General features: G+C 38.6%; 1 protein-coding gene, 2 long non-coding RNA genes and 1 other non-coding gene across 5 annotated transcripts; 2 read left to right on the top strand and 2 right to left on the bottom strand.

Annotated features, from left to right (window-relative positions):
- Positions 1-16,625: 16,625 nt before the first annotated feature.
- Positions 16,626-17,326, bottom strand: LOC133822317 (uncharacterized). The gene is made up of 2 exons (XM_062254595.1): positions 16,760-17,326; positions 16,626-16,691 (listed from the first exon to the last, which is right to left on the bottom strand). Exons 1-2 carry the CDS (start codon positions 17,324-17,326, stop codon positions 16,626-16,628), a joined length of 633 nt encoding a protein of 210 aa, XP_062110579.1.
- Positions 17,327-18,262: 936 nt separating this feature from the next.
- Positions 18,263-21,665, top strand: LOC133818702 (uncharacterized). Of its 2 annotated transcripts, XR_009886062.1 has the most exons (3): positions 18,266-18,675; positions 18,766-18,836; positions 21,471-21,665. It is a non-coding gene; the product is annotated as an uncharacterized LOC133818702 (long non-coding RNA). The 2 variants fall into 2 exon arrangements; XR_009886059.1 differs by having other exon boundaries at positions 18,263-18,836.
- Positions 21,666-22,244: 579 nt separating this feature from the next.
- Positions 22,245-22,351, top strand: LOC133813250 (small nucleolar RNA R71). The gene has a single exon (XR_009884284.1). It is a non-coding gene; the product is annotated as a small nucleolar RNA R71 (small nucleolar RNA).
- A 7,219-nt stretch (positions 22,352-29,570) lies between these two features.
- Positions 29,571-53,038, bottom strand: LOC133818698 (uncharacterized). Its single transcript, XR_009886053.1, has 3 exons — positions 52,570-53,038; positions 52,303-52,401; positions 29,571-29,942 (listed from the first exon to the last, which is right to left on the bottom strand). It is a non-coding gene; the product is annotated as an uncharacterized LOC133818698 (long non-coding RNA).
- Positions 53,039-72,089: the final 19,051 nt, after the last annotated feature.

The raw sequence follows: 72,089 nt of genomic DNA, 5'->3' as shown, positions 1-72,089 counted from the left end.
GCGGGGTATCAACAATTCATTTCTCGAGTCCCCGAGCATAATCTTTGTACTTTTAACCTTCAAGAATGGCCTTTACAGGCACTATTTACTTGGCTTCATTTTATTACTTTCACACTTTGATTTCGTGTTCAGTAACATGCAAATTGGTCTTAAAATTATAATGTTTTGTCTTCAACTTTTAACGTAGTTTGTCTTCACGAAAAAAGTTTGTTTTATTTAACCTTAATTTACTCACTATACGTGGGCCTTAGTCATGTGACTTAGGTCTTAACTGCCCTAGTTAATGCAACTGGCGACCTGTGCTCGAGCCTTGATGACTCACAGGCTCTTAGTCCGCATAAGTTTCCTTAGTGCGCTACAAAGTTTGAGCACTTGATGTCTGTCCTCGAGTTCTAAATGAGTCGGGGCTTAGGAGAACAACTTAACTTAGGATTCAAGAATTTAGCGTTACTTCATAGGCACATAGTCCTGTTCGAGGACTTAAGTCTCTTTCACCGAAGTCATGATGACTCTAGTTTGCCATTTAAGTATAGATTACTCGAGGTTTTTATCCTTCATCTTTTGGAAATGGAGAACCCATTACTAGTCCTCAGGCTTGAGGTCCTCGGTATATAGGTCAAGTTTTCTGCCCTAGGTTATTGGGCATTACGGTGCTTGACTTTTGGAAAATCAAGACTTGTACTCGAGTACCAGTGTCTTAGGGTTTTTGTTCATTAATTGGAATTCAGGGACTTGTTATTGCTCCTCAGGCACATAGTCCTCGGGAGATAATTCAAGTTTTTCGCCCATAGGCTAATTATTTTTCTATAACGCTAGGTTTACCTCGCTCTTATTAGCTTAGTTCCCTAGGTTACTTCTTTCACGCAAGTGTTGACACTAGGTTTTCTCCGTTCGTGATAAGCTTTGTTCCCTAGGTCGTGCTCTGCAAGCGTTGACAATAGGTTTTCTCTGCTCATGATAAGCTTATTTCCCTAGGTCGTGCTCCGCAAGTGTTTATCCTATGAGGTGACTCATTTATGCCCCCCAAGTGATTAGAGACTAGTCTGTGTACACTTGTCTAGGCCAGCATGCGGGTACTCCTCAAGTAGTAAATGTAAATAAACAAATACAAAAAAGTAAAACTAAATAATACTGGAAAATTCTTGTAATTTCCCTTAATGTGCTCGAAGGCTAAAAATGATTATAAAATTGATAAAATACATTGCTCATGTTACTTGTAATACCGATGAAGCTGCTCAGCATTCCAAGCATGGGGCACGAGTTCCCCCTTGGTCAGGCCAGTTTGTATGTCCCAGGACACACGATGATCTCAACTTAGTGTGGGCCTTTCTAGTTAGGGCTCAATACTCCAGCAATTGGGTCTCGAGTTTCCAGAAAAACTTTCTACAACACTAAGTCCCCGACCCCGAATTTCCTATCTTTCACTTTGTAGTTGAAATATCAGGCCACTTTTCACTGGGAATATGCTACACAAAGCTGTGAGGCTTATCAGAGCTCCTCCTCAAGGTCTAGTGATTCTCGGAGTAAAACATGATTCTTGGTCGGATCATAAGTGTCTCTTCGGTGTGTGGAGATTGTTGTCTCAACTAGGAGCATGGCTTCATAACTGTAGGTCATGGAGAATGGTGAGTGACCAGTAGAGGTCCTAGCAGTGGTACGGTAGCTCCATAATGCTTTAGGCAGCTCCTCGAGCCAAGTGTATTTTGCCTATTCTAGCCTTATCTTCAAAGTGGCCTTAAGCGTCTTGTTGACCACTTCCAGTTACTCATTTGCCTGCAGATGAGCTACAAAGGAGAAACTTTTCATGACTCCATGCCTTTGAAAAAAGTCAGTAAACAACTCACTGTCAAATTATAGGCCATTGTCGAAGACTATCTTCCTTGGGAGCCCGTAACGGCAAACAATTCTCTTGATGACGAAGTCTAGTGCCTTCTTTGAGGTAATCGTAGCGAGAGGATCGGCCTTGACCCACTTTGTGAAGTAATCTACTGCCACAATAGTGTACTATACTCCTCCATTTCCTATGGGAAAGGATCCGGTTAAGTCAATGCCTCAGACTGCGAAGGGCCATGTACTTCTCATCTTAGTGAGCTCATTTGGAGGAGCTCAGTAGATGTTGGTGTAACGTTGGCATTTGTCACATTTATCGACATAGTCCATCGCATAACAATTCATTGTAGGCCAAAAGTATCCTTGTCTTGAAATTTTTCTTGGCGAGTCTCTACCCCCCAGCGTGGTCCCTGCAAAAGCCCTCATGCACTTCTCATAGGATGAGGTTGGCTTCCTGCCTGGACACAAACCGGATTAGTGGTAATGAATATCCTCACCTGTACAACTTATTTTCCATTATTACGAAGCCTGATAAAGTAGCTTCCAATATGCTTTTTTGTCCTGTGGTAACTCTCCAGAGACAAGGTAGTTCACAATTGGTTCCATCCAACCATCCTGGGGTTGGACCACCTCTACCTCCTCAGGAGCTGAAATGCTTGGAAAGGCCATGTAGTTTATTGGGACCAAATTGAACAAATCTGCATCCTTGGTGCTAGCAATCTTGGCAAAGGCATCAATATTGCAATTTTGTTCCCTTCGCACTTGTCGGATAGTAAACCTTTTGAAGTTGTGTAGCATTTCTTGGGTCTTAGCTAAATAATCGGCCATCTTGGTCTTATAGGCCTCATACTCCCTGAGGACCTAGTTCACTATGAGCTGAAAATCTCGAGGCCTTTAGCCTTCAGCTCTAAGGCTACTCGGAGTCTAGCAATAAGTGCTTCGCACTCAGCTATATTGCTTGAGGTGTCAAATCCAAATCTCAAGGGACTATGAACCCTGTCCTCAAGGGATACCAAGATAAGGCTTGCTCCAACTCCATTTTCATTGGAGGAGTTATCCATAAACAACTTCATGATGGGCCCGACCGATTGGGCATCCTCGGGTCACTCATGTGTTCCTGTGCACTCAGTAATGAAATCTGCTAGTGCTTCTCTCTTTATGGTAGTCCTCAGATGATATGTGATGTCGAACTAACTCAATTCAATCACCCATTTGAGAAGTCTCCCAGAGGACTCTGACTTCTAAAGGATCTGACTTAAAGGCATGTTAGTGAGGAACCAGATAGGATGTTCCTGGAAGTAAGGCCTTAGCTTTCCAGAAGCTATCATCAGGCAAAAAATCAGCTTCTCCATGAGCGAATACCTGGACTCCACTCGGATTAGTCTTTTGCTCACGTAATAGACAAGGTGCTAGACACGACCTTCCTCGCGGACCAAGCCAGCACGTATGGCGTTCTCGGAGATAGCCATGTAGAGGAGGAGGGGTTCTCCGTCTACAGGCTTTGACAATATGGGAGGATTCACCATCTAGGCCTTCAACTGTTGGAATGCCTATTCACACTCCTACATCAATTCAAACCTCTGTCATCCTCGGAGGGTGTTGAAGAAGGGAATGCACTTATCGGTTTCCTTGGAGACAAAGCAGCTAAGAGCTAAGATCCGACCATTCAAGCTTTGCACATCCTTGTGCTTTCTATGGGATGGCATCTCTATCGAAGCTCTGATCTTCTTTGGATTAGCCTCTTTTCCTCGGACGCTAGCTATATATTCCAGGAACTTCCCGAAGGCTACTCCAAAAGTTTATTCTTGGGGATTGAACTTTATCCCAAAATTGTGGATAATTGAGACTGCTTTCGCCATATCTTTCATATGGTCGAGGGCCGTCTTTGACTTCACCTACATGTCATCCACATAAACCTCCACATTCTGACCAAGATGGTCTATGAATATCTTTTTTGCCAGTCTTTGATATGTTGCACCAACATTCTTGAGACCAAAAGGCATCACCTTGTAGCACTAGATTCCATTATCTGTTCGGAAGCTTGTTTGCTCCTAGTCCGTAACATGCATGGAGATTTGATAGTATCGTGAGTATGCATCCATGAAGGACAAGAGCTCATACCCAGACGTAGCACCGACCATCTGATCATTCATTCGTAAAGGAAAGTACTCCTTTTGTCTTTCCTTATTGAGGTCGGAGAAGTTGATGCATGCCCTTCAGGTGTCATTAGGCTTAGGCACTAGGACTGAATTTGACAACCACTTTGGGTATTGAGAATCTTGGATGAAACCATTCATGAGATGCTTGTTGACCTTTGCCTTCAAGGCCTCCACCCTAGTCCGGTCAACAGTCTTCTTCTGTTGCACCGAGGAAACATTCAGATCTATATTCAAGGAGTGGGGTATGACACTCGGGTCAATGCCCATCATGTCAGAGTGGGACCAGGCAAAGACATCCTTGTTTTCCTTGAGAAAGTTGACCAAAGCTTCTCAAACCTCGGCCTTGAGGTTCTTCCTGAACTTAGTTTTTCTTTCGGGGTCAGAGTCATCAAGGACGACTTCTTCTGCCTGCTCCATGGGCTTGATTTCCCTTTCCTCTCTAACCCGAGGGTCCAACTCGTTGGACTCCCTATCTTCTTGTATAGTTTGGACCTCCATCTCCTTGGGAGGAGGCTGCTCGGGGGATAAGGCTTCAACAACAATTATTAGATGTTTTAGCAACACGTTGTAACAATGGAAAGCCTTTTTTTTATCACCCCAAACAGTGCCTATTCCTGCATCAGTGGAAAAATTCATGCATAAGTGGTGTATGGAGGTGACTACCCCAAATTTCACCATGGTTGGATGTCCTAGGACGGCGTTGTATGCGAAGGAGCAGTCTACAACCACAAATGTCCAATACTTGAAGGCCTAGCAAGGCACTTCTCCAAGTCTCACTGGCATCTTAATCTTCCTCATAGGAATGGCACCTTCCCCTGAGAACCCTTACAAAGTGGAGGTACACGGGAACAAGTCACTTGTTTTCAACCCAATCTTCTCAAAGGCTAACTTAAATAGGATGATCACAGAACTCTCGTTATCCACCAGGATCTGAGCCACCATTTTGTTTGAAATTTAGCTCTCGACCACTAGTGGATCACGGTGGGGGAAGTGTACTCTTCAAGCATCATCCTTGGAGAACGTGAAGACCTGGTCTGTCATTCAAGGCATCTGCACTGGGAGCTGGGCTAGTGCAAACACCTCATTGTCATGGTTTGATGTGCCCCCTAGGTGGGATCCTCTGGAGATAGTCCCTACCCTCCCCTTCACTGGGGGAGGTCCATGGCCTACCTGTTATAGTGATGCCACAGGCACTTGGCCTAGGGCTTGAGGAGGTGCCACCTGTGGAGAAGGCATGATTGCAGCTAGAGCCTGAGCCAGGTGCTTTGGCCCTGCCATAATTATGGAAATGCCCTAGTTTAATGGGATTCTCAATCTCATCTCAAAGCTATCTACACTCATTAGTGTGGTGCCCCCACATCGTTTTGGAATCGGCAGAATTTAGAAGAATCTCTTCTCTCCCAATCCTTCTAAATAGGTTGAGGTTTCTGGTAATGGATATGTTGCTTTGTGGCTAAGAAGATGTTCTCCAGAGTATTCACCAAGTCCGTGTACCTGGAATATTATTGAGTATACTTCTCTTCGAGAGCTGCACTAATTCTCTTCAGCATCTTGACCTTGATTTTTCCCGCACTAGGTCGCGCTGTATAAGCCAGAGCTTCTGTTCTAGCACTGAATGCAGGATGCAACGCATTGTATTGAGTGGGTGTTTCTCCATATCCAAATGGAGCAGCACTAAAACCAACAGATGTAACGGTTGGATTGAATTGTGGTGCGCTCATCACACTCATTTGGATAGGAGTGTATGGTGAGAATCGAGGTATCGGGGCCATGACACTTGGGACTAATGGAGCAAGGAAAGAGACACGTCCTCCAAATGCTCTGATCTCGCTTCTTCCCAGTTCATATATTCTTGGGCCCGACATATGAATTCGTTGAGCCTGTAACATCCTCTTCGCTGTAGGTCATCCTATACTGGATAATGTTCTCGGATGCTAGCTTGTAAGGTCGTCATTTGTTGGCCATCATTGACCCTCTTGGTCCTAGCTGCTTCCTCCTTAAAGTGCTTGATGTAAGCCTTAAGGGTCTCGAGAGGTCCTTTCTTTATATTGGCCAAAGCATGACCTAAAAATTTTCCTTCTAAGCAGCTATGAATTGTCATCGAAAGAAAGTGGATAATTGTTGCCAGGAGTGGATGGATCCTGGTCAGTGCTTCTTGAACAACTCATCTGCTGGTCCCTCAGATTTTACGGGAAGACAAGGCACTTGGCGTCCTCAGAGACACGATGGGCCAACATCAATCGATTAAACTTTGAATGATGGTCAGTGGGATATGTTCTCCCACTGTGCGAAGTGATGTATAGCATCTTAAAGCCTCGGGCCAACGACACTTTGACATTGTGAGGAGCACAAGGCTCCCCATCTTCATCCTCCGAGTCAGAGTCATAGCCTTGTCTCTGGTCCTTCTTGAGCATAATCCTTTTTAAACTCTCCAATGCTCCACATAGAGGGTCGTAATCCTGATTGGCACTCTTTTCCATGTGTTCTCTCCTCCGAGCATTAAGAATGTATCAGGAGATACCTTGTGCCTGCGAGCATTCAGATCATCTCGCAAGTTAGGTAGTGTGCGGTGGTGACCACCGTCCTTGGGTATCCCACCTCGATCACCCCCTCATAATCAACATATTTGTTATTAACCAAGACACGAATTCCTTGCCCTCAGTGGTAGAGAAGTTTCTCTTGTTGGCCCCTTTGCTAGGGTTTCTCTTTGGATGGCAAGGTGCTGGTGGGACACCACATCCAGGCCTAGCGAAATTTGTCGCAACACACCTAGGCAGGAGGCCCTGCGCTTCGCGGACCGTGGCTATGTCCTTGGGCACCATGGCCCTGGCGATCACTGGCCCTAGTATAAACCATGCAAAATATCATAAAAATTCATCATCTTGGAGTTTACAAGGAAATGAAAAAGAAAGACAAATAAAAAGATGAAAACCCTTTGGAATAAACTCTACTAATCTTCAAAACATTGATTCTCCTCTTTCTCATTCTCACTCTAGGCCTTCTGAGTTACTTTCTCTCTCTAAAAGTTTGCCGAAATTCGTGCTCCTCCAAGCCCTTTATAGCCTAGGTCGAAATTTGCAAGAACAATGAGCAAAAAGAGTAGTTTCCCGTTTTCTAAATTTTCACTCAGTATCGCAACACTGACTCTGGCCATCGCGAGGTTGAATCCTGATTCTTCACTAAATTTCTTCTTTCTTCCTCAATTCTTCTTGCATTTCTTTTGCTTCCTCGAATGACTCTGAAACTACAAAACATACTCAAATTAAGTAAAATAAAGTATAAAACATTAGCAAACAATAAGTTCTAAAGTACTATTACATCAACTCTATGACATTCATCAGCTCATTGGGCATTCATTATCTTGAAAAACATTAAAGGTCACCTCTTGGTCTTGTATTCGCATACTTAGCTCTCCATTTTGCACATCAATATGAGTTCATCCCGTTGCTAAGAATGGCCGCCCAAGAATGATTGAGATTTCTCTATCCTCCTCCATATCAAACACAATAAAATCTGCAGGAAAAATGAACTTCTCCACCTTAACCAAAATGTCTTTCGCTATACTCTTTTGATAAGTTAATGAAGGATCGACTAATTGTGATGTCATAGAAGTAGGCTTCTCTTCCCCCAGAACAATCTTTTGATAGATAGAAAGTGTCATAAGATAGTAGCCCCATAGTCACAAAGAGCTCTCCCAAAAAACTGAGTACCAATGGTGCAAGGAATAGTGAAGCTACCCGGGTCCTTGAGCTTTAGAGGAAGTTTCTTCTGCAAGATTTCACTACACTCTTCTGTTAAAACCATTGTCTCAAAATCGTCCAACTTTCTCTTCTTAGACAATGTAGTTAGGAATAGTTCCTATTGCACAGTGGAAATTACGATAATGGTAGTATCGTATACAACAAAAACAATTTCATATAGACAACTTTAAATGAGGATTCTTTAATATGCAATATGTTCATCAATATAATATGTATATGTAAAAATAATACGAAATGATTTACCACTTGCAGACTATCAAGAATCCTTGAATCTTTTCATACATATTTTGATCTTCCTATCCTCGCTAGAGTACTCACACCTAAATCTTCTAAGACGTTCTCTACACCACAAGATGTGGGTGGGCACATAGAGAACAAGAATCAATATTTGTGAATAAAAAGTATTCTCAACACATGAGACTCTTGATTATAGGTTAGATAGAAAGGTTTATCATTTGTGTGAAAATATGATCAGTTTTTTCTTTTTTGTGAAAATTGTTCTTCTCCTATTTCTATAGACATTATTATTATCATGATAACAATAATAATAAAATTGTTCATCTTTAATAATAATAAAATAAATTATAATTAAAAACGAAGTCTTACATTCCATTTTAAAACACTTTTCAAAATGTTTTATTTATTAATTAAATAAAATAAAATAACCAATAACTGATCACCATCAGTAATTGTACATGCATAGGGAAGTCCAAGAAGCCCTATGTTTTATTTTAATTAATTAATAATTACAAATTCAAATAAGGTATCATATTTTTAAGGAAAAGATAACAACTTAAATTTCAAAATTCAAAATTCAAAATTCAAAATTTGAATTTTCATTATCATCTTATTATTAATTAAATAAATATAATAATCAAAACCAATTTTGACTATCCATATTTATCCTTTATCACTTAAATAAAATAATTGATTAAAATTAATTTCTTTTAATTGTACACAATTTCACAAAAATTGCATTAATGCAAATAATAAATTGTGCAACTTCAATTATCACATAATTGCATATTTATCGTGAAGAATAAATATTCTCTCAAATAGCTCATTCACAATTTGACCCTTGTATCAACTCTTTACCTTGAATAATGTTGATAGAGCAGCCCCAGGGACCTACGGACCAATAATTCCGAGCTCCACTAAATAAAATATTATTAACCAAAACTCTTTAATTCAATAATCATATTTATTAATCTCATGATTGCTCCACTATAGATATGAGACTGCACTCTTGAGAATTAAAGACACATATTTACTGAGTACTTTATTATAACCATAAAGTGTCCGTTGATATAATCATTACATACAAAATAATCCTTTATTGATGATTCATAATTAAGTGGGAATAAAATTACCATTTTACCCTTTTAATTATATCTTGATTCGTAGTGTACCATTAACTTTACTAGTGAGGGTTAATTCATAATCTGATTATGAATTTGACTTTAATAACCTTTTCAGTTCCAAAAGTTAACCCAATAGGGAACCATCATTCAATCTATAAGAAGGTATAGATTCCATATATGTTAAGCTATGTCCCCAGCCATATACATCATTGAGTCCCCAAAGCAATAGTTCTTAGCCTAATCATTCTAACAAACCGTAATGCATGAATCAAAGGATCAAACAACATACATAGGAGTTCATAGTAACTTCAGGATTAAGATCAGTTTGTATATGATCATCATGTGTTTTGTAATGCTATGAAACGATATTCAAACAAGTATTATGAAATCACATCTGGTCCAGTTCTACATACTCTCAGTATGCAAAGTACCTCCACTAAAGTGTCATACTACACTAGTAAGCAGGATCTAGGTCACATGTATTCATAATACTAGTGAACCGTACTAGCAGTAATTAATCTAAAGATTCCATAACTTTATTTTACTGCAAACTATTTAAGTCCATTATCTTAATCTCGATCGTCTCATACCAATATGAGATTGAGACTACATAGATGAACTTGGGAATTTTATGATATTTACTTAATATTATTAACAGTAATATAGTACATAAACTGCATATATACAATAATTCAATTCATTCATTTATTTCATTAAAACCATTGTCAACTAAAATTTCTTTATGGTCACAATTCCCAACAATCTCTCACTTTCCCTAAAGAAAATGAGGCATTTCCCTTAACCCCATTCTTCTTACATGACCCTAAAAAGATTTAATAGATAAAGTCTTTGTGAATGGATTGGCAAGATTATCTTTAGAGGCAATCTTCAAGACAGTAACATCTCCTTGGCTGACTATCTTTCTGATCAAGTGATATTTCCTTTCGACATGCTTTCCCATCTTGTGACTTTTGGGTTCCTTTGAATTAGCTATCGCCCCACTTTTATCACAGTACAGAACAAGTGGTTGATCCATGCCTTGAACAACTTCCATATCAACATAGAACTTCCTGAGCCACACAACCTCTCTTTAGCTGCTTCACAAGCTACTATGTATTCGGCTTCCATGGTGGAGTCTACAATACAGGATTGTTTAATACTTTTCCAAACTACAGCACCTCCTCCAAGTGTGAAAACTGATCCAGATGTCAACTTTGGATTATCTTTGTCTCTTTAAAAATCAGAATCAATATATCCAATGGGGTTTAGGTTTCCACCTGAATAAACAAGCATGTAATCTTTAGTATGTGTAAGATACTTGAGAATATTCTTTACTATTTTCCAATGACTCAATCCAGGATTGGATTAATAACGGCTAACTATCCCTACTGCATAATAGATGTCAAGTCTAGTGCACATCATTGCATACATTAGAGTGCCTACCGCATAGGCATAAGGATATTGTCTCATGTTCTACTCTTCCTAAGGTGTTGTGGACATTGTTCCTTAGAAAATTTAACTCCTGACCGGGTAGGCATAGTGCCATTCTTGGAGTTTTGCATGTCAAAACATTTTAGCACTTTATCAATATAAGTTTCTTGAGACAATGCCAAAATTTTGTTCTTTCGATCTCTATATCTGAATTGCCAAAACATATTTGGCTTCTCCTAAATAATTCATTTGGAATTGCTCAGCTAACCCTTTCTTTACTTTTGATCATGTTTCTATGTCATTTTTAATGAGTAGAATATCATCAACATAAAGAACGAGGAATACCACAATCTTATCTTTGATTTTTTTTATAAATGTTTTGATTGTTTCATCAAATCTAAGATTCCAAGATCTCGAAGCTTGTTTAAGTCCATAAATAGACTTAAAAAGCTTGCAAACTTTTTGCTTCTGACCTTTAACTTCGAACCCTTCTGGTTGAGACATGTAAATGGTTTAGTCAAGATAGCCATTCAGAAAGTTATTTTAACGTCCATTTGCCAAATCTCATAATCCATGTAAGAGGCTATGGATAAGAGTATGCGGCTAAATTTAAGCATGGCCAGAGGTGAAAAAGTTTCTTCATAATCAACTCCTTGTTTCTCTATGTAGCCTTTTTCCATTAGCCTGGCTTTGAAAGTGTCTACTTTCCCATCTTTTCCTCTCTTCTTCTTTAATATCCATTTGCAACCAATAGGTTTAACATTTTCAGATGGATCTTCAAAATTCCAAACAGAATTGGAATACATTAATTCCATTTCAAGGTCCATGGCGTTTTAGCCATTTTTCTTTGTTTGAATCTTCCATTGCATCTCTATATGTCAATGGATCATCTTTGTCTATGTCAGACACAAGCATCTAAACTTCATGTTCATAATGAACTAGTTGTTTACCAACCCTCACTACGACGAAGCTCCATATTGTTCTAACTAGAAGTAGCGATATCCTCTAGCTGTTTTCCATTTGCCACTGCTGGTGATTGGTCTTGTTTATTTGAGAGCATTTCCTCAAGTACCACTTTACTTTGAGGTTTTTGGTAATTTATATAGTCATGCTCCAAAAAAGTATCATTTGTAGATACAAATGTTTTGTTATCTTTAGGACTTAAAATATACCACATTTTGTTTCTTTGGAATATCCTACAGACATGCACACTTCACTATGTGATTCCAATATCCCAGTTTTTCCTTTAAGAACATGTGCAAAACAACCCCATATACGAAAATGACGTAAACTAGGTTTAGTACCATTCCATAATTCCAATGGTGCTTTCTGAATAGACTTAGATAGAACAACATTGAGTATTTATAGAGCACATTTTTTATTGCACAACCCCAGAATGTCAAAGGCAATAATGATAAACTAATCATCGATCTAACCATATCCAATATGGTTCTGTTTCGCCTTTCTGAAACACCATTTTGTTGTGGCGTTCCAGGTGCAGTGAATTGGGATTGAATTCCATGCTCACGCAAATGGTCCTCAAATTCATAATCTAAGCACTCACCACCTTGATCTAATCAAAGTACTTTTAGTGATTCACCATAAGTTTCAGATTTCCTTTGCATTAACTATAGGTAACCATATCTTGAATAATCGTCAATGAAAATGATGAAATATTCATAACCTTCTCTAGCTTGGACATTTGGTGGACCACAAACGTCAGTATGTACAAGTTGAAGTGGTGCTGTGGCTCTTGAACCTTTAGCAGAGCAAGGTCATTTTTCCTTTTAGGCAAGATTCACAGAGTGGGAGTGAACAAATAGATAGTTCTCTTAAAGGACCATCCTTTGTTATTCTGGTAATTCTGTCTAGACCAATATGTCCCAATCTCAAATGCCACAGATATATTTCACTATCGGAATCTGTCTTTTGTCTTTTAATAGATCGGGGATTTGCAGTTGTAAATAATTCAGAATTATAAACATGCGCAACATCGGACTCTAACTTGTAAATTCCACCTTCAGACTTTGCAGGAAAAATGTCGAAACGATATTTTGAAAGAAGAATCGAATTATTATTAAAAGAAATATTAAAAAAAAATTCATGCAATTTTGATAAGGAAATCAAATTTGTAGAAAATCTAGGAATAAAATAAACATTGTCAAACACAATAAATTTATTATTATTATCAAAAACTAGGAGAGCTTTTCCTACTTCAGCTACCGAGACCTCCGGTCCACTTCCAACTCTCATGGTCACCTCTCCATGAACCAGCTTCCCCGAAGTACTAAGACTCTGCGAAGAAAACAAACATGATTAATGGCTCCAGAATCAACTATCCAAGATTAAAAATCACCTTCCATTAAACAAGATTTTAAAACAAGCAAATCAAATTTACCCTTCTTTTTGTCTTATAGTTCAGCCAGGTACTTAGGAAAATTCTTTTTCCAATGACCATCAACTCCACAATGAAAGCATGATCCATTCGCTACCTTCTTTTTAGAGTTCTTTGAATAATTATTCTTGTTGGAAGACTTGTTGGTCTTCTCTGGTTGTTTGTCCTTTTTCTTGTCCTTTCCTTGGCCACCCTTCCTTTTTTAGAATTAACATTTGAAGTGGAAGGCTTGGTTTTAGCAAAATTTGCCTCCTCAACCTTAGTGGAACTTTTGTTTAGAGACTCAAAAGTTCGCAACTCATTTAGCAGTTGGGTCATGTAGTACTCCAACGTGTTCATAAAATAGTTGGTTGTGAATGTCGCAAAAGCTGGTGTGAGAGATTCAAGTATCACACTCACTTAAGTTCTCTCATTAATGGTCACACCATGGATTTCTACATCATGCAATATGTTGATCATGCTAGGACATGTTCTCTGAGATAAATATTTTTCTTCATTTTCATATTCATGAAGCTTCTAGTAACATCCTCTCTGCACTTATTAGATTGCTGGTCAAACATGACTTGTAGAGATTCCAAAATCTCATATGATGTTTCAATAGTTTCAAACTTCTTTTTGAGCATATCTCTCATACTAGCAAGCATATAACATTTGGCCTTATTGTTAGATAAGAACCAATTGTCATACTCTTCTCTAGCAGTTTTAGCAATAGTGAGAGTAAGAACCTCAGGACATTCCTAATTTAGGACAAACATGTGGTTTTCACATATCAAAACAATGTTCATGTTCGATTTCCATTTCAAATAGTTATCACCAGTCAATTTCACATTTGCAAGTAAAGCAATTACAAGGTTTGGGTTGGACATATTGCTGAAAATAAAATAAATAAAATATAATGAATTAATGTATATAATAAGTATGAGTTTGTATTTTGAATAGTAAACATGATGCACGAATGAAACAAATAAAATAAGACAAAAAAAATATAGTTCCTAGTCCAGGATCGAATAATTTGAAAATTAATGGACCAGCCTTGGGGTTGGTCAGACTAATCACAAAGTAATCTTGAGATAAGATCTCAACTCCATAAGTGTAAACTTAAAAAATCTTTTCTCTCTCTTGACTTATGAATTACTGTTAGTTTGGTCAAGGTTCACTAGTCGTGCACGAAAACCTAGATACATTTTCAGAGTGTAACTCATTATTTTTTTATTAATGACTTAACTCAAGAGTGTGTCTTAAGGTTAGTCAAACTTGAAATACATCTTTGATCTTATTCTCTTATGAGAAGTCAACATTGAGATCAAATAAACATATTCGAAAGCCTTTCCTATGGGAGGTCGCAAACGGAGGCAACATGAGGCCTTTCCTATGCCTCTCGGTGTTCAACCAATAATGGAGACCATGAGACTTATCGTCATAATTCCTTATCCCACTACTTATTTAAAAAAATAATAAAAAATTTCTCAAAATCAATATTTTTCAATTTTGTTGTAATTACCAAATGATATTCTAATAAATACTAATCTTATTATGCAAAATAAATAATCATGCTCTAGATTAATTTTATTTTTCCTTTTTAAATAGAATACCATTTAATTTAATAAAATAATTTTATTAAATAAGAAAATAAACAACTTTAAATTCTTTTTTACTATCTTAACTAATTAAGAATAAATTAATTATATAAGTTATCAAATAAAAACACATAATCAATCCTAAGCATGTTTCTAAAAAAAATGCATGCTTAATATGTACTATGTGGGTAATATGTATGATATGTTTTAATGCATGATAAAGTATTAAACAATTTAATCTTGTTCAAGAAAATAAATAAAATAAAATTAATGCAGGTTGGGTGCTCTAGGCACTTCTAGAAAATTACAACACTTGCAAAAAAATACACAAAAATAGTTAAATTAACTAAGGCCTAATGAAGAGCATTCCTTTTATCTTGGACCTTCTCTTTTAGTCTTTGGGTCATTACCATTTTAATTATCCATTGTGAATTAAATAACATTTTCATTATTTTAAACAACTTTAAAATAATCAAACTTCGGGGTTTAATACCCAACAAGTTATTAATGCCCAATTGGAAATCGAACTCACCATAATTAATTCAAAAATTATAATTAAAACACTTTTAATTATATTGGGATTAAAATGGCCCAAATGGATAATTACACATCCATTATGCAAGACACAAACCCTAATAGGTGTGTCAATGGTGGGCGGTGGCTGGCAAGCCGTTGGTAGCTGGCAAGGGCGCGACACGACGTGGGGCGCGCGGGAAGCTCGGCACAAAGGCACAGTGCAGTGGGCTCGGCATGGGCGCGAGTGTGCACGCAACGTGGGGTTCATGGGTGCGAGGTGCAGGTGCGCACGATGTGGGGGTACAGGCGCGAGGTGAGGCACGGGCCTCGGGATTCAAGCTCGAGACTCCAGCCATAACAGAATTTTATCCTGAAATTAAAAAAAATTACAAAATTCTTACGCCCCAAAATAGCTTACAATTTTTGTATGCCTAGAAAATTTAAGAACCTTTCCTAACCCAAAAAACACTATGAAAACCACCCTTAAGAACATAAACAATTCATACATAAACATCCATCCATTCATTTATTACACATAATATAAAAAATGCATAAGATACCCACACAGTAATTAACATATGCAGGGATTAAAGATGGCTCTGGTACCAATTTTTAGGAACAGTTCCTAGTGTGCAGTGGAAATTGCGATAATGGTAGTATCGTATAAACAAAAAAATTTCATATAAAAAACTTTATATGAGGATCCTTTGATATGAAATATGTTAATCAATATAATATGTATATGTAAAAATAATACGAAATGATTTGCCACTTGTGGCCCATCAAGAATCCTTGAATCTTTTCGTATATATTTCGATCTTCCTATCCTCTCTAGAGTACTCACACCTATATCTTCCATGAAATTCTCTAAAGCTGAAGATGTGGTTGGGCACATAGAGAACAAGAATTAATATTTGTGAATCAAAAGTATTCTCAACACATGAGACTCTTGATTATAGGCTAGAGAGAAAGGTTTATCTTTTGTGTGAAACAGATGATCCGTTTTTTCTTTTCTATAAAAATCGTTCTTCTCCTATTTTCTATCATATAGAATATATAGACATTATTATTACAATAAGAATAATAATAAAATTGATCATCTTTAATAATAATAAAATAAATAATAATTAAAGACAAAGTCTTATATTCCATTTTAAAACCCTTTTCAAAATATTTCATTAATTAAATAAATAACATAAAAAACCAATAATTGATCACCATCAGTAGTGGTACATGCATAGGGCAGTCCAAGAAGCCCTATGCATGTAGCACTTCCCTGAAAAATGGGATTTAATTTTTCATGCATTTTTATTTTAATTAATTAATAATTACAAATTCAAATAAGGTATCATCTTTGTAAGGAAAAGATAACAACTTAAATTTCCAAATTCAAAATTTGAATTTCCATTATCATCTTATTATTTATTAAATAAATATAATAATCAAAACCAATTTTTACTATGCATATTTATCTTTTCACACTTAATTAAAATAACTGATTAAAATCAATTTCTTTTATTTCCTATTTTTTTGAATTATCACTCAGCATCGCAACACTGACTTTGGCCATCGCGATGTTGAATCTTGATTCTTCACTAAATTTCTTTTTTCTTCCTCAATTCATCTTGCATTTCTTTTGCTTGCTCCAATGACTCTCGAAACTACAAAACATACTCAAATTAAGTAAAATAAACTCTAAAACATTAACAAACAATAAGTTCTAAAGTACGATTACATCAACTCTATGACATTCATCAGTTGCAATTGTGCATTTTGTAGTTTGAAAAACATTAAAGGTCACCTCTTGGTCTTGTACTCGCATAGTTAGCACTCCATTTTTCACAACAATAAGAGTTCGTTCTATTGCTAAGAATGGCCGCCCAAGAATTATCAGGATTTCTCTATCCTCCTCCATATCAAGCACAATAAAATCTGCAGGAAATATGAACTTCTCCACCTTAACCATAATGTCTTCCACTATACCCTTTGGATCACCGAATGAACAATTTGCTAACTGTAATATGATAGAACTAGGCTTCGCTTCCCCCAAAACAATCTTTTTATAGATAGAAAGTTTCATAAGATTTATACTAGCCCCCAAGTCACAAATAGCTCTCCCAAAAAACTGAGTACCAGTGGTGCAAGTAATAGTGAAGCTACCTGGGTCCTTGAGCTTTGGTGGAAGTTTCTTCTGCAAGATAGCAATACACTCTTTTGTTAAAGCAACTATCTCAAAATCTCCCAGCTTTCTCTTCTTAGACAATATATCCTTCATAAATTTGGCATAGCTAGGCATTAGCTTTAATGCCTCAGTGAAAGGAATATGTATGTGGAGCTTTTATAACATCTTTAGAAATTTGGAGAATTATTTGTTAACTTCTTGCTTGTGTAAATGTTGAGGGAATGGTGGCAATGGATTGTAAGGGGTTTTGTCTTCTTGATCCATCACTATATTTTAGAGTGACTTTTCTTTTTCATCTTCTATCTCAGACTCCACTACTTTCTCTTTTGCTTTAGGTTTTTCCACTTCACTAGACAACTCTCTATCATTCCTCAAAGTGATTGCTTTGAATTGTTCCTTGTCCCCTTTTGGATTAGCTTCAGTGTTACTTGGTAAGATATACCTTGATGCCTTGAGTTCATAGAACTTGCAAGTTGGCCAACTTGGTTTTGTAGTGTTCTCAATGATGCAACTTGACTCTGAATAAGTGTATCTTGGTTTTGCAACATTGCATCTGTCTTCTTCATATACTGTGTAACGTCCTTCGTTTTCGGGTACCTATAAACGACTCGGGTCGGGATTTCTCCCCCGGGTTAAGAATATTATTTTAAATAATATTATATTTTGTTTGGAAGTATTCCATGAGTTATTGCTAGCCAAAATATGAATATTGTGATTTTAAAAGTCAGGATATGACTTTCGGTCCTGGACCGACACAAAAACTCTGATCGGGTAAAAATCTCGGAAAATAAAATGAAAAATCATGGCAATTATATTTTGGGCATAAAATACATTCATAAAAGTTAAAGTTTGGTCAAAAATAATAAACCTAAAAGAAAATGGAAATTTTAGGGCATTTTGTGTTAAATGCCTAATTTTACCGAAATGGGGAATTTTATTCCATGAATGGACCATAGGTTAAATTTTATTATGTGATTAATTAAATTAAATGTGAGAGGCATTTAATTTAATTAATTAATGTTAAGTTTGGTGATTAAAACTTAATAAGAGTGAAAAAAGGTGTCAAAAGTCAATTTGGACTTTTCTTCTTATAAACCTTTATTAACCTTTATAAAAAAAAAATAAAAAAAATTAATGGTCACATATATGGAAAATGGTGGCTGGCCATGTGCTATTTTAGAGTGGTGTGAACCCAATTTTATAAAATTCAAATCCCATTTAATTAAGAAGTCAAGTGGGCAAGTGGGTAGAAGGGCAAGTGGGTAGAAAAGCACTCAAGTGTTTTGTGATATTTTGAAGAGTTGTGTGAGCCATTCTAACCCCCAAATCCGACCACTCTCCCTCCCTCATTCACTCTCATCTGATTTTTGAAGACTCTCTCAAGTGTTCTCTCCATTTTCAACCCCAAGAACACCAAAGAAACTTGGAAGCTAAGTCTTGGTCTAGGAAGGGTTTTCCCTAAGGTAAAGTTTCATTAATCTAGACTTTTGTCAAGTTTTAATCATAGAGTTTCAAATAGCTAATTACCTATGTTGTTGGAGGAATTTGGTTAGGGTTTTTGAAAGGTTTTGAAGGAGTCAAAGCTTATAGGAAGGTCCAAACCTTAAGCAAGAACACCAAAGAGGTAAAAAGTTTACTTTTGATGATTTTGGTTGTAGGGTTTTAGTTTTAAGCATTATTTTGTATATCTAATGCTTAGAGTTTCTTGTTGATGATGTAATAAGGTTATGGTAGTTGTTTAATAATTTTTATGATGCATGTGTATTGATTTTTGAAAATGGGAACCAAAACCCCCAAGGGTTTTGTAGGATACCCTAAAACAAAACATGTTTTGAGCTGTGACTTCCAAGGGGTCAAGCAGCCACTGTATATTGGTTTTGTAAAATTAAATTGTACTGTGATGTTGTTGAGATTGAGTACATAAAATTGAGCTTTTGAAACACTAAAAAATGTTTAGAAATGAGTAAGTTATGCTATTTCAAAGTTTAGGTAAAAAACTGTTTTTTCGTATTCTTATTTTCGGAACCAAGTTTGGACAGCCACTGTATAGGGCAAATGAACCCAGTTTTTTCTAAAATTTTGTGGACATATTTCTGGCATAACCTATTAGTCCACTGTAAAATTTGGTAAGAAAATATTAAACGGTTTGAAAGTTATTAACTGTCAAAGTTTGGAAAAAATAAGGACTTGAAAATAAGGTCATTTTTACCTCATTGTTGGAAAATGATTTCACCAATAAAAAATGCTCATTTTGACCTAAGATTTTACAAAGGCCTAAATGGCATAACAAAAATGGAATTGGGAAATTTTGGTAAGAATTGGGTAAGTAAATTTCAAGTTATGAACTAACGAAGTATGTAGTTAAAAATGTGAAAATTAGGTTTTTCACACTTAGTGTAAAAATGAGATTTTGGAACATAAGGTAAAAAAGTAAAATTTTGCTTATTTCAAGATATAAATTGGTAAGTCTTGAAATCATATTTTCACTAAAATTATCCCTTTGAGTTTAAATGAATTATTTTTATTAAAGAGTTTTTATTCTTTCTAAAAATAAGAGATTTAATTTATTAATAGTTAATAAATTAAAAGAGGGTTTAAAACCCTATATTTTGAGAAAATAATTAAATAAATTATTTTCATAGTAAGTAAAATTGATTAATTGCTTTTGGAAAATTAATTAGTCAAGATGAGAAATTTATAACGGTTTTTAGATATTAAAACCTTAAGAAAAATAAAAGGAAAATTTAAAGAGTTTATTTTCTTTAAAAATAATTAAGGAATTTATTTGTATTTTCTGGATATAATACCGGCTAAAATCTTACATATTTTAACCGACTAGTCGAAAGTGCGGGTTAATAGCGATACCTTGAAAGAATAAGATTTTTAGCGGATTGTGGGAAATACCATTGTGATACCCGAGCCTAGGTATCGAGACCTTAGGATAGGTCTCCCCGAGACTTAGGGTTTAGTCTTGAATATTTTGTATAACTTTCCTTAATAGGTTTAAAACCAAATAAGGATTGTAAATCCTTACAAATGACTTTTATTAAAATGACCAAACTGCCCAAAATAATAATAATGAATTATTAGTGCCATAATTAATCCGAGTATACTGTATGGATAACTACAGTATTGGCTAAGTGTAACTGGACTGAACATTGGAGGGTGAAAACCTGCTGAGCGCTAAGGACTCCAAGTAAGTCAACTTATATTGTATGGCTGCAACATGAAATGATTATTGTCTTGTATGTTAGTATAGGGATACATGCATATATATAGGCTGTCATGGAGAGTTGCTTAGAGACGTTAGTCTAGTGAGTGCTGATTTAGAAAATATGAACGGTAGAAGTCCGTCATATCCTAGACGGTTGATCCCCGTCACACTGCTTGATTTTATTTATGTCCGGTTCATTACCGAGACGAGTGGCCATGAGATGAGGATAAGCTGGTTAAACCTAGGGGCGCCAAGATAAATGGGACCTAGGGGCCCTCATGCTTACTTAATCATTGGACGGTTAGAATCCGAGCAAGTGCTCTGATAAGTTATTCCCGGATAGCAGCCGTGAATATTGGCCATTCCGTGAGAGTGCCTAGAGATACTAGGGGTTGCCAAGATTGAGTGAGGTTGAACACCCTAGGGGCAGCTGCTCACCAGCACCACTGATTAACATAGAAGTCTCCGAAAAATCGTGTAAATTGGATTACACTCTTGAATATGTAGCGATGCCCTAGGTAACACGATAGTTACCCTTGATGAGAATATTTATTGGCTAGATCTTAGTGTGGGGACTCAGTTCTCTTTTAGAGATTAGCAATTATGTTGGAGGGCGCGTTACGCATGAATTGTTGGAAATTGTCGAGCGTTGGTCTCGAATTATGTGGTGATATAATATATCTGCTTGCTCTGGGATTTTCTGAGTGCAGGGATATAATTGTTGATAAGATATAGTTGTGATATAATATATCTGCTTGCTCTGGGATTTTCTGAGTGCAGGGATATAATTGTTGATAAGATATAGTTGTGATATAATATATCTGCTTGTTCTGGGATTTTTCTGAGTGCAGGATTTTTTATCTAGTTACGAATTAATTTATCATTGGTTATCAGGCATGACCATAAGTTTGCCAGGACGCTTTAGCGTTCTTGAAATTGATTGTGTAGGTTCCGGATGGGTCCGGAACCCTAATTCTCTACATGCTTTGTTTGAAAGTTGATCTTACTAAGCGTTTTCGCTTACCTAGTTGTTTCATGTTGTAGGTAAGAGCAAGGGCAAGGCAGAGCAGTGAGTGCTGGAGTCTTCCTTGCAAATGTACATGTGGACCGACCTTTTGGGAAGCCTTTTTATTTTTGGAAATGTTGTGTAATTTTCCTAAACTAGGCTCACTCTAATCTTTGTAAAACATGTTTGTAACTAAATGTTAAGTATGGCCATACGACTTTTAAAAAAGTTTTTTTTCTATGGGTTTTTGAGACATTTTGTTAAATGAAAACATTTATATTTCCGCATTATCGAGTCTTGAAAATCCGGGTCGTTACATACTGCATAAACATCTCCTTCAAACCTGACTTTTTCTATTATTGAGGACGAGAGTCAAGTGGGTTATGAGAAATTTGGGTGAGTTCTTTGATTGTAAAAGTTGGAATTGGGATTTGGTTGCTGTCTATTATGATTCCCCACATATTTTTGCAGTTTCAAGACATTGGCCATTAGCATGATGATCACCACAAAAATCACTAGTTACCACTTGGCTTTGATAAGCATTAACCTCCAAAGTACTCATCTTCTTAGATGATATACTCATCATTGCAGCAAAAGCTGAAATAGGATCTAATTCAAGAACACTTGCTACTTTCTTTGGAGCAATTCTTTTAGATGGCCATTGGTAACTATTTGCTTCCATTTCCTCAAATAAATCATAAGACTCAGCAGCAGACTATCTCATGATTGCACCACCACCACCAGCATCATTAATGGTTCTTAAGTTACTGAGCAAACCATTGTAGAAAGTTTGAGTAATCAACCACTCTAGAACTCAAAGATGAGGGAATTTTCTGATCAAATTTTTGAACCTCTCCCAAGCTTCATAAAGTGATTTTGACTCATGTTGCATACAAGAAGTGATATCATTCCTCAACTTAGCTATCTATGATGGAGGAAAAAAATTTGCTAAGAACTTTTGAGCCAAGACATCCCAAGTAGTAAAAGAACCAGCTGGCATGGGCATCAACCAACTCTCTCCTTTATTCCGTACTGAAAAAAGGGAAAAGTCTAAGTCTGACACCATCATCTGAAACTCCATTGTACTTGAAAGTGTCACAAATCTCCAAGAAGTTCTTGATGTGCTCAATAGGATCCTCATTCAGCAGACCACTAAACTTGGCTACTTCTTTCAACATCTAAATGGTACCAGGCTTGATCTCAAAATTATTGGCTTGAATAGGGGACGCTAGATACTAGACTGAATTCTATCAACTAAAGGAATAACATCCTCCTTCAGTGCTCTTTAGTTGTTCGCTTGCTCTAGTACACCCATTTTGATTTGTTGTTGTTGGTTCCTTTCTTGTCTACTTCCTCTTAAAGTTCACTCAATCTCAGGTTCTATAGGAACCAACTCAAAACTTTGTGATCTTCGCATAAATGGCTGAACAATAACTTAAAAAAATAAAACAAAAAGTGTAGAGTCCAAGAACTTTACTTAGCTAATTGTTTAGTAGTATTATAGTATGTATAGTATTACCTTTGTAACTGTGGATTTTTGGTTCAGACCGGGAATTATTTGGACACTCATAGTAGTACTTATAGATTTTCTAAGTTTAACCTATAGTTTAAGAATATTAAGTATAACCTAAGGTTTGATTATATGACTGATATTAAGGATAATATTTGTTATACTATAAGGTTAAGATATCAACCAATAGGATTTTAAGCACATGTTATGAATGGGTAATTAAGGATTAAGTATTTTTGAGGATTAAATTAAATAAGGGTAAAATTTGAATGCTTTAAGGTCAGTCAGCAGCTTTGAATACGTTGAGGGCTTAGTCAAGGCTGATTACCCCATTCAAACTTAGCTAAAAATGTGTAATTTCGTGTTTAAATATTCAGCGTATGCCGATATATCGCAGCTATAGGGGGCGATATATCGCAGCACGTTGATACGGAAAACACGAAACGATGCACGGTCGCCTCGGGAATAATAGTCCAGGCGATATATCGCCTACAGGGGGCGATATATCGCCTCCTCCAGCATGGTTTCAAACATTTTTGAATTCTTTTCCTTTCAGCCATTCAAACTCCTTCATAAGTCCAGCATCTTTTGAACGAGTCTTCAGCCTCTGCTGAACGATTATTCAAATTATTTTCACCTAAAAAGCCATTATTTTTATTCAAGTAAAATTAAGATACTTTCATTCCCAAACTCTATAAATAGGACCTAGTACCCAGCCATTATTCACCTTTTGCTCTAAGTTCAGAAGCTGCTAGTGTTAAGTGAGTGTGAGAGTGTAAACACCTGGTTTGGGAAAAGCATAAGCTTAAACATCATAAGCTTATCAAACACTTTGGGAAGTGAGGTTCTATAGTATTTCGGTTGTGGTGTAGATTGGTCTTTCAAGTCTTTGAGGTAAACCAAAACTCTAGCTCATTGTTTTATGTTATTTTCTTTCTCATAGCCTCCTATTCAGTTTCCTAACCTCATTCTTATTTTGGTTAGGAAATCTAAGTTCTTGAGCACATAAGTTTCGGTAAGCATGTTTCTCAAATGGTTTAGTCTTCCCATTCCTTTTCATCTCTTTTCCTTCTTTAGACTCACTCTTGTTCATTATGGTTACTAGGAGTGTTCCAAAGTCCCAACGCTGTCCACATATCCCGGTAACTTTGGTAAGGAAAATAGGCTAGAATCAATATGTTATATGCTTATGTTATCTTATGTTTATGTTGTTAAATGTGTTATGATATGTATGCATGTATGTTTGTAGGCTTGGGCATATGACCCATATGACTAACAAGACCCCAAATAGGTTATGGGCATATGACCTACACTAATCCCATGGGCATATGCTTGTTTAGTCTATGGGACCCCACTAATCCCATGGGCATATGCTTGTTTAGTCTATGGGACCCCAAGTAATAATGGCCATTATAATAAGTGTAGGTATTAAGTGTTATGTAAAGTCTTTATGTTTCTTATGAAATTATGTTTATGACTATGTGTTAGATTTTCCTTGCTGAGCATTAGGCTCATTCATTTTTGTTTTATGTGCAGGAAAATAGCTTTAAGAGGCGGTAGATTCGTGAACGCTTAGAGAATGTGTATCGATGGTGAATGGAGTCAAGGAGCCGAGCGTTATTCGATTTGAGGATGTAGTTTCTATTTTAATTTTTTTTTTTACATGTATTTTCCGCACGATTTATGTAATGTCTTTTTTATTTTAAATCATGTTTTGTTTTTAAAGACAATGGGATCCCATATCCTTTTTGGTATTTATGTAAGTAACTTTTATTTTTACAAGTTACTTAATAAAATTGTGGTATTTTCGCAAATGTAAGTTCTATTAAGGATTTTATGTATAGTTTCGTTAATGGTCCAAAAGTCTAGATTAGTGGGTCATTACAAAAAGTTTGAATTAAGAACAAGATAGATTGGTATTAATATCAACACAAGTTTATTAATTAAATTTCACGACAACGACGCCAAAAACTTGTTGTGTCATTTCTAGACCACGCAAGTGCACGCTATCGCAACAAGTAATAGAGTGAAAGTAGATTATCGATCCCAAAGATAATTTATCACCAAACTTTGTCAAGTACTAAAATTATTTCTTGTTGTTTTTATCCAAAAAATAATATAATTAAATATTAAAATAAGCAAATTAAAAATAACAATTAATCAAATGTTAGAGAAACATAGTAATACAATTTTTCCTCAATATTTAACTTGAACATAATTAATCTCACTCAATTCTATCAATCCATACAAGATGTTAACAAGGAATCCACAAATATTCACAACCCTCTCCAGACGGTCATGAAAAATTATCTTATCTAATAAATTATCTATATTCCTATGATAATCAAATTAGCATAAAATTCATTAAGCACAGGTTCATTTAAAGTTATATATGCCCCACAGGTATATTCCTATCCTATGTGAAACTCAAAGATTTTACTCAGTGATCATACATCATTCTATTCATGGTCAAACACAAAATTCTCTTTTCCAAGTTCCTTAAGGTTCCCTTATCAATCTAATTAGTGGCCAATTAATCAGATTCATTAAGCATAAAATTGAATGAACAACCTAATATTTATTTTAGAATTAAGATCAAATAACAAATTCAAGCTACATATCAAGTTCCAATTGCAATCCTAGAATATGAAATTAGCTCGTGATAGGACTAGTGTAAACCATAAAAATATCATAAACAAATTCATCATCATGAAGTGTACAATGAAAGATGAAAACTCTTGGCGATAAACTCCGCTAATCTTCAAAACTTTGATTCTCTTCTTTCTCCTCACTCTAGGACTTGTGAGTTACTTTCTCTCTCTAAAAGTCTGCCAAAATTCGTGCTCCTCCAAGACCTTTATAGCCTAGGTTGAAATTTGCAAGAACAAGAAACAAAAAGAGTAGTTTCCATTTTCCGAATTTTCACTCAGCATCGCGACACTGATACTGGCCATCGTGATGCTGAATCCTGATTCTTCACTACATTTCTTCTTTCTTCCTCAATTATTCTTGCATTTCTATTGCTTGCTCCTATAACTTTTAAAACTGCAAAACATACTGAAATTAAGCAAAATAAACTATAAAACATTAACAAAAAATAATTTCTAAAGTACTAAATTATAGGGTTAACACAAAGCTCAAGCTTAGCTTACCTCTTGAATGTTCTAGAACACATGCATATCCTACGAAACCCTTGAAAAAATTTCATGCAACTTCTTAAACTTCTAAACTTGGCTTTTAAGTGAGTACAAACTCAGAAACAAATGGATATGGAGGAGCCTAGAGGCTCAGCCAAGAGAAGGAAGAAGAAGAAGGAGAGGAAACTTGTTTCAAATGCTTCAACACTTTTATTTTCTTTTTTCTTTGATAGGGAAAGAGAGAAAATGAGCTGAGTATTTCTTTTTATACAAATGAGAGAATCAGAGATAGAGAGGTGGACAATTGGGTTGAGGGAAAATATAAGGTTTATGGAAACAAAATTTCCTTTTTCTTCTTCTTTTTTTTTTTATAATATAAACTTAAACTGTTTACATGGTATTTGCCCACCATAAAAACGGTTACATCAGGTAGTTTAATCTTAATTAACCTAAGTTAATTAATAAATGTTAACACCAAAATTTTATTAATACACTATAGTTTTTTGGTGGAAAAATAATTTCTACACTTAGGCTCAATTAAGCATTTTTCTTTTACTAAAATGCACTAAAAATTATCTTTCCAAGAATCCATTGAAATTAACAATATCTCAATATTTTCCATAATTATTTTCCTTAAATTTTATCATCTGATATTTTTCCCTTGACCGTGGATTTTTTGTTAGGTCCGAGACCGAGAGTTTTGATTTGCTCACAACCACTCTTTTCATATTTTTGGCTAACAATCTCATCATGAAAATTGGTTTCCAGATAATAAAATATTATAACCCTATTCTTCACAAGGAGCACTTTCAAGACCCATTTGTCTAAACGGTGCCCAAAAAGTAGGGTGTTACACGAAGATTTTCAAATCTTGTGGTCAACATAGCAAGCCTAGAGCGCTTGACATCAGCAATTCCTTTAAATTGAGTTTGAAGAATTTTCCAAGTCTCTTTGGCATATTCATAAGATGAAATTAATTTAATGTATCCCTCATCAAAACCATTGAAAATAGCATGTACTGTTTTATTATTATAACTTGAAAATTTATCTTCAACAACCGTCCAATCATGTTCAGATTTTACCTTTGATCTATTAGTTGTGGAATTTGTCTTGATAGGTTGTGACCAACCGGTTAGAACTAGCCTCCATGCTTTTTCATATTGAGATTTAATGAACGCTTTCATCCTAACTTTGCAACAACTTATGGAACCCATTTCTTCCAAGAAAGACATTTCACAAGGCACAAAACTGTAAAACGACCTATCTTACAATCATTTGCCAACGACTATTGTTTATGCTTATTTAGAAAAATGCTAACAAATAAGCAATGGTTCAGTGGGGCCTTTTTAAAACATTCAATATGGTCCCATTTGTTTAAAACAAAATATAATTTCTTTTATGCATCTCATAAGAGAAAATAACAAAAGTCCCACCGAATGTTAAATAAAAAAAATGATAAAACTAATAATATGTTTGTTGGCGTTCCTAAATTGTTTTCGTTCATTGCTCCCCACAACATACACACTTAACTTTGGAACTCCCCAGATCACCATGCGTGCCAAACAGAAATCCTATCGTCTACTTGAAAGGGGGAAAGTAAAGGGGTGAGCCAAAACTCCTGTAACGAAGTACAAGCATGAATACAATCAATAATCATAAAATAAATCTCAACATCATAAAATTAAACCGAAAATAAATATTCCATAGTAAACATAATCTTCATATGATAAAAAACATAAACATATAAGTTATATCTCTTTCACGTAATCAGGATCTCATGTCCCAGAATAACCTCATCTTGCCCTCAGGCCTGTTGGTGCGTCTGCCCTATGAGTTGTGTCATACCTTAGTAACTCGTATTGTTGTGTCGCGTTGAGCAAGCTAACAACACTTTGCTCTATGAATACAACCATACATCATATCAATAACATACAATTCATCTCATGATATCAAGATCAATTCTTAACATTCAAACATAGCACATAAGAATCTAATTAACTTCTTTACCTCAAGTCCAAGCTATAAAATGGTGAGTTAGCTTCACAAAGAACCTAGAATAATCAATCAAACACTCTTCTTAATATCAAGTAGAGCTACACATAATATACAAGCATATCCCACGTGTGCATGGGCCATGCACACGTGGCGCCTAACCCACACAAGTTGCACAACAACTTAGCTCTAACATAAACATACTTCTAGTCTCACATAAAATCACAAAAGAATAATGTTGTTTCTATTAATTAATCTTTAATGATTTTTAATCAACCATCATGCATTTAACCAAATAACATGTAATTGCGCATAAAAGTACTATTGCATGTAACATGCGTACATGAGACCACTCTTAAAAACTTGCTTAAAGTTGGTAATATTAACTCTCATTTTCTTGTTAATTTCACAAAAAATCAGCAAGCATTACAAATCTTAAAATAAATTACCAACTTAGTTACTATTATTTATTCCTTTAAATTATACCAAAGCCATACAAAAAATTATTTTACTCATAATGATTATAGCTTAAATTGTACAAAATAAAAAACTTGTTTTTTATTTAATAACTTGTTGTGGATACCCACTTTCAATATAATTAATTAATTTTATCAAAGCACTTTTTAATTTGGCAAAATTAAGAAAATAATATTTTTCTTTAGACTAATAAAATGTGACATATTTATTTTCTTTTCTATTAATTATTAGGTCATAAAATCACATTATTCATACTTAGTCAAATTTTGTAAGAGATCTCACAATATGTATATTTTCAATAAAGCCAAATTTTAAGCATTTTTAAATTTCAACTTTCACAACCATTAAATACTAAAATTTCACCATATGTCATAGTTTAAAATGCAAGACATATGTACCAAACTTACACATTTACTCATCTTAGTTTTAAATTTTGAACTCAAGACATATTTTTTTTTCTTTTAAATTATCTTTGCAAATCACCTTTACAAAAATAATTAAAATCAACAAGCATAAATTCACATCACATTCTAAACATACTCATAATCCTTTTCCACAATTTTAACAAATTAAAAAAACATGCTTCTACACTTTATGCATTTTAATATTACAATTAGCATGCAAGATAATTTAATGAATAAAATAAAACCACTCTAAAACAATAAAAATTAGCAAACATATAAAATCATAAAAGATGCTTAAACCATGCTTATAATTCTTTTAACAATTGAACAATTTATCCTAATATGTTTCTAAACCACAATATGCACATATGGCCAAATTCTATATGACATAATAACATGAAATTATTACAATTAACATGTTCATTACTCAATAATTCAAAAACAAAAATCAAAGAACAAAATACAACTCACAGCCCTTTATTAATGCCCTAGGCCGAAACCCATATACACTTTTTCCAAAATAATTTTCCAACATCTTACCATGCATTTTTATCAAACCAAAAATACAATTGAATAAATGAAATCAATGGCACAACCATAGAATATCATATTCCCACCTTGGATGAAACCTATAGTGTAATGCCTTACTAATTAGGGACAGTTACACTCTGTATTTGAAATAGTGTTTAACTCGCTAAACGAGTCATTTGGACTTACAAAGTGTAAATAAACTAACTCAAAAGTTATATATTAAATTTTTTGGCAAAAAGAGTAATACTTTTCATTAAAAGAGTTTCACATAAACATGGGATCCCAGAAAGCAGTTTATAAACAGAGAAAAGACCAGTATGCAATATAGTTGTCATAGGCGACAAAACAGGGCCCAACCCCTAGTTCCTCTCAAGAAATCCTAGCTGTGACGGTCGAGTAGGCTGCATATGTACACATCACCCTTCCCTTATGGATGGTCCAGCTTATCCTTGCCCTTACCTGCACCATAGAAAATCCGTGAGCCAAGGCTCAGCAAGAAAACCTAACAAGGTATAACAATATACTTAGATATTCAAAAGCAATAAACATTTGCTGCACATATATCAGATGCATTCATTCCCATCATGTAACCCATAAACATATTCCACATTTTACGAAGAGAGTATTTATCTCAATCATATAACCAATAAACACATTCTACAATGTATAAATAAAATATTCATTTGAATAATACAATCGAATATTCGACCTAGGAGATTAGTCCTGTCGGGCAACCCAACCAAGTGAGGCGCATACTCAAGTACCCAGCCTATGCTCCATGCCCAGTAACAGGGACTGCACCTTCATAGTGGACTTGCTCTCAATCACACGGTCCAAGAAACAATCTTGCTGAACGGCCCAGCTGAGTAAGTGTGTACTCAGACGCTCAACTCTTTCCTTATGTCGGGCAAGTGGGGACCTCACCCTCAGATTACGCTTGCCTTTCGGCCTGCATTCCACGCATATTGCTGACCGGCCCAACCGAGCGACATGCGTACTCAGGCATTTAGCTCGCGGTTCTTGTCGGGTGAGTAGGGACTACACCCTTATGCTAGACTCGCCTTTACAACTTGCGTTCCACATGTATTGTCGCGCGGCCCAATTGAGCGACATGCGTACTCAGGCATTCGCTTCGCGATTCTTGCCAGGCGAGTAGGGACTGTAACCTTATCCCATACTCGTCTTTTGACCAATGCTCAGGGCGCTACTACCGTCCTTGACTTATAAGTCAAGCCTTTCTCAATCTCATAATGCAAACAAGCATACATCAAACATGCTTAATTAAACAATCACATGCATAATCACAATAATGCTCATTCACAGGGGCCTGAGCCCTAATCATAACTATGTTCAGCAACCGGGTCAAGCCCTAATCACATATACCATGTATTGGGTCCAGTTTTCATACCTCTAGTTCGAGCACGAGATAATAAAAAATGACCCCCAAGCACGATCCTATCTCGAGCTCTAGCGGTACTTTCAATTGATAAGAACAAACCTAGGTTGTTGTTAACCGATTCTTAGCACTAAACTTCAAGCTTCGAAGCCTTAAATTCCACTAGTTTCCTCGAAACCACCAAAGGTTCTAGAGAGAACGTGAGGGAAAGAGATAATGGGTTGAGTCTTTGTATTTCCCCTGTTTTCTACCTCTGAAAGAACTCAGTGACTAAGTCACCACTAGGAAAGAAAGGACCAAAATGCCCCTTGTCCATTAATGTACTCTTCAATGCCCTCAAGGGAAAATTGGTCTTTTTCCACTTTTCCCGCTAATCTCAATTAATGCCTCATAAATCTCGTAACTTATAATATCCTCAAATAATCAATAAATAATATCTCATTACCCAATAATTCCCTATAATGTACCAAATTATCGAAATACCCCTAGGCTCACCTCGAGCTGGGTATTTTACCCCGTTATGACTAAATCGTTAACTTGCTCCCTAGGATCGCTTTTTGCCAAACAACTCAAATATATCCACATAATAATGTGGTCTCAATCATGAAACACACATATACATTCAAATATGCCTTCAATGGACCAAAATTTCAAAAATGCCCTTCTAATAAGAAACGGGCCCATATGCATGCTTAATACACCTAAACACGCCAATATAGTCTTATTATAATATAACTCACATAATTCATATAATCATGTAATACATAATTAAATCAGTTATTATCTTCCCGACCCCCTAATTGTAACGCCCTACCTCCTTAGAGCCGTTACTAAGTGTGTTAAAAAATCGTGCTTTCAACTCGCTAATCGAGGTTTTAACTCAAAACGTGTCATTAAGCCCTAATTACAAGGAAAACATTAGAGAAAGTAGTTTTTTCACATTCAATTATAAAGATTTACATTTGGGATCCCAAAACATGGTTTAGAAAATATTTACAACACAAAACCGGTCAGAGTCGACTAGGCGACAAAATCTAAGTTCATTTACAAGCATCTCCCAAAATCCCCTAGCTAAGACAGCCAGGCTGGCCGGACATGTACACGCCACCTCATGCCAGCTGTGCTCATGGTTGGTTGATCTTCTCCTTACCCTTACCTGCACCACAGAGCATCTGTGAGCCGAAGCCCAGCAAGAAAACCCATAACAGATAACATATGCAATACATGAATCAAACATATAAGCAGGCCACCAAAGGCTAAACACATACGGCCTAGCCGTCCCAGGTGTTTACCAAGCCCTGGGTTCGCGGACCATGCCGTTAGGATATCCCAAGTATCCTATTAGGGACTCGCCCTAGCAACTCGCACCCCACGTGCTCAACGCCGCTCTCGGCCTCTTGCCGTTCTCGGCCTTGCACTCATCGTGCTTGACCCCGTTCTCGGCCCCACACCGTTCCCGGTCTACACCGTTCCCGACTCTAGCCGATCACACATATAATATCAAACACGATATAGCAACAAGCACAGAATTCAAGCATAAACAGACAAATAGCCATGCTCAACAATTCTAGTATTTAGGGCTCGGCCCTGCATGTCATTTCCATTCAATATATTGGGCTCAGCCCTCCACACAAGCTCTATGGGAACAGGGGTTTTCTTACCTGAGTTCCAAGCTTCCTGAGCACCGATACCCCGAGCACAGTCTGCTAACGTGAGCCTCACTGAAATCCTAGTCACAACACATCATAATATCCGACCATCAAATTCCAACCCAACCAATAACCACAAACCGTAACCCTAATCTCCGGGATCTTGAATTCTATCAATCCGAATGATAAAATCCATCCCGAGCCTTACCCTTTAAGTTCCCAAGTCAAAAAATATCATTAAAATCCACACTGAAACCAAGGGTCGCGGCCCCTCCCACTAGAGCCGCGGCTAGCCTCAAAACAGAGGCTAGCTCTCCACTGACCACCACGCGGGCCGCGGCGCGCTCGAATTTTCTCAGCCTCCCATGGCTGCGCGCGCATGCAGGCCACGGCACACCCCTCCTAGGGCTGCGGTTCCATACGACGAACCCAGATTTTCCATCAATTTTTCATCCCTTCCTCAAGCCAATTACCACCAAAACCAAGCTAAGACTCCTAGATATTCAACATAGTTACTCCAGCACAAAAACAACATCAAAACCTTATGAAAGTATTCTCCAAATCTTAGCTAAAACACCCAAAGATTAAGCAAACTTAGCTACATGCAAACCTCTAGAACCAGCAGAAAATTCAAGACTAGACTTTAGTATTTACAGCTTACCTTGTTGAGCTTAATCCACAAATTTTGATCCTCAATCCCAAAGTTTCAAACTCCTAAAGCATCCCAGTTGAAATCCCCTCAATTCCTTGGTAATTCCTTTAGATTTCCTCTTGAGTGTTGTCTTAGAGAGTGAGAGAGAGATAAGCTCAAACTAACTTCAGTATGAGGAGAAGTATGAGTCGGTTTACAAGTTTCTAAACAGTTCCTTTCTTTTATTTGTTTTATATAACTTAAGTCTAAAGGTTACCTCAAGGCTCGGGGTGTCAAAACGTCCCCGAGGGCAAAAATGGTAAATTCCCCAAATATTCCCATCTAGGCATTCTATCCTCAAATATATCTCCAAATATTTATTTCCATGTCCCGATAATCCCATAACTCAACTAATACCTGATTTACCCCTCGACTCGCCCCGAGTTCGAATCTTAACCCCGTTGTGACTCTCTGGCCAACTGCTCCTCAGGTCTGTCTCGGATCGTGCTGTACAGACATATCACACATATAGAACATATATACACATAAATTCACATACAAGCAAATTAAATCACTTATTGCCCTCCAAGGACACTAATCAAGGCCCTAAGCCCAATTAGCAAATTCGGGTCGTTACAACTATCCCCTCCTTACAGAAATTTCGTCCTCGAAATTACTTGAATAACTCGGGGTACCGCACCCTCATCTCTAACTCAAGTTCCCACGTCGCCTCCTCAACCTTGCTGTTCCTCCACAGCACTTTCACTAAGGCGATGGTCTTGCTCCTCATGACCTTATCTTTTCGGTCAAGAATCTGAACCGGCTTCTCTTCATAGGACAAATCCTGATCAAGCTCCAAATTCTCAAAACTCAAGACATGCGTTGAGTCTGACATATACTTCCGAAGCATAAATATATGAAATAGATCATGAACCCCCGATAATGCTGGAGGCATCGCTAATCTGTAAGCTACCTCACCAAATCTTTCCAGTATCTCGAAGGGGCCAACAAACCTGGGGCTCAACTTACCCCGAACACCAAATCGTTTCACACCCCTCATGGGTGAAACCCTGAGGAACACATGATCTCCCACCTGAAACTCCACGCTCCTACGTCTCAGGTCTGAATAACTTTTCTGTCGACTCTGGGAGGCGAGCATTCGCGCTCTGATCTTCTCAACTGCCTCATTGGTCCTTTGAACCATCTCTGGACCCAAATACCTTCTCTCGCCTGTCTCGTCCCAATGAATAGGTGATCGACACTTTCTTCCATAGAGCATCTCGTACGGAGCCACACCAATGGTCGCCTGATAACTATTGTTGTATGAGAATTCAATCAAAGGAAGATACCTACTCCACGATCCCCCAAAGTCAAGTACACAGGCCCGCAGCAGATCCTCCAATATCATAATCGTCCTCTCAGACTGCCCATCCGTCTGAGGATGATAAGCGGTACTAAACCGTAACTGCGTGCCCATAGCCTTCTGCAAACTCTCCCAAAACTTGGAAGTGAAGGTGGGGTCTCTATCCGACACTATCGACCACGGAGCCCCATGAAGTCGAACAATCTCCTTTACATACAACTCAGCGTACTGCTCCACAGTATAAGTTGTCCTAACAGGCAAGAAGTGGGCGGACTTGGTATACCTATCCACAATCACCCACACAGAGTCATGTTGTCCCACAGTCCTCGGTAAACCAACCACAAAATCCATAGTAATATCTTCCCACTTCCATTACGGGATCCCCAAAGGCTGCAATAACCCCGCTGGCCTCTGGTGCTCAGCCTTGACCTGCTGACAAGTTAAACACTTAGCCACATAATCTACCACGTCCCTCTTCATACCCGACCACCAATATAAAACTTTCAAGTCCTGGTACATCTTCGTCGTACCCGGCTGCAAAGAATAGGGAGTGGTATGCGATTCATCCAAGATCTCCCGCCGGAGATTAGAATCCATCGGAACACAGATCCGACCCTTGTACTTCAGTAATCCCATCTCTGAAATGGAAAAGTCCTTTGTCGCTCCGACTAAAGAACTCTCTCTATGACCTTGCAACAGAGAATCCTTCTCCTGCGCTTCCTTGATTCTCTCAAGGAGTGTAGACTGAAGAGTGATGTTGGCTAACTGTCCAACCACCAACTCTATACCCGCTCTGACCATCTCCTCGGCTAACTTACCGGATATCTGCCTCGAGCTAAACAACTGTCCTGGGCCCTTCCAACTCAACGGATCTGCCACAACATTAGCCTTCCCAGGATGGTAGAGGATATCACAATCATAATCCTTAACCAACTCCAACCACCACCTCAATCTTACTTGGGTCAACCAGAATCCCCTCCTTACTAATGATATGGCCCAGAAATGTAACTTGTGGTAATCAAAACTCGCACTTACTGAACTCAATCGCTGTAGTACCAATCACAAATGCTGCTCATGTTCCATCTCTGTCTGGGAGTACACCAAGATATCGTCGATAAACACAATCACAAACTTGTCCAGATAGTCCTTGAAAACTCTATTCATCATATCCATAAAAGCTGCTGGGGCATTGGTTAATCCAAAGGACATAATCAAGAATTCATAGTGTCCATACCTCATTCGGAAAGCGGTCTTTGGTATGTCCTCCTCTTTGATCCTTAACTGATGGTAACCTGATCGAAGATCTATCTTGGAGAACACTGTCCTACCCTGTAGCTGATCAAACAAATCATCGATCCTAGGCAATGGATACTTATTCTTAATGGTTAACTTGTTCAGCTCCCTGTAGTCAATGCACATCCTGAGGGACCCATCCTTCTTCTTAACGAACAACACTGGAGCACCCCATGGCGAGAAACTCGGTCTAATGAACCCCAAATCAAGTAACTCCTGCAGCTGAATCTTCAACTCCTTTAACTCCGCCGGAGCCATTCTATAAGGTGTCCTAGATACTGGTTCCGCTCCTGGTATCAACTCTACAACAAAGTCAATCTCCCTCTGAGGCGGCAACCCTGGCAGATTCGCTGGAAACAACTCCGGAAACTCACACACCACCCTTGTCTCACCCAGTCCAACTGGCACCACCCTAGAAGTATCCACAACACTCGCCAGGAATCCTATCCAACCTTTCTGCATCAGGTCCCTAGCCCGTAAGGCTGAAATCATCGGTACACGCGGTCCACTGACTATCCCTACAAACACAAAGGGTACCTCCCCTTCCGGTTCAAACGTCACCATCCTGCGCCTGCAGTCTATCGTTGCCCCATACTTGGATAGCCAATCAATTCCCAAGATTATGTCAAAATCATCCATCTCTAACTCAATCAAATCAACAAACAATTCCCTACCATCTACCTCCACAGGTAATGCCCTAATCCACTTCCTAGAGACTACCAACTCCCCTGTTGGCAACAAAGTCTGGAATCCTCTAGCATACACACCACTAGGTCTACAAAGCTGATCTATCACCCTAGCAGATACAAACGAATGGGTAGCCCCAGAATCAAACAATGCAGAATATAAAGAACCAGCACTAGAGATCTGACCTGTAACCACTGAGGGGCTAGCCTCCGCCTCAGTCTGTGTCAAAGTGAATACCCTGGCAAGAGCAAGACTGTCACTCTGCTTCTGCTCCTCCTTCTTAAATTGAGGGCAATCCCTCTTCAAATGGCTAGCACTCCCACAAACAAAGCAGGCCCTGATCCTGCACTCACCCTGGTGTCGACGCCTGCACCATGGACACATAGTAAAACTCCTCCAGTTGTCACCGCCACCCTGTCGGCCGGTAGTAGCACCCCGCACTCTCCTATCAGTACTAGGAGGGGTAAATGAATCCGGAGCTCTTCTTTTCTGCTCGTTGGGGCCACTGCCCCGACTGGTCCCAACAAAAGGAGGCACTGTCCTCCTGGCATCGCGCCTAACAGCGCTGTCCTTCCATATTTGATCCTTAGCCCTCTCAGCAGTAAGGGCCTTATCCACCGCTTGGGCATAAGTGGTAGTCGCTGGATCCAAGGTAATGTTCACATTGCGGGCAATCATAACATTCAACCCCTGCACAAACCTATCCCTCCTAGCCGCATCTGTCGGCACTAGATCTGGCGCAAACTTTGCCAATCTATCAAACTTGATTGCATACTCTGTTACTGTCAATCGATTCTGAGTTAGGTTGATAAACTCATCAACCTTCGCAGCTCGCACTGCCACACTGTAATATTTCTAATTAAAAACACTTTTAAACTCCTCCCATGTCATAACCGCAACATCCCTCCACTGGCTCACCACATCCCACCAGATGCGAGCATCAGCCCTGAGCATATAGCTTGCACAGTCAACCCTGTCATGTCCTTCGACCCTCATAAAATCCAAGACCACAGAGATCAGGTTCATCCACTGCTCTGCCAGCAATGGGTCTGAACCACCCTCAAAAGTAGGAGGTTGCTGCTTCCTGAACCTTTCATACAATGGTTCCAACCTATTCTCCAGAGTAGACTAAACATGCACTGGCACTGTAGCCTGCTGCATTGGCAGCCCAGTAACCTGAGGCGGGGCCTGCTGCCTCATCTGTCACAGCTCTTCCTCTGTTCTCTGCAGTCTGGCCTCCATTTCGGCCATAATCTATTGCCAGTTCTGTGGGGTAGGCGGAGGGTCCTGACCCTGGTTGTCATCCTCGGCCCTACTGCCGCGGAGTCTAGCTGATTGACGAGGCATCTCAATAAATATGCCTGCAACCATCGACGCCGCTCATTAGGCAAGACAACAACATCCAAAACCACCTCCCAAGCACATCAGTAACCCACACAAAACAGCTCATAAATCATATAACACACAGCGGGCCATGCCCTAACATCATGCATATGTTAACCAATTCATCATGCTCCATACAAAATAAATAGGTATACAGGGCAGTTAAACACATATTCAGACATACCAACTATTCTCACCAACCAACCCTGAGTTAAGCCTGTCACTGCCTGCGTGTGTACATGCTCGGTCAATCTCCAGAACCAATAACCTTGGCTCGCTCTGATACCAAGTTGTAACGCCCTACCTCCTTAGAGTCGTTACTAAGTGTGTTAAAAAATCGTGCTTTCAACTCGCTAATCGAGGTTTTAACTCAAAACATGTCATTAAGCCCTAATTACAAGGAAAACATTAGAGAAACTAGTTTTTTCACATTCAATTATAAAGATTTACATTTGGGATCCCAAAACATGGTTTAGAAAATATTTACAACACAAAACCGGTCAGAGTCGACTAGGCGACAAAATCTAAGTTCATTTACAAGCATCTCCCAAAATCCCCTAGCTAAGACAGCCAGGCTGGCCGGACATGTACACGCCGCCTCACGCCAGCTGTGCTCATGGTAGGTTGATCTTCTCCTTACCCTTACCCGCACCACAGAGCATCTGTGAGCCGAAGCCCAGCAAGAAAACCCATAACAGATAATATATGCAATACATGAATCAAGCATATAAGCAGGCCACCAAAGGCTAAACACATACGGCCTAGCTGTCCCAAGCGTTTACCAAGCCCTGGGTTCGCGGACCATACCGTTAGGATATCCCAAGTATCCTATGAGGGACTCGCCTTAGAAACTCGCACCCCACGTGCTCAACGCCGCTCTCGGCCTCTTGCCGTTCTCGGCCTTGCACTCATCATGCTTGACGCCATTCTCGGCCCCACGCCATTCCCGGTCTACACCGTTCCCGACTCTAGCCGATCACACATATAATATCAAACACGATATAGCAAAAAGCACAGAATTCAAACATAAACAGACAAATAGCCATGCTCAACAATTCTAGTATTTAGGGCTCGGCCCTGCATGTCATTTCCATTCAATATATTGGGCTCAGCCCTCCACACAAGCTCTATGGGAACAGGGGTTTTCTTACCTGAGTTCCAAGCTTCCTGAGCACCGATACCCCGAGCACAGTCTGCTAACGTGAGCCTCGCTGAAATCCTAGTCACAACACATAATAATATCCGACCATCAAATTCCAACCCAACCAATAACCACAAACCGTAACCCTAACCTCCGGGATCTTGAATTCTATTAATCCAAATGATAAAATCCATCCCGAGCCTTACCCTTTAAGTTCCCAAGTCAAAAAATATCATTAAAATCCTCATTGACACCAAGGGTCGCGGCCCCTCCCACTAGAGCCGCAGCTAGCCTCAAAACAGAGGCTAGCTCTCCACTGACCACCACGCGGGCCGCGGCGCGCTCGAATTTTCTCAGCCTCCCATGGCTGCGCACGCATGTGGGCCGCGGCACACCCCTCTTAGGGCTGCGGCTCCATACGACGAACCTAGATTTTCCATCAATCTTTCATCCTTTCCTCAAGCCAATTACCACCAAAACCAAGCTAAGACTCCTAGATATTCAACATAGTTACTCCAGCACAGAAACAACATCAAAACCTTATCAAAGTATGCTCCAAAACTTAGCTAAAATACCCAATGATTAAGCAAACTTAGCTACATGCAAACCTCTAGAACCAGCAGAAAATTCAAGACTAGACTTTAGTATTTAGAGCTTAGCTTGGTGAGCTTAATCCCAGAATTTTGATCCTCAATCCCAAAGCTTCAAACTCCTAAAGCATCCCAGTTGAAATCCCCTCAATTCCTTGGTAATTCCTTTAGATTTCCTCTTGAGTGTTGTCTTAGAGAGTGAGAGAGAGATAAGCTCAAACTAACTTCAGTATGAGGAGAAGTATGAGTCAGTTTACAAGTTTCTAAACAGTTCCTTTCTTTTATTTGTTTTATATAACTTAAGTCTAAAGGTTACCTCAAGGCTCGGGGTGTCAAAACGTCCCCGAGGGCAAAAATGGTAAATTCCCCAAATATTTCCACCTAGGCATTCTATCCTCAAATATATCTCCAAATATTTATTTCCATGTCCCGATAATCCCATAACTCAACTAATACCCGATTTACCCCTCGACTCGCCCCGAGTTCAAATCTTAACCCCGTTGTGACTCTCTAGCCAACTGCTCCTCAGGACTGTCTCTGTAATGCCCCGGATTCCCTATTATGGTTAATGGCTGGATTAGTAGGCCGGGAGGGCCATAACTGCTTAATTACGCCATTTAAATGTGTTTATCCATGTTTATGAGAATTATATTATCATATGATGTTAAATGCATGCATGTGAGTCCACGTTTGTTTACAGGGGTATTCTGGTAATTTGGCCCGTTGAGGGTATAATTGAATACTTGTTTGTATGATAATGATATATTGTGAGACCACATTATAATGTGGATTGGTTCGAGTATTTCGACATGAGACGATCTTTGAATATGATTTATCGGTTTGGTCATAACAGGTTTGAGCTCGGGGCTCGGGGTGAGTCTCGGGGTGTTATTAATGGTTATGGCGTTACCGGGGATTTAAGGGTAACGGGATAAGAATTATTGGTGTTTGAGGATTTTGAGATTAGCGGGAATTGGGAAGCGTTAATTATGATTAACGGGTTAAGCTAGAAGTACCAATTTTGCCCTTGGGTTGGTTTAAGAGGCTTTGGATGGTATAAGGGAATTTTGGTCATTTTAGGGGTGGATATACTTGTTTTAAATGGCTGAAGGCTGTAGAATAAAACAGAACAAAACAGAGGCACTCTTATCTTCCTTTCCCGTACATGACCCTCTTCATTTCTCCTTTGAGGTTTTGAGCTTTAGGTGTGGATTCAAGCTAGGGAAAACTTCAAGGCTGAGTTGGTAGCCTTGGTTCTGTTTGTAAGGGAGGTTCAAACAGGTTTTAAGGTAAGTTTTGATCATTTAACTTAAGCTATGCTCTGTTTTCGTTTTAACTTTTCAGTCATGGGTTTTGTTGTGAAAAGTGTGAATCCAAGGGGGTTTTGGTGTTAGTTTGATTGGGGTTTGGTGTGAGTGAGATAAGGATGTTGTTTGGGGGTTCAATTATATGTTTGGAAGAGGTTTAGAGAGGGTTTGAAGGTCTGGTTTGAGAGAGGAAACGCAGGGTTGAAAATCTGGTTCGTGCGTGAGGCTTAGGCTGAACTGGGCTGGGTACCGCGGCACAGCTTTTGCGTGTCGCGGCCCATGCGCGTCTGGCAGATGGGGGCCTCTTTGTTTGGGGGCGTGCCACGGCACAGCTTTTGGGGGCCGCGGCCCTTAAGGCCAAATTTTCTAAAAAGTGGTTTTTAGCTTAGGGATTCAAACCATAGGCCTCGGGGTTGGACCTAGTACCCGGTTGGGTAGTATTTGAGATCTCGGGGGCTGGGATTTGGTTTGGGAACCCTCAGTTATCATTTTTATTGATGAATCCTATATTTTGGTTATGACCAGGTGACCGTCGAAGAATTTAAAGGTTGATCGTTCTCAGGGGTCGTTCATATAATTATTCTCACTCGAACCAGAGGTAAGAAAACGGTGTTTGAGTACAGTTGCACCCTGTATAGGTATATGACATGCGTGGTTTGATACTTGAGGCATGTTGGTTGATATATGTGGGCATGGATTGCATGTTAAATGCTGTTGAACGTTGTTTACCTGTTTGAGACACTGACTAGTCAGGGACCGACTCTAAAGTCGAAAATCATGCATTGAATGGCTCTATAGCATTAATGCCAGACCGACCCTAGGGTCGAGGAACTTATAAGCGCTTGCCTGGCTTACAACCAGATGAATATAGCCAAGGTATATGACCCCGGTGACTATTTGTCACATGGCTAAGGGACGTTGTCCATAGTTTCGACTCCAGAGTTGTGAGGAAGGTTATGTTGGTGACTAATCACCATACACCTGTCCTAAACAACTTATGAATGATTCACTTCTCAGTTAAGCCCTGGTGACCCTATCGTCACATGGCTAGAGGGAGCGATGCTCATTATTGTGACTTTTGGCTATTGTCACCTATTTGTTGGACTGATAGTCCTGAATGGTTATTATGATCGTTGTTGATATTATATCATGCTTTACTGTGTTTTCTTGCTGGGCCTTGGCTCATGGGTGCTATGTGGTGCAGGTAAAGGGAAGGAAAAGCTTGGCCAACCCTGAGTGGAGAGCTTGGGCGATGTGATGTACATACAGGGCCGCTTGACCGCCACGGTCAAGGAATTCTCAGAGGGACTAGGGGTTTACCCTATTTTTGCCGCTTAGGCCGGCGTGGATTGTATATTTGGAACTATAGCAACTCTTTTGTAACAAGTACTTCTTGTAAACATTTTAAAAAGGCTCATGAGAAGTTTATTTACTTAATGAAAAGTACCCTTTCCTTTTTACTGGTTTTCCACCTTAACCTGTTAAAAACACTTAGATCACGTTTTTAACCAAAGGACTCGGGTAGCGGGTCAAATTTCCGGTTCACCGTTCACCGTAACTGTTCTGGGGTAACCAGGGCGTTACAGTCTCGGATCGTGCTGTATAGACATATCACACATATACAACATATATACACATAAATTCACATACAAGCAAATTAAATCACTTATTGCCCTCCAAGCACACTAATCAAGGCCCTAAGCCCAATTAGCAAATTCGGGTCGTTACACTAATCAAGGCACTAAGCCTTATTAGGGAAATTTGGACTTTACTTATAGCATGTTACTACCCATTGATTTTTTCCAAAAACACAAATTAAACCTAGCATATTTCTAATATTAAGCATACTTTATTAAAATCAAACCGTCAAATTTTTCCATACGAACAACAATACAATAATGGATTAATCAAAAAATCATGCATAAAAATCATAGATTGAATAGGAATGTGACCATACCTAATCTAACATTATTATGATTTTCAAATAAGCCAACAATTGAATTAACTCTCAAGAACACCAAAACACAAAACACAAACATCATCATCTAAACATATTTTACCACGAAAACAATCCAAAACAAGAATCAAAATCACAACAACATCAAAATATCAAAAATACTAGAATCTCCATTACCTCATTGGTAGTGTTCAAGAATAAACTAAATATGGTCAGGCCTTTGATACCTAGGTTCAACCTGTAGCATATGCATATTATAGGATCTTTGTTTATTTTCATGTAATTTACATATTATCAAACAAACATTTAAATTCCTAGAACATGCTTCTATGAAATTGATACAAACCAGAGTATAGATAGAAGCTTACATATACGCAGTACAACTGGAACAACTCCTTCCTTCAATCTCTCTAACCCTTGATTTCTTTCTATAGCAGGGTATTATCAAGAAATTGAACTAGATTAGCAACACACTCTTCCTCACCAAGCCCTTTATCAACCAAGAACTAGTGTGGCTTGGTTCTCAATACATGAGATAAAGATCTAGAAGAAAAGAAGAAGAAAGTGAGTGGCCAAAAAAGGAATAGACTGTCTAGGTTTTCACTTACCCAATGAATAGACTAAGACTAACTTTTGAAATCCCTAGATATCATATTCCTTATAGTTATCCATATTTTCCACATTAGACACGTGGCATGGCCAAACAGGTTCCATGAGCTCTTAGGAGAGACCTGGGCCTAACCTGGGCCCAAGGAACAATGAGCAAGGAAGCTCTGTTGGCCCAGACCATACCGAGCCCAATAACGGACATACACTATTCCTAGGAAATTGTATTGCCACTACTCTAACAGATCATGTCCCCAGGATCCCCTCGGTAGCCTATGCATATCAGTCCGTGCCAACGTGCAAAAGGCAGCTATAAGGCTATATCACGCCTAAGTCGGCCCAATGGGCCAAGATTAATATCCTTTATTTATGTTACATTTCTTGTATTATGGCCCTGTTAGTAAGCATTAATAATTATATCTTTATTGGGCCCGGATTAGTCCAGCCTAAGTCACATGACTGCCTATAAATAGGGTCATTCATGCACTATAGCAAGGATCCGAGATTTTCTCTTGTAAGCTAAATGTTGTTGAACATGCAGAAATCCTCCACTGTCAAAACTCTTTAAAGCCTAATACTAGTGACTCGTGGGCTAAGGCTCATTAACGCTCCAACCACGTAAAAACTGTGATCTTATTTATTTCTTAACCTTTCTTTCTAGCTCTTATTTTTCAATATATTTATAATTTCTAAAAAACTTGGTAAACATTTTGGTGCTTTCATTGAGAGATGAAGAATGCTTGAATCAATATTTTTTATCTGCGAAAATGGTGAACACTCGACATACCATGTTTGATCTCGCTCACCTGGAGCAACAAGACAATGGAGAACCATTGCAAAACAAACCATCACTCACGACCAATCAAAGGATATGCCTGACCATGGGCCTCAGCTTGATGACTCTCAGAAATTCGGTGAATACGATGAAGATTATTACGAGGAAGATGGAAAGAGGTATGAAGACCACGAGACCGAGAATCCCATTGATCCAGAAGTGGTTCGTTTGAGGCAACAGGTCCTGGACCAAAAATCAAGGATGGTGGAACAACAGTAGACCACCAGCCAGATGCAACAGTCCCTCCTGGCTCTTCGAGCCTTTATTGTTGTGTAGGGATTTACAACAAATCCCTCAGTCGTTCCTACCCCAAGATCACAACTGCATGTCCCACCTACAGGGACTGGCATACCCAACAATGCTACAACCCTTATTCCTCCTCTGAGACGATCCCTGCATCCTGGAGCCGATCCATCAAACCCAGTTCAAGAAAAAGGGAAGGTCAAAGTGGCCAATCCTGTTGAAAAAGCAAACCCCTACAAGAAGGCTTCTCCCACTCAAAAAATCAGGGCTGACCCAAGGCAATTCCCTAAGAAAGAACGGATGAATTCGGTCCCAAGATGAAATCATCCAAACAATCTGCAGGGGAAACGCCCACGAGGTACTAATCCCCATAACGCCCCTAGTCAGGATGATTAGGGAAGACAATTTTATCCAGAGCTTCTGTGAACAAGGATCACGGAGGGTGCAAACGCGGAGAGGAGCCAGAAATGGTCAGTTCGGGAGATGACAGATCCCGCGTGGATTTACAAGATGGCCTCAACACTCAAAAGGATTAGGACCGAAAAGAAAAGATTCACCCTCAAGGAGGAAACTTGAGAAATAACCTCAATGACAAGAGGAATGAAAGATTTCTCCTTGACGATGGAATGGCCAGACAATTCATGGAATAGCTGGCCACTCTCAATAAGGTCACGAACCGCTTGGTCCGAAATCAAGAAGGTAGAGGTTATGATTCTAAAGACGAAGAAAAGGAACTGTGTGCCAAGCACATCCTGGACGTTGTGTTACCCAAAGGGTTCAAGATGCCGGACATACTTGCTTATACCAAAAACACTGACCCTAGAGATCATCTATCTCGCTACAATTTCTTGATGACTATTGCTCATGTATGTGTGTAGAGTCTCAGAATATTTACTTAACTAGCTAGATAGTAGTTAGTATTAGTTTGTAGTATGTTAGATTCCGTAGATTTTGGTTCAAGTCGGGACTTAGTACGACACTCGTAGCAATAGTAATGGATTTTATAAGTTTAACCTATAGTTTAGAAATATTAATTATAACATAAGGTTTAATATTTTTAGTAGTTATGATTATTATAGTATAGTATACGTTTATGATATTAGTAGTATGGTTTGTGGAAAATGGGGTGATTTCATAAGAATAAATTAATTATGATATTATTAAAAAGTGTTATGGATCGAGCCTACATAAAGCCCAAAAGCCCAATAAGATTTTGGGCTTAGTAAATTTGAAATCAGCCTAGGAAATTAGAGTTTGTTATTTTATGGTTAGTTAAGATATTTGTGGATTAGGTTGTTATTTAGATAATTAAATAGATTTTCCGTAACTTTGGAGTACTGTAAGTTCTGACCCATTTTTGACCCAGTTATGTTATAAATTTCGAAAAATAGTATCTCTATAAAGTTGTAGATAATTGAATTATCTTTCTAACGGTATAAAGATATTCTAAATCGAAATCATACAGCTCCAGTTATGTTGATTTTACTACATGTGAGTTTAGAGTTACGAGAATTAGGAAGTTAGAAGTTAAGATTCTATTTTATTTAAATTTAAATTTGGATTATAGTTAGAATGAAATTAAGTATTATTTTTTTTAAATAAAAAAAAAAGATCTAGAAACTCTATAACCTTCCAGAACCACTAAGAGCATGACACTTGTCATAATCATGTTTATTTAAAGATTTAATTATAAAAGAAAGTTCTAAAAACTCTAGAATCTTCTAGAACCACTAAGAGCATGACACTTGTCATAATCATGTTTATTTAAGGATTTAATTATTTTTTTTAATAGGATAGTTTTACTTCTCAAACTCTATAAATAGGACCTAGTGCTCAGCCATTTTCTTCATTCTACAAGTTGTGTTCAGAGCCTTCAAGCTGCTAGGATTTCTATAGAGTGATATACTTGTGTTTTGGGGAATAAAAGCTTTATCATCTTAAGCTTTATAAACACTTGGGTAGTGAGATAAAGTGTATTTTCGATATTGAAGTTTAGAACAGTTCTAGTTCATCCAAGGTGTTTAAGTTCTTAGACATTAAGGTTCTCGGTAAGTTTCCCTCTTTGATGGTTTAGTTTTTTTCATCTTTTTTCTATAGATACTTATATGTTTTTATGTTGGTTTTAGGAGTGTTCCAAATCCCATCCTTGTTCTGAAATATCCCAGTGTTGGTAAGGAAAATAGGATAGTTTTTATTATGCTATGATATGTTTATGTTCCAATATGTTATGATATATTATTATGTTTTTATGTTGCTTAGGGGCTCATAGTTGTTTAGCTAGCAAACCTCAATATATTTTTAGGCTCATTGTTGTTAGCTAGCAAATCTCAATGTATTTTGAGGCTCATTGTTGTTAGCTACCAAACCCCAAATATTTTATGTTATATAGGGCTCATAGTTGCTTAGCTATCAAACCTCAATGTATTTTGAGGCTCATAGTTGCTTAGCTAGCAAACCCTAATGTTTACCATGTACATGGGTTAGAGTTGTGATATATGTTTTATGATATAGTTTTATGATTTATGATATATGTTTTTGATATAGTCTTATGTTTATGTTTTATAGTCATGTTTTGATATAGTATATGTTTTGATATAGTCTTGTGTTTATGTTTTATGTTATATGTGTTTGATTGGTAGATTTTCCTTGTTGGGCATTAGGCTCACTCCTTTATTTATTTAGTGTGATGCAAAAAGTTAGATATGAAGGCAGAAGAATTCTTGGTAGCTTGGCTTGTGTGTTGAGGATGAATGGAATGGATGGGCTGCGTGTCGATCGAGGATGACGTTATTTTTAGTCTCTTTAAATTATGTTTTTTTATGTCTTTTCCGCATTTAATTTTGTAAACAACTTCATTTAAACTAAAGGTATGTTTTATTTTAAAACAATGGGATCCCATACTGCTCATTTATGTATTTCAAATATTTACTTCGGAGTTTTTAATAAAGTTATGAATATTTCTTATGTATGTTCTCTTCAAAGTAGTAGCTATGTCTAGTAGTTTTAATGGTCCAATGTCTTAGAAATAGTTGGGTCATTACACTGTGACAACGACAAATGCATGTGCTTCTCGATCACTTTGATCGGACCCGCCGAAGAGTTGTGGAAAAGGCTCAAGACAGGATTGATCCAGTCTTCGTCCGGATTGCAGTCAGCTTTCCATAAACAACTTGTGGCCGCCCAAAAAATGGACACGGAAGTCAGTGTGTTGGCCAACATTAAGCAACAACCCACTAAAACCCTTAGGGCTTACATCCAATGCTTCACGAAGGAAGCTTCAAATACTAAGGTGGATGATGGTTGTGTCTAGTAGCCCTCCAATTTGGAATCAAAGCAGGCTCCCCTCTCTGGGACAACATGCAACACATCAAGGCTGCCACCCTTGAAGAATTTATAAGGAGGGCACAAGGCTTCATCAATTGGGAAGAAGCTCGAATCCAAGCTTTTTTATGGTAGCCAACACCCGAATCGACGTCACAAACCCTTCCCGGGTACGAAGTGCAGTATACCCGAAAAATCTTTATCCGATGCCTCGGCGGTGTCCAAACTCGCCAGAACCCTCGGGATGTCATTCATGACCCCGACTGTCTATGGGCCCACTTCATCAGGGTACGCTCCAGCTTCTTCAACCCCTTTCTCTGGGTCAAGAGTGGCACCAACTGGATACAGTGCTGCTCCTGGAGGTGCCCAACCTTCCTAGACCGAAGCGGCTGAGGCGAGCATAAACCCTTCCTGGGGAAAGAGATCTAGCAAAAAGTCAGAGTCAGTCTAAGCCCAAAAAGAAGGGAAAGAAGGGGTACGAGCCCCAGTACACGGAGTATACAAACTATGTGGAATCATTTACCTTGCAACGAGCAACGTAGTCCATTACCAGAAATCAAGCCTCGTGTTTAAAGGGGGGAAGAATTCAAGGGACACCAACAAAAGATGTGCCTGTTATAAGGACGTGCGCCACACGACTGTAGAGTGTCGTGAGCTAAAAGAAAAGATCAAGAATTTTATCGAACTAGGAAATATCCACCAATGGGTCAGGATGCCAACGGGAGCTCCGGGGCTGCCAATGGCTTCATGACAATCTTTGGCCCAAGGCGCGCAGGTACCATACCAAACTCCTCAGGGAGGGTATGCTCAAAAATCAAGAGCATAGGCCCCCCAGGAAGCCTCAATAGTTCAATCGTAACGAGGCCTTATGGCTCCTGGGCTCGGGATGCCATATCCCCCAGAACCGCGCCTCCTCGAGTAAATGGCTACGTAGCCACCATATCGGGAGGCCCGATCTTGGGAGGACCATCCCAAAATGATGAGAATAGATACCTCAGTAAACTCGATCATGACCATGAGGTGTGTGCATTGGTCAAGACTCCGGCCTAGCACCCAAAGCTGATGAACCTGCGCATAATGTTCACGGAGGAAGATGCCCAGAACGTTCATTTCCTACATCACGACCCCTTGGTCATTGACACCCAAATCGCCAACAAAAGAGTATCATGAGTGTTGGTGGACGATGGGAGTTCCATCAATCTCCTATTTAAGCCAGCCTTCACGGCGATTGACCTAATCGAGGCGTACCTAGCCTCGTGCCCAACACAGGACTATGACTTCAATAGGCATTCATTGCTCCCAATGGGCAAGATTCAACTCCCTGTGACACTGGGGAACGAGATGTAGAGATTGTTTAATTACTGCACCTACGTAGAGGTTGATTGCCCTATTGCTTACAATATGATTTTTGGGCACCCCGTTCTAGTCAACTTTGGTGCCATCACCTCCATCCGCCATCTATGCATGAAGTTCCCATATGATAATGGAAAAATGGAGACAGTGCGGGGAGATCAGAAGAGCGCCCGAAAGTGTTATCACGTCTCTGCCTAACCAATCTTCATGGTATGTGAAGAACCTCTCAAAGAGGAAAACACTGATCTAATCCCACAACCACAACTAGCACAAAAGGTTATCCAAGAAGACGATGAATTAGATCCACGAATAAAGCGAGATAGGGCATGAGAACCCATGGAAGAGGTTGAAGAGGTGTTTATCAATGACACCGACCAGACCAAAGTGATCCGGGTACGGAGAAATTATAACCCGCAAGTCAGGACTTCCATAATCGCACAGGTAAAATAAAACCATGATGCCCTGGCCTAGTCCCACTTAGATATGACTGGGATTGACCACAACGTCATAAGTCATGCCCTGAACATCGACGAGAATGCAACTCTCGTCCGACAGAAGCGAAGGCCCTTGGGTGCGGGCGGAGGCTCTGAAGTTGGAAATCGAGAAGTTGTCCTCGATCAACTTCATCTGGGAGGCCTTGTATCCCATTTGGCTGGAAAATCTGGTGTAGTTGCAAAGCCAAACGGAACGTGGAGGACTTGCATCAACTTCATGGACCTCAACAAGGCATGCCCAAAGGATTGCTTCCCTCTGCCCCGAATTGACCAGATGGTGGATGCTACATCTGTGTACGAGTTTCAAAGCATCATAGATGATTACTCCGGCTACAACCAGATCTCGATGCATGTAGCAGACCAGGAACACACCTGCTTCCAGACGGACAAGGGTGTATACTGCTACATTGTCATGCCCTTTGGGATCAAGAATGTTGGGGCCATTTATCAAAGACTGGTCAACAGAATATTCCAGAATCTACTCAGGAAGAACATGGAGATCCACATAGATGATATGTTGGTCAAGTCCAAGACATCGAACCAACACGCAGACAACCTAGCAGAAGCATTTGCTATTATCCGGAAGTATGGGATGAAGCTGATTCCCAAGAATGCAATTTTGGCGTGACATTCGGGGAAGTTTCTGGGCTTCATAGTAATCTCAAGAAGGATAGATGCCAAACTAGACAAGATCATAGCACTGATCGACATGCCATCACCACGAAAACACAAAGATGTTCAGAGCCTGATAGGAAGAATAGCAGCTTTGTGTTGAAGTCCACGGACAAGTGCATCCCCTTCTTCAACATACTTCGCGGAAACAAGAGGACCGAGTGGAGAGTCGAATTCAACAAGAAAAAATATTTTCAATAAGACCGAAAAAAATATTATCAAATATATACCGTAACACTTTTTCATGTTTTAAGGAAAGCAGTGTTATAGAAGGTCGGAGCACTTTGCATAACATCCATAGTTATACATAATTCTAGATAAAATCTGACATCATTTCCCATATAATAGTGACTTAATCATCTATCAATACCAAGTAAAACAATTTAAACAACAAAAAATAAGTTTTCTTCCTTATATCACTGCAACACACAAACAAATTTTCCACAACCTACTTCTCTAAGACACATAAATCGGAAAGCTGGCAAACAAGATTAGTACTAAATTAACTTTATATAAAATATTAATTTTTGTTCTCACATCACACCATTCATCACTTTATCTAAAATATTTGAATTCTCCTTTCTCATCAATAAACAGCACAAAACAAAAGTCAATAACCATACAAAAAGATTGATACAATAATTACAAGAGGTACTACCAATTTAATATACATTCGCAAATTGATTTTTTTATTGATGAAACAACAGGACATAGAAATTATCAATTACTATAAATTATTTTAATTAATATGGTGTATTAGTATATTACCAATCATTTAATTGAATATGAGGATTAGTATATTAAATCTATTATTTAGTTGTTGATATTTTGATTCTATAACAGAGGATCCTTTTATTATCAAAAGTAACTATTTTATTGCGCATTGTCTTAAATAGAGCCATAAAATGTAGTAATATAACATAAACCTCAAAAGCCATGAAAATCATATTAAGAGCAAAAGCAGCTCTGTCTTATATAAATATAAGAAGCAAAATATCAACTATATTCAACAGAATTGGAAGAGTTAGTAATAAAAGAGTAGAAGAAGACTTAACAATAAGAGGTTAAGAGATAATAATAAAAGTCGTAGTCACAAGGAGACAAGACATGTGCATATATATATATATATATATATTGGCTTAAAATCTACACTTATTTCGTTTAACTATACAAAGTATACTAAAAAAAAATACAAAAGTCAATATATACAAAACATTATGGGACCCAAGTATCCAATGCTTACAAAGACATCACATTAAAAGCATAAAACAAGTTTGGCATTGACAGACAAAACAAAGAACTTTATCAACTTTCTTCCATTTTTTACCAAAAAAAAAACTAAATAAATGAATTAGTGGAGAATTCTTTTATGATTTGATATATGACAACTTGAAATTATCATAATGTCCTTTTTGTCGTGCAATGTAAAAATGAGAATAATGAGTTATTTTTACCCAAATATCTCTCATTTGTTAACACTCTTTTTACATGTACATACTAGACTAATTAAAGCATAATATCTACAACTCCATTTTTATTAGTCTGTGGCTTGTCTTTTAAAAATAAAAAAGTTTATTTCTTTAGAGGGAGACTTCACTCAAGGTATGGGCACACAAAAATAAAAGAACGAAGAAGATGTACTAACCCAATACCTATAATTAAAACAGAGCAGAAAGAACAATAGAAACTAGATAGCAAATCAAACCCCAAAAAATGCAAATTTCTGCAAAAAAAAATACCAAAAAAATGAAAATGTGCGACTATAAATACAAGACCAATAAACAACAAGAATAGTAAAGATAAAAAACCAACCAGAAATCTTGCCTAGCTTCTACCTTTTAGATATCACATATGGGTCATATTAAAGCAAAAGTGACTAAAAGAAAAACAATAATTACCTTTATTCTCCTCATGTAAATGCAATAAATAAATTCTGGAAACTCCTCCAATGGCAGCTACAATTATGATTATTGCTGGCACCTTACATTCAAATCTACCTTTTTGACAACAAAAAAAAAGAAGCAAATAATATCAATGAGTGGCTAATTAGAGCGTAAGAAAAAGATACAACCTTGATCATACCTTGCTCTTAAGATGGCATTCAGATATATATATTTCCTGTCTAATATTTATAAAATTAACAAACCAAATAGAATAGCCACTACCTTTAGCTCCCATATTAAAACTTGTATAAGCCAAGAACATATATTTAAACTAGAAAGAATAAGTCTTTTTCATTTCTTTTATTAGAGAAAATGAACACATATATCTAGGTTAGACAAATTAGTAGTCTGTGTGATTTAGATCTGGGTTAGACAAGAAGTAGAGAAAGACTTGAAACCCTCTACGCAGCTCAGCTGGCCAAGATACCAAGCCTTTCTCAAAGGCTTTCCAAAAGACCCAATCTTTTTTTATTAAGACCTAGATGTAATTGAGGGTGAACATTAGATAGGAGATATCAGAAAATTTTTAGGGGAGAATGGAGAACAAGTAGAGAGAGAGAGAAAAAGAGACATATTTTTTAATATTTGGATTTAAGTTTTCACTTTGCCGCTTAATAGTTTTGAGAACTGCTCTTTTTGCCTTTCCCCACTTTTTCTAACTAAACTTATTAGAATAGTATTTAAAAAAGCTTATAATGATGTGTTGTGGAAAATGGTATGTTATAGTGGAATGCGAAGAGGCCTTCTGAAAATTGAAGGAGCATCTGGCCCAAGTGCCAATTTTGTCGAAATTGGTGGATGGGGAACCACTGTACCTATATTTGGCAGTGTCTGAACATGCCACCAGCATCGCATTAGTGCGAGAAGAAGGAAAGGTCCAACTCTCGGTCTGTTACGTAAGTAAAACGTTGTTGGGCGCGGAGTCCAAATACCCTTTGATCGAGAAATTGACATTTTTCTTACTGGCCGCTTCCAGGAAGTTAAGACCTTACTTTCAGGCTTATGCCATCAAGGTACTAACGAACAATCCCTTACGAAAAGTATTAAAAAAAACCTGAATCATCGAGAAGACTTTTGAAGTATTCCATGGAGCTGAGCCAGTTCGATATCGATTATGTTCCCAGAGTCTCCATCAAGGGACAGGCCTTGACCAACTTCATTCTAGAATGTACTGAGATAACCGAGGATGAAGAACCTGTTGACCCCATAATGCCCTTTTGGAAGATCTTTGTGGACGGAGCTTGCAATGAGAATGGGGTCGGGGTCGAGATCATCTTAATATCCCCTCAAGGTTACCAGTTGCAAAGTTTCCTACACTTCCAGTTTGAAGCATCGAACAATGAGGTTGAGCATGAGGCTATGCTGGCCGGATTACGCTTAGTCTGGGAAGTAGGGGCAGAGAACATCGAAGTCCACAGTGATTCACAACTGGTGGTCAGGCAGATTTTGAGAGAATACCAAACGAAGGGGGAGAATACCTACGTTGTGCGAACCCGAGAGTTACTCCAATCTTTCAAAAGATATTTCATCTGCCAAATCCCCAGGGAACTAAACGTGTTTGGAGAGACTCGAAAAATTGGCCACGGATGTTGAAGTAGAACTATCCAGGGTAGTCCCAATCGACCATCTACCTGCGCCTAGTATTCAAGCTTCCAAAATCATCAATTCCATTGATTACACTACGTCCTTGATGGGCCCTCTCATCCAACATCTAACCACTGAGGAATTACCCATGGATAGGCCGCCGCCAGGAAGCTTCAGTACCAAGCTCCCAAATAAGTCACGATGGATGGTAAACTCTATCGCAGGTGGTTGTCCATTCCCTATCTTCGATGCGTATCTGGGACCGAAATGAGTGCAATCATGCACGAAGTGCATGAAGGTTTTGCAGATATCATACTACCGGACTCATCTTGTCCAAGAAGATCCTAAGGCAAGGATATTTCTGACCAACGATGAAGAAGGACTATGTAGATTACGTCTGTAAGTGTGAACAATGCCAAAGGTACGCGAAGATCCTGTGAGGCCCTCCAACAGAGATAACCCTGATGACCACTCCCTGGCCTTTTACAGTTTGGGGAATTGATTTGGTAGAATCCCTCCCGACTGAGAAGGGCGGAGTAAAATATGTCATTGTAGCCGTCGACGTTTACATCAAGTTGGTCGAGGTGGAACCAATGAGCACCATCACCTCCAAAAAGGCCCTGGACTTTTTCATCAACAAAATTGTTTGCCGATACGACCTCCCTCACAAAATCTTGTCCGAAAATGGGAAGAAATTTGATAGCATCAACTTCACTAACTTCTATGAAAAACATGGCATCATCAAAAGTTTATCCGCAGTCGCAAGGCCTCAAGCAAATGGGAAAACAGAGGCCTTGAACAAGATTTTGAAGGGGACTTTGAAAAAAAGCTAATAGCTTGCAAGAGCAAGTGTCCCGAAGATTTGCCCCACGTCCGATGGGCCTACCAGACCACGAAAATAACATCGACCAGAGATACTCCCTATTCAATGGTGTATGGATGCGAAGCAATCATCCCAGTAGAAACTACAGTTCCGTCTCATAAAAGAGATACATACGATATCATCCAGAACCACGTCTTACTCCAAGAAACCTTGGACCTCATATTAGAGATCCGGGAAGATTGACAAGTGCAGCTGAAGATGTATCAGGGAAAGATCGCCAGGCACTTTAACATAAAAGTGAAGAGTCGAAGGTTCAAAATTAGTGATCTAGACCTGAGAACAGTCTTCCTTGCATCTCAAGATCCAGTAGTGGAGGTTCTAGGACCAAACTAGGAAGGACCCTATGAGATTCAAAACAAAGTATGTCTGGTAACATATCGCCTAAAGCAGCTAGACGGAATACAGGTCCCAGGGGCCTGGATTGCAAAACACCTTTATCGGTACTATCAGTAGTCGAGAGGATTTAATTCTTCTCTTTCTCACATTTTTAATTTCAAGTAATGTACGCCCCAGGGCTGGTTCTTATTTAATTAAAATGGTGTGGAGAAAACACCATAAGAAATGTTATATGAAAAGAAAAAGTTATCATCCGTCTTCAATTTTTACACAGACAAGTGACCTAAGACTATACTCTTTGGTCACTTAGGGGGTAGAAGGACCATATATGAAAATCCAGGATTAAAAACAAAAAAGGATGCAAAGCTCAGAGCTTAGTCCTGATCGAAATTTCCATAGACTAGGGGTCCAAAACCCAACTCCCAAAAAAAAAGGATGCAAGGCTCAAAGCCCAGTCCTAATCTGGATCTGTATGGTCCGAAGGGTTCAAAACCCAACTCCCAAAAAAGGATGCAAGGCTCAAAGCCCAGTGCTAATCCAGATCCGTATGGTCCAGGCCTAGCATGGTATAGGATTGCCTAATCCTTATTCATGGTTCCCCTAGAACGGTCCAAGACCGCTGGAACATAAATGTTAGGTTTTAAATTGATTAAATTTAGTCTTGTAAATGGTCTAGGCCGTTAGAACCTAAACCTCAGGTTCGAGATAAGTTAATCAACTAATTTCATCCTAAGTCATATTTTTATTGGTCTAGGCTTGTAAAATTAAGTCATGTCTGAAAATTCCATAACAGTCCAGAGCGTTGGAACCTAAACATCAAAGTCAGGACAGATTAAACAGATGACAGTTGATATATCCATAACAGTTCATGTCGTTGGAACCTGAATCATAGAGTTAGGTTAAACCAGTGAAGTTATATTCGGTATGTCCAAGATGGTCCAAGCCCTCAAGACCTGAACTTTGATCTCAAAAAAGGTAATTATCATCTACAATTTTTCCCTAACGGTCCTGGCCATTGGATCCAAGACGCCACATTTAACAATAATTCATGGATAGTGGTAAAACACTTAGTGAATTTTTGAGGAAAAATAATTGAATATAAAGCGGGATTCATTGTGCAAAGACAAAAACCAATATAATAGCGTTACGGAAAGATAAAAAATTGTCTTAGACGCATGTGCGCCCATATAAAAATATATATGTTTACAAAAATGAAGAAAAGTAGTGAGGGAGCCCAAAATTAAAGTACAAAGGCCTAGGCCTGAGCTTCGTTCTAATTTGGGACGTCTTGAGCATTTTCATCTTGCTGATCCCCAGCAAGAAACGTTGCGTCCTCTTTCTCCTTAGCTTCAAACTCAGCCTTTTTCGCAGCCAGATCTAAATAGAGGAGGAGATTCATATCCTTATCTTGGACCCAGGCCATGTAAACGACCTCGTCAAAAGTGGCCGCCAACAATTCATCAGCCTGCTCCTTCTCCTTGCAAGCCTCCTCACTCTGCTTCATCTCCAGCTGGGCCATGGCCTGCAAGCCTAGTTTTGTGCCCTAAGAGATACAACATTTTCCCGCTCCTGGCGATGTTGGGCCTCGGTCGCCTCCAAGAGCGCCTTGGTGGAAGCCTCTGAATTGCGAGCATGGGATAGCTCCGCCTCAAGGTTATCCACCAACTTCTTGTGTTTGACATTTATCTTGGACAAACCCTCCTCATGCTAAGCCTGAACCCTAGCAGCCTCCTTAGCGAGGGCCACCTTGGCAGCTTCTCGCAAGTTGACAGCCCCGTGTGAGCAATCTCGGCCACCAGCTCCGCATTCCTGTGAGCCAGCAAGGTATCCTTGAACAAAGAAGAGTTAGAAACAACACGAAAATAATGATAATAAAGAAACAAGATAGGCATGTGTCTTACCGTAGTGGCCTGATGACAGATGGCCTAGGAGAGAAAGAGCGCATCTTTGATAGCCATGGTGGCATGGCACATGAGTTGAAGGGTGGAGAAGGATGTCCCACCAGGGCCAGCAAGTCCACAACTATTAGGGTCATGTCCTGCCCCAGCTTAGGCCGAAACCCAGTCTCGGCTCCTAGGCGATCCACGATCTACTACGGGGTGCTGAGGGCCTTTGGCTAGTCAGAAAACTTAACCTTTAGGCGAATGATCAAGCCCAGGCTATCTCGTCCCATTTATTTCATCCCTTGTCTCAGGCCCAGGACACCATCATCATTCTCTCCTCCAAGATGATTAAATCCTCCTCCCCTGCAAGGGCCAGGTTGATGGGAAGCGCGGGAGCCTCCTGAATCTCTGGCTTAACAATAAGGCTTTCAGTACAGGAATGCTCCTCAGCCAGGGTAAAATCCTGTGTCTTGTCTTTCTTGGCCCGCTTCGCAGACTCTGCGGCGACAGAGCATGTCTTCCTTTTATTCATCATACCTGCTTCCAAAGTCTCATTCTTCAAGTTAATAATCTGGAGAGGAGCAGATTGAGATGGATGCTGCTCAATCAGCACCACCACGACCAAGGCTGTAGCTTGAACTCCCTTGGAAGCACCTAGGTCTGATTCTAAGTCCCCGAGCATTAGTTCAATGATTTTCTTCTTGGTCGGGCCCTTAGCAGATTTCTTTGTTGAGGCCTTGGCCGCAGCAGCCCTGGCCTCGATCATTTCCTTCATTTTGGCCATGGGATTAGACATGTCTGGGTCACCTAAGATAGGAATAAAAAAAATGGATTAGTAACGTGAAGGAATAGGGATGACATACAAAATATAAAGGAAACATGCAAGTCTAAGTCCTCCAGGACAAACCCTTATCCGTGGACTAAACCTGACTTAACTCTCCTAGTGCAAGAGCATGGATTTGATCCCCCATTTCATCTGGGTCCAAAAACCTACCATATTGAAGGAAACATGACAAATGCATGAGGGTTAGTGTGTCCACGACAATGGGGCAAGGAAGCCCCCCGTTGGTAATAGTCTTGGACAAATAATGTTGGTATCAATGCCTATTCCTAACAAAGGCCTCAATATGGAGGCATAAGTTAAAATCGGAGGCGTTTTACCTTACCCCGAAATGCTGGGCCTGCGAGCTGCAGTGTTGGGCTGCCTCCCCTCGAGAAGGGCATCCAAGTCGTTAGATTCAGCCCTCTCCAACCTGCTTCGTTTTCATTTTCTCTGCGTGCGCCTTGACCATGGCATCCACCGCCTCGATATGAATGAGGGCCAACTCCTCTCTCAGAGTAGGATCCCTCTCACATTACAGTCCCCAGAAGCTAGGAGCGTCTATCGATTGGTGGCCGGCAATCATCCTATCTAGCCGAAGGTTCTCCATGGTCACGAACCTTCCAACATTGATCTCCTTCGCACTAAGGGTGGCGCAATACTTTTTTTGTCCAAGATCAACTTAGTGAGCTGGGTTTGAGTGTATGGACCTGTTCACATGAATGTGAGTTTCCAACAAACAAAACAAAGGGCTATATGAAGGATGAAAAAGGATGAATTACCCACACAGTGAAAGTCCAGCACCTCTGCAAGGGTGGGTGTTGCAATCATATGGGGGATGTTTCCAAGAGCTTCATGGAGCCGGACTGACGCCACTGGCCTTAAACTTGTAAAATCCATCCCATGTCTTGTCTTTGGAATTCAGTTGTGGCTCCAACTGATAAAATTACAACACCTCCGCGGGGTGAGTTCCGCGATCTACTTTGAAGCGCAAAATATACGCCATCCCGCAAGCAACTTGTACACCTAGGGCATAAGCTTGATGAACCACACGAAGTAGTCATGAAGCGAGAGAGTGGCTCCTGCACTGATATGGCCTATGCTCTAGGCCATGAATGTGCCCACTCCAGTGTGAGCCTTCTCTTCCCTCCGGACCAACCTGTTGTAGAAAATCCCTAGAGCCGAGTCTACTCTAAGGGCCTTTTCCAACAAGTTCAGCATTTGGTAGTTCTGGAACTCTTTCACTCCCTCGTCCATTTCCCACGTGTTTCCAGTGGGAAGCTTATTATGCTTCAGGACCATAGGGCCCACGTTGACAGCATCTTCCAGGTGCAGAGTGACGCCACGACCCATGATCAGAGACCTGGAAGCAGCAAGAAAAATGAGAACCAAGTAGTTGGCACCAAAACCGTAGAAAATTGGTTAAGGTATGGGGATTCTCCTAAAACTGCTTAGAGAGGTCCCCTCCGGACCCCGGCCTGGGACCAATAAAGATCCCAGGAACATAAGTCGGGAACTAAAGGCCAAGGGTATTTGCTAATAAACTAATTCATCTGAATGGTTTTGAGGTGTCAGAGTTCAATGATTCGTGACAATCAAGCCCACTCCACCAATCAAATTATCTATGGTATGCGGTGTCACCTAGAAAGTTCCCTATTATTCATCTCTACCACTGCCACTACTTAGAACCACCCTACATAGTGGTCGTAACCCTGATGGCTCTATGATCGCGGAAACAACATGGCAATAAAAATGACCAAAAGAAATAAAGAAATGACCAAAAAATGTATTGTGGGGTAGTGGATCTGGAATTCGTTGAAACTCAGGCGATAACGCCGGCAGAAGTTCGATCTTGAATCTAAGGAGGTGGTGCAGCCGCTCTTCGATGCTTCCAAACCAATCATTCGGGACAGAGTTGTAATCTTGATGAGTGAAAGAAGACTTCGTCGGGAACATATAAATACGAAGATGCACTAACCATCGAAAGAGTTTGTGGGTAACTTCAAACATTCATGTTTTAAGCTCTCTGCTCTCTACTTTGAAAATTTGGGATCAGTAAAAGTGTGGAAGGGAGCCTGCTGAGGTATTTATAGGAAGAAAAGTCTATATTCAGTCCAACAATCCACAATTAGAATCCCATGAAAATCCTCATCGGACGGTTCCGGACGGCTCAGAAGCATTAACTAGCCAAATCAAGTGCTAAACGTGGATTCATTAATCCATGATACGTGCCTCCCACATCCAATGGTCCACATTGAAAATCCCATAACAATCCCTATCTGATGACTTCGGATGATGCAAAAGCATTAAGCAACCCACACAAGTGCTTAAAGCACCTTTTCGAATAGACAGAATGCTTTGGAAGATACACTCACACCCCTCAGTCACCTAGGTCATCAAAAGATTTTCCCTATATTTTTTGGGCACAAGTGGAACAGAAAAACAATCAACCTAGAGAGGCATGTCTAGGACAGTGGAAATTTGAAAGGACGAGGATCGATCGGTTGGCCCCCAAGTAAACATACAAGGATGAAGGTGAATGAACCCAAGTCCTGGTAAATGAACTGGGACTTAAGTAAACAAATTGGGATACATATGATTGATTCGAGAGGAAGAAGATAAGTCTCCACCGTGCGAACATGGATGTAGACTTGGGGGTAAATGTTATCCATATTTTCCACCTTGGCCACGTGGCATGGCCAAACGAGTTCCATGAGCTCTCAAGAGAGGCCCAGGCCCAACCTAGGCCTAGGGAACAATGAGCAAGGAAACCCTATCGGCCTAGACCATACCGAGCCCAATAACTGGTGAATAGCATGAGCATAGCAAAGGTGTCAAAACTAAGATGCAGACCCGAATCGCCTTCCTGATCACACTCAATCTATATCCTCTGGGATGTAAATTATTGTGGCGGACGATCAATTCTAAGAGACGGATCCAATCGAGTGAGATCCAGGTTAAGTCTTCGCCATCAAAATTTTTGGCTTGGTAAATGAACCCGAGGCTTGGTAAACGAACCCAAAAATTGATAAATGACCCCGGACCACCTAACCGTATAGAACAAGTCCAGCCCTTCCTACAGCTGCGTGTCCCCTAGAAATATGGAAGTTGGTCTCCCTAAAAAACCTGTGGAATAGGGTGCGCACGGACGTACATTGTTCCTAGGAAACAGTACTGCCACTACTCTGACAGATCTTGTCCCCAGGATCCCCTTCATAGCCCACATGAATCAGTCTTTAACAACGTGCAAAGGGCAGCTATAAGGCTCTATCATGCCTAAGTCGGCCCAATGGGCCTAGATTATCATCCTTTAATCATGTTACATTTCTTCTATTATGGCTCCTTTAGCGAGTATTAATAATTATATGCTTAATCGGCCTAGATTAGTTTGGCCCAAGTCACATGACTGCTTATAAATAGGGTTATTCGTGCACTGTTGCAAGGATCCGCGATTTTCTCTTGTAAGCTAAACGCTGCTGAACTTGCAGAAAACCTCCCTAGTCAAAACTCTCTAAATCCTACTAGTGACTCATGAATTAAGGCTCATTAATGCCCCAAACAAGTAAAAAGTGTGATCTTCTTTATTTCTTAGCCTTTCTTTCTAGCTCTTATCTTTCAATATATTTATATTTTCTGAAAAACTCGGTAAACACTTATATAGGCAATTTAATGGGCTTTATTTATATTTAAATTTAAATTAATTAAAGTAATAAAAAAAATCACAGACTTAGGCTCCCACAAATGGACTTCGGTTCAATCTCTTTGTTTTGAATTTAAATCACAATTGAACCTAAATTGAAAAGTTTTTAATTTATGTATCTTTTAATTAATTAATTGAATCCTTATTCAAATTAGGTAATTTTAATTTGAAAATTGATTCAATATTATTTAATTGTATTGATACCAATTTATCAATATTAATATATTTTCCCTAAGATTCTCTTTTATTATCTGAATCTCATTTCTCTGTAAAAAAAATTAAAATTGGCCTAGTCAACTATAAAAATCCTAATTGATAGTTAAATCAATTAATGAGACATTCTAGATGATCTAGGGACCATGGATCCATGAAATCAAGCTCCAATAAGTTACTGTGAATTTATTTACGAATAATTTCACTGCCTTATTAATTCCTCGTAACTCCACTATATAGTCGGAATTGAACTCTTGAATTCATATAACGTATTTTCCAAACAACAAATATGTTATCCATTGTTATAATCATTACAGATAGTCAATCCTTTACCAATGACTTACTGACGAGCTGGGTGCAAATTACCATTTTACCCCTCATAAGTATTTGATCCTTAACTCCCACTAAGTTCCTTATAAATGATATTTATGTGAACTTAATCAGAGAAATGAGATCTAAATCATTTAACCTTTTAAACAAAGCAATTGAGGAAATCATCTTTTCACTTTTCATACAGAAGTGATAGATTTCATATCTATGAATAATAGTCCCACTCAATTACACTATTAAATCTCCAAGATGTAAGTATGGACTATACCGCAGGGTAAGCTAGTGACGAACAAGTCAAAAGATTTAAATAATATAATTAGCATAATATTATCACTCATAATTAAGATCGAGTTGATCTATGGTCAATGTTGTGACATTGATTAGATTCGATAAAATGATACTTATTTATCTATCAATAATCAATATCGATCCTACTCCAATGTACCCATATATATCCAATCTTTTCTACTTAGTCAATGTTTTGGATAAGACATCGCACCCTGAATGTGTAAGTAGATCATATTGTAGATTACCAAATCAGTGAAAATCCAATGCACTGATCTAATCTTAGGGCTCGTCCGTTTGAACATATAATTACAATCATAATCCTATGTGACCTAGTCACTATAATTGTAAATATTTATATGTTCGGGATTTTATAGATGTTTGTATTATTCAAATAATTATGTAATAAAACAATCATGCAATACCGTACTCAAACTAAATAATTTATACTGCTTTTACTCACAATATAAAATAGTGTTACTTGTCTGACATGGTTTTATAAGGGCATAAAACACAACAAACTACCACAAAATCAATTTGCTTTTTCCTATTTTCTTTTATTTATTTATATAATTAAAATCAATCATTCCCACAAAATATGGTATTATCTTTTTATGGAAAAGATCACAACCATATTTCAAAATTTAAACCTTAAATTCAAAATTCAAAATGATGATCATCATTATCATCATCTTTTAAAATTCAATAAATCAAAAACTATTTTGACTTACCAATTTTATTTTCTCCCACTCAAATAAAATAATTAATTTAAAAAATTATTTTATTTATTTATATATATTTCAAAATTTTATATTTAAATTAATAAACATATTTTTGAAATTTTATAATTAATTCCAAATTAATTATTCAACCTCAATTATCATATAATTGTTTATTTGACCCGAAAAATAAAATTCTTCTCAAATTTCTAAATTATAGTTTTACCCTTGTATCAATTCTTACATTGATATAGTGTTGATAGAGCCACCCTAGAGACCTATGGACCTGTAATATCAAGCTCCAATAAATATTAGATTATTAATCAAAGCTCTTTAATTTAATAATCATATTTATTAATCTCGTAATTACTCCATTATAAATATGAGATTGAACCCTTGATAATTATACACATATATTTACAGAGTACTTTATTAAAAAATAAAGTGTCCATTGATATAATCATTACATACAACGTTAATCCTCTATTAATGGTTCATAATTAAAAGGGAATAAAATTACCGTTTTACTCTTTTAACTATATATTGTTCCTAGTGTACCATTGACTTTACTAGTGAAGGTTGTGTCACAACAAGTTTGCGACGTGAGCGCTCATAACCTTTTCTATTCCAAAAGTCAACCCAATAGGGAACCATTATTCAATTTATAAGAAGGTATAGATTCCATATCTGTTAAACTATGTCCACAGCCATAAAGATCATTGTGTGCACAAAACAATTGTTCTTAGCCTGATCATTCTGAAAAACCTTAACACATGCATCAAAGGATCAGAAGACATATATAGGAGTTCATAGTAACCTCAGTATTAAGATCATCGTGTATATGATCATTGTTTGAGGTGTTTGAATAATACTACGAAATGGTGTTTAAACAAGTATTAACAAATCACATATGGTCCAGTTTTATATATCACTATATATAAAGTACCTTCACTAAAGTGCTCTACTACACTAATGACCTAGATCTAGGTCACTTGCATTCATAATATTAGCAAATTGTACTAGCAGTAATTAATCTAAAGATTCCATAACTTTATTTTACTGCAAACTGTGTCAAGTTGATTATCTTAATCTCAATTCTCTCATACCAATATGAGATTAAGGCCACATAAATAAACTTTGGAATTTTCTGACATTTACTTAATATTATCAATAAAATATTGGACATAGTCTATATATATAATAATTCAGTTCAATTATTTATTTCATTTAAAATATTTGTCAGCTACAATTTCTTTAAGGGCACTATTTCAAACACAAGTGATTTGGAGAGGATGTCATAAGGCACGATACTCGGAGAATGACTCTGTTTATAGGATCTAGTAGGGGTAGAGACCTTATTTATTTAAAGGAAAGGATGTAAATATTTCTAGTACTGCCAAGTCCAATAAACGAGTTTGGGGTACTCAAGGCTAGCATCAGGGTGGAAAAGAGAATTGGATAACTTATTTTGAGGGCATACCAAATAGGCAACAACTATGTATCGAGTGTGGCAATAAATGAATTTTGAGGACCTTATAATGGGAATGATGTTAGGTTTGGTACCTTGTTATCTATTAGATAGTTAGTAATCCCTAGGAGATGGAATAAATCATGACCGATTGAGTGTGGTGATAAGAATTTACTTTCAAATTTGGTTGAGTTAGAGAATGACGATTTGGACATAGTAGGAGTTATGCCATAATAGCCAAGTAGGGGAGGACAGCTATACATCGTAAGGAGGGAAGATGGTAATTTGGAGCCTGTGGGAGAAGATCCCTTTGTGATTATGGGCGCTACGGATGGACCCTGTGTTCTGACGACCTCAATGTTGAAGACTAGAAACCTATTACGAGAACCGTTGAATTGGAAGAGATCAGATTGGCTGGAGAGTTCTTAATGTGTCTCCAAAAGATTTATTTGAATTATTACCTCGTTGAGAGACCAAGTGGGTGATATAATTGGCTCCTGGAATAGAATTGACATCTAAGGAACTTTACTGAATGGTATCGATAGAGTTAAAAGAACTAAAGGTTTAGTTACAAGGACTACTTGATGTGGGATTTATCATATCTAGCTTCTCGCCATGGGGTGTGTTATGATATGTTAAATACTAGTGATAAAGTAGTAAAATACAAGCAAGGTATAAACAGTTAGTAGAATTCACATAGTGTAGATGTGACTTTGAGTTTCAAATTGTAGGCACTTATAAAATGCAAATTTGGGTCAAAAGTAAAACATAAAAGTATCTTAGGGTTCCCAAAATGTTTGGTGGCATTTGGAGGAATTTTTGGACCTTTGAAAGTGTCCAAAGTCAGAAGGGGTGGCGATACGTTGCCCCCCAGGAGGCGACACATTGCTTGGAAGCTAGGGTTTCTAGCGTTGCCTGCTGAATTATGTGAAATTTTGTAAATGCTCTAAATGACATGTTTTGAAAGTCTAATCCTATTGGTTAGACCTAATGACGGTGCCTACTGTATATATGGGTCAAAAACTGTGATTTAGGAGACTTGATATCTCTCTATAATCTCACTCTACCATCATTCTCTCTCTAGCACCAAGAATTTCTAGTTTTCTCCAAAAGCTCTCCAAGAAAGTGTTTGACTTAGAGATTTGAAGGTTTGTTCAATCTCAATCCTCATTTCCTCAAGGGAAGGCCTCAAGCATCAATGGTGGTTGGGAAATAGAGTATTAGGATAGTGTTTCTCAACCTGTATAAGTCTTGGTTTGTGTTTGGTTTTGCTCAAGGGTTTGCTCTAAGGATTGTTCAAAGTGGTGATTTGCCTAAGGTTTGAAGCTTCATCAATACTTGAAGAACACCATTGTTCTACTTGGGTTTGCATGTTCTTTCTTAATCTTTTTTAAGTCTCTGTCAATCTAAATTTTGTCTAGATTCTATTTTTGTGGTGGTGTTACCTCACTCTCCCCCAAAATTCTAATACTCTATAATCTAAGATAGCATATCATGGAAGAATCTAACTCTCTTTCAGCTTTGAGATTCATGACACAAGACATTGTTAGATTGGATAGATTTGATGGGACTAATTTTGTGCATTGGCAAGACAAGATTAGGTTCTTGCTCACTAATTTGAAGGTTTACTATGTCTTGGATAAAGACCCAAAGGCCTTGGAAGAGCATAAGGAAGATGATAGTCAAGAACTTTTCAAAGAAAGGAAGAAACGTGAAGAAGTTGAGTTGATGTGTAGGGGTCACATCCTTAATGCCCTCTCGGATAGGCTCTACGATCTCTACACTACCACCAAGACCGCCAAGGAGATTTGGGAGGCCTTGGAAAAGAAGTATAAAGCGAAAGAGGAATGTACAAGAAATTCCTTACTACTCAATATATGGAATTTAAATTTTATGATAATAAACCCATTTTCCCTCAAATTCATGACCTGCAAATTATTGTGAATAAATTTTCTACTCTTAAAATTGGTTTGCTGGAACAATTCCTTGTTGGTGCCATTATAGCCAAGTTACCTCTTTTTTGGAGAGGCTATAAGAAAAAGATGCTCCATATAATTGAAGAGATTCTTTTGAGGAAATTCTCAAACACTTGAGAATTGAGGAGGAATCTCGTTCTAGAGATTTGAATGATGAGAAGTCCAATGGAGAGACTTCTAAGACCAATGTTGTGGAAAATCCTCATATCTAAGGCAAGGGAAATGGCAAGAACAAGAGAAAGGGCTAAGAACCCTTGGGGCCCAAGAAGAATGAATGGAAATTCAAGAGTTCCAAGGGACCTTGCTATGTGTGTGGCAAGAATGCCCACTTTACTAGAGACTGTAGGTTCAAGAAGGGCCATAAAAATGATGCAAAGGTCAACTCGGCTCAAGAGGAGATAGTGGCCACACTTAGTGGGGCAAATGCCATTCATGGAAAGATGAGTGGATGGTTGTATGATACTTGTGCCACCATTCATGTAACTTATGATAGATCTCTATTCAAGACCTTTGAATCTTCAAAGGAAGGGCATGAAATTCAAATGGGCAATGAGAAAAGGTGCAAGGCTGAAGGAAAGGGAACCATTGACTTGTTCTTCACATCCGGCAAGAAGGTTCTACTCACTAATGTTTTGTATGTAACGAAAATGAGTAGAAATCTTGTGAGTGGAAATTTACTTGGCAAACCGGGAATCAAGGTTGGGATTGATTTCGATAAGCTTATTTTATCCAAAGACAATGTTTTTGTGGGAAATGGATATGTGATGGTGTGTTCAAAGTTTGTACTTCCATTAACAATATGAACAATAAAGCTTCTTCTTCTTGTTATATTCTTGACTCAAATTCTATTACTTTGTGGCATGTTAGACTTGCACATATAGGATTTAGCATAATTAAAAGGGCTATCAAATGTGGATTAATTAATTGTTATAATGTTGAGCATGAAAAATGTGAACTATGTGTTAAATCTAAAATGGAAAAGAAACCTTTTCCAAGTGTTGAAAGAAACTCTAAGTTGTTAGATTTGATACATAGTGATTTATGTGAACTTAATGGAATGTTGACTAGAGGATGAAGTAGATATTTTATTACTTTCATTGATGATTTCTCTATGTTCACATATGTATATTTGCTTAATAATAAAGATGAATCATTTGATGTGTTTAAAGTGTATAAAGCAGAAGTTGAAAATCAACTTGAAAGGAAAATTAAAATACTTAGAAGTGATAGGGGCGGTGAATATTTTTCAAATGAATTTAACCTATTTTGAGAGGAACATGGAATAATTCATGAATGTACAGCCCCTTATACTCCACAACAAAATGGTATGACTAAAATAAAGAATATAACATATATTGAAATGATTAATGTTATGCTATTACATTCTAAATTGGGTTTTAGTTTGTGGGATGAAGCCTTGCTATCCACTTGTCATATTTTGAATCGTAGTCCCATGAAGAAAAGTAATATATCTCCATATGAGTTATGGAAATAAAAGAAACCAAACATTGGTTATCTTAAAGTGTGGGGATATCTTGCTTATTGCAAGAGCACTGATCCTAAAAGGACCAAGTTGGGTCCAAGAGCTATAAGATGTGCATTGGTAGGCAATGCCAAAAATAGCAAAGCTTATAGATTATTAGACTTGGATTCTAATGTAATAATTGAATCTAGAGAGGTTGAGTTCTTTGAGAACATGTCATGTGATGACAACATGATATAACCAACTCAAACTAGAAAGCCTCAAGAGGAAACTCCTAGAATAGTTAGTGAGCAGCCTCAATTGCCTAGAAGGAGCCAAAGGCTCAAAGATTTGGGATCAAATGAGAAGTGTTCTACAATAGAGACATTATAACTTGTTGAAGGTGATAATGAGGAAGTTACTTGGAAACATCCAATAGTACTTCAAATAGAAGATGATCCCAAAACTTTCAAGGAAGCAATGTCCTCTAGGGACTCCGCTTTTTGGAAGGAGGCAATTAATGATGAAATTGATTCAATTATGTCAAACCACACTTAGGAATTGGTTGACCTTCCAAAGGGATCCAAATCAATTGGGTGAAAATGGGTTTTTAGAAAGAAATACCATACCGATGGCACCATGCAAACCTTCAAGGCTAGGTTAGTAGCCATAGGTTTCCAACAAAGAGAGGGAATAGATTACATTGACACAGATGCACCAGTAGCAAGGACTACTTCTATAAGATTATTGTTTGCCTTATCATCTATATACAATCTTTATGTTTACCAAATGGTTGTCAAAACGGCATTCCCAAATGGGGATCTCGAGGAGGAGGTCCATATGGAACAACTAGATGGTTTTGTTCTTAAAGGAAATGAACATAAAGTGTGTAGACTTGTCAAATCATTATATGGCTTGAAACAAGCTCCAAGAGAATGGAATGAGAAGTTTGATAGGTTCATTGTTTGTAATGGATTTAGACACAACAATGCGGACAAGTGCTTATACTCTAAGACTTGTGGTGACTATGTCATACTTCTGTGTCTATATGTAGATGATATGCTGACTTTCAAGAATGACATGAAATGAATAATGGAAACGAAGAGGTTTCTATCTTCTAACTTCAAAATGAAGGACCTTGGAGAGGTGGATAGCATTCTACGTATCAAAATTAGAAGGAATAGTGGGGGTTTTATGTTAAGTCAAACCTACTACATTGAGAAAGTGCTCGACAAATTCAATCATCTCAAAATCAAAGAGGCACATACACCATTTGATTCAAACATGAAGTTTGAAAATAATGAAGGAAGAGCGGTGGCTAAATTGGAATATGCAAGTGCAATATGTAGTCTAATGTACGCCTGTTGACGCCGTTTTTCGTCAACAGTGAAAGAAGAGCACGAAAACAATAATCAGTTATGGCCATATGAAATATGATAATACAAGCGAGATTTTTTATGTGGTTCAGCAGTTAAATCTGCCTAGTCCACGAGTCTTTGTTATTAAACTTAAGATGATCTCTGAAAATTCTTCAAGGATGAATTTTTCAGAGTTCTCTCTTAAGATCACAAAATTTCGGCCCTTTACAATGGTGCATGACCTCTCTATTTATAGAGAAGATTTCATAATACTATCCCACATATTTCGGGAAGTTATTCTGTATATGCAAATAAATTAAATGGCATTAAAAGCCAACAATCCTATATACAAGGAAACATCCCCTGAAGATCAGGGGGCGTATAACTGAACAAATAATATCCCTTGATTATAGGGGATTTATAGTAATCAATGTAGATCACGTCTCTTATAGATGACTCATTAGGATATTCAAAGTTATTATCCTATATCACCAAGGCCCTATTCACCCAGGTTTCTTATTGACTTTCGAGCTATAGCATCTTCCCGAGGCTACATGACTTCGAGCTAATACGTGCGTCAGGCTCGGAGCCCTGATCCGAGGCCATCCCAAGAACAGATGTACTTCGGGGTCTATCTTTCGAGCTTGTGAGGATTTTGAGGTTATCATCTTCGAAGTCGTCTCTACTTCGCAGGCTCGATGCTTAGATCTCGGACATATTCCAGACTTTACGAGTTCATTCATTATGAATCCAGCTTTCGAGGTCACAACTCTCATGGCTCGAAATCTGTGTGTAACATTTTGCCCCCTCAAAAGTATTTGTTCGAATCCTATAAGAAGGAAACTTTTGAACTACTTTCTTCGGGAACCGCACCGTCACATACTTGAAAATGGACACATGTCAGTTGGGTATTGCCCATTCAGGGTACTCGAGTACCTTGGAAATCTGCCCACGATCGTTCGTCTGCCACCTTTCTGGTACCATCATATCATTAATCCCTATCCGTTGGATTTTGCAAGGGTTTTGTTCAATGGCTCAGATTAATCCCCTTTTACCATCTATATATAAGACCCCACTCATCGTCTTCCTTTTATTTTTCGCTCATCAGAAGAAAGAAAAGAAGCAAAACCAGAAACTATCCCTGAGAACTTCTTGCTTGTGCATATTTTCTCAGCCGAAGAAACAAAGGACCGCCAGTTTGTTCGAGACCGTGAGCTCATATCTGCAGCCTCTCCTTCAATCGACGATTTCTCTGCAATCTCCATCATTGTGTAAGTATCCGATTGTCTTTTTATTTTCCATTATGCCAGCTTCTGTCTGCGTAGTTCTTGTTATTTCTGGGAATGCGCTAATATATTTTCTTAGTATGATACGCTAGGAAATTTTTGACTGATAGGCTTTCACGTTTACGTTTCCATACTAGGTTTAAATCTCTGGTTTCAAATCCAGTTTTGGTGTAGAACAAGGTCTCTTTTCTCTAGGTTTCAAAATTTTAAAAGACATATCTTGCACACCAAGATATCGGGTATAAAATCTTGGTTTTAAAGAACGCACGATACCCAAGATTACCATTTCTGAATAACCGCCCCCCTTTTTCCCCTGATATGTCGGGATTTTCAAAAATTTTGTCCACTCCCCTCCTTTTTCTCGTGGAATACACGTTCTGACTCTCAATCAGAGTCTTAGTTTTGAGCTCGTTGCATTCTTAAGCATTCTCCGAGCTCATCCTGTCAAGCTCGTAATTATTGAACCTTTGCATGCATGGCCCTCACCATTTTTTCTTTCTCGCTAGATGTCACAGAATCTGGAAAGACGGTGGGGGTCATTGCTGGCAATCCCTTACTCGCCAAAAACCCCAAGCCCAGAGTCGTTGTTTGCTCGGAACCAACGTCTGATTCGTGAATACGATCTCGCGCGCGAACAGGAGGAGATTCGAGCTCATTATCGCCGCCAAATTGACGAGGTTCTAGAGAGGAAGAGGAGAACCCTTCGAGAGGCTCTTTTTCCCGAACCTGATTCTGGACCCAGACCGATTCCCCTCGACCCTAAATTAAAAGTGACCGTTGCGTATAGTCCGGGAGAGCTCCAATTCTCGCTCATGGGTGAGCCTTCTACCTCGCAACCGAGGAGGGAATTCTTTGAGGCCGAGCATTACTGGAGCTCGGTTACCGCACTAGGCCAGATAACTGATATCCTGGCCTTCCACGGTCTTAGGCTGTCAAGCACCCTAAAGTGTCGGGCTCCAACCTCTAATGAACGAAGCTGCTATGCTCCAGGGAATGGAAACCCTGACAACAGGCTGAGGTATGCAACATGAAGCCAGGGGCACACGAAGGCAGGAGCGCTACTGCCTTTGAAGTCTTTCTTCAAGGACTTCACAGACTTTGTTGGGTTGGCCTCGTTCCAGCTCAACGCTAATTTCTACAGGGTTCTGTCTGCCCTGAGGTCGTTATACCATGAATTGAAGTGGAAAGGACCTTCACCACAGGAGATTTTGTACCTCTTCTGTCTGAAAAGCAATCCCTCCCGAGCTCGGGGAGGGGATGGCCTCTACTATCTCTCGAGCTATCCCAAAGAGAAAAAGGTGTTTGAGGATCTTCCTAATCATCCACCTGACTTTAAGAAAGCCTTCTTCTGGACAGATGGCTTGTCCCCGTCTTGATGCTACTCATTCAGACGGATTCGTAAGTACTCCAACCTTCTTTATCTCTGTGCTCGGGCTTTT

The sequence above is a fragment of the Humulus lupulus genome, chromosome 1 (assembly GCF_963169125.1).
Source record: "Humulus lupulus chromosome 1, drHumLupu1.1, whole genome shotgun sequence".
Taxonomy (NCBI): Eukaryota; Viridiplantae; Streptophyta; class Magnoliopsida; order Rosales; family Cannabaceae; genus Humulus; species Humulus lupulus.
The sequence above is the reverse complement of the archived record's forward strand: the minus strand, read 5'-3'. Positions and strand labels throughout refer to the sequence as shown.

Coding starts and splice junctions, on each gene's coding strand:
- LOC133822317 (XM_062254595.1), bottom strand. CDS start 17,326: ATGCCTAGCTATGCCAAATTTATGAAGGATATATTGTCTAAGAAGAGA. Junction 16,692..16,759: donor GTCATAGAGTTGATGTAATC/GTACTTTAGAAC, acceptor TATGTTTTGTAG/TTTCGAGAGTCATTGGAGCA.